We start from the raw sequence: 56,391 nt of genomic DNA, 5'->3' as shown, positions 1-56,391 counted from the left end.
TCTTGTCTTTGTTTGGACATATATCAATTATGGTATATGCTTTTTTCGCCTGCCCTAAACTGACACGCTTAATATACAATTTCTCAATTTGGTACTTAGAGTTTGATTTTAATGTTTAAATTAGTATTCACATTAAATGATATCATATAGTCTAATTAGATGTATTCATAAACCAGGCTGGACCTGAGTTGGGCCAATGCAAGGTATTTAAACTATTTTTTCAAGCTCGAGATTGGCCTGGTCAAAAAAATAGGCTTACTTTTTGCTCAATCCTAGCCCACCCAAATTTAATTTTTTTAGATTATTTTTTATTTAAAATTAATTTTTTTAAAAATATAATACACTAAATGCATTAAAAATAGCTAAAATAAAATTTTTCTAACACATTAAAAAATATTTATATTAAAAAATACTACCATAAATATAATAAATGTTTTATTATATTAAAAAATACAAATAAATATAATAAATATTTTGTTGTATTAAATATAAATATAAAATTATATATTTCGGGTTGGGTAAGTTTTTCAAGTATTGGACAATAAGTTTAATTGTTATTGGATTAAGAATTTAATATAAATATATATAATTATTATTCAACATATATAATTAATATAATATTATTTTATAACATAATACTTTGGCCGAGCTAGGCTCAAGCCAAAAAATCTTTCCCAAGGCCTAAGTCTATTTTTCGGGCTTCATATTTTGTTCAAATCCTCCCTTTTTTGAGTAGGCCTTTTGGGCCTGGATGAATGACCCGACCCATGAACATGTTTAGGCCCAATAAATATTTGACATGTATGTTCTAGTAAAGAACATAATACTTAATAAAGACAAAAAAAAATTAAAATGCTAAATTAAATATTGAAATCAAGTTATACCAAATAGTATATTAACCTATAATGGTCAATGGTGGGGCTTTGGCTCATTTAAGGAAATGTTGTATTTTAACTTTTAGGGGGTTGTGGCTTAACTAGTTACATGTACTTAAGCTTATGACCCTTTATATATATATTTGGTCATCCACGAGTTTAGCATTGAACTATGAAAAGGGGTTTTCATTTTCATCACATATTTTTATTAAAATAATCATAATTTTAGAATAAGAAAGAAGTGATGTAAATATTAAAATTTGAATTTAATATCATTATCCAAAGTGTTAACGTTACAATTTGTTACGACTAGTATCTGAACTTTCATTTAATGGGTAATATTGTATTTATTCAAATAAAATATCCGATTAAATTGAAACATAATAATATAATATAAGTATCAAATTTAAATTTTTTTTTGGTATTCAGGGCCAATCATGACAACAACGCCCATTCAAATAATATAATTTTTGGGGTTAAATCATTATTTGAGGCCTGAATTTGGTAATTTTTTCTACATTAGGGCCTGAACCTTTAATGATTTAAGCTAGGTCCTGAATTTAGTAATTAATCTCATATTAAGGCTTGAACTTTAGGGTTTTTAAGGACCAACTTGAATAAAAAAGTTGAAGTCCCAATGTGAAAATATTTGCCAAGTTCAAGGTTTAACTTGGACAAAAAAAAGTTTAGACATTGATGTTGAAACAATTGTCAAATTAAAAGCTTAATTTGAATAAAAAAAGTCGAGGCCTCAATGTGAGAAAAATTGTCAAATTTAAATTCCAAAATGTGTTTAACCTAAATTTTTAAATCGACAAACAATAAATTTATGCATTTAAATTACCATAATATAATTTTAAAATGTATTTAAAATTTATGCTTTATATATTGCAATATTAGCAATAAATTACCATAATTTTCATATTTGTACTATAATTTTAAACTGAATATTTGTTAATACTAAAATAATGTTTACATGGCATTGTGGTAATATCACAAATACCATAAATGAAAGATATTTTGGAATTTGAATAAATTATTCCATTACTTCTGAAGTTTTATTAATTTATAAGAAATGTGTTTATGTGTGATTTTAATATCTAAAACATGATTTATATCCTCAAATTAGTTTTTACAAAAAAATATATTAATTTGCTTAAAATTTTTAAAATTAAGATTCCATATATCATCATAATAGCGAATTTAAATATTATTTAAGCTAACTTTATCTTTAATTTATAATATTATATATCTTAAATAGACATTTTATTTATTTTTCACAATAATTTTAATAAATATAAAAACTTAAATCACAATTCTCAAAAATACTTTTTCACGATTTTTTTAAGTAATGCTAAATTATGGTGAGTTTGGGAAAAAAATGTATATAAACTTTTTTTTAATTAAAATGTTTAGTGTAAGTTTGGATGGACAATACGTTTAGCTTATTTTTTATCTTACACTACAGTATTGTTATAATATTTAATCTTACTGTCACCACTGTTTTTAGACTAACCGCAAGTTAACGCATCGTCCATCAAAACTCACCCTTAAAAAGTTTTGATACATCACATTTTTTTTCTCGAGCATAGAGAAGAATTTCTCGATTTAATTTAAGTATACCACTTTTCTAAATGTTTAGCTACGAATTTTTAAATATAAAATAAAAAAAAACTTCGAGTTAATTCAAATTTTTGCACTTGAAAATTGTAAAAAATAAAATCAGATGGATATAAAACAAAATTTTATATTAGTGTAAAAATAATTTCTTTTAAAAAAATACTGAAGAATATAATATTAAAAATACAAAGTGGATAATCCCACATTGATGGAGTGATGACTTCTAATAGGGTTTAGATGTAGTATTTCCTTTTATTTCGAGTCAATCGGATTTTGTTGGAAGATAAAGCCTTTAGCATTTTGAAAGTCAACAATTTGAATCATTTGTCTATTTCCATGTCTTCATTAATATCATACCTTTACTAGAAAAAGAAATGATAAATTATTAAAATAGTAACTTTTATTTATTTCGGATTATATTTTAGTTATTTATATTTAAAATGGTATATTTTAGTCACTGAGCCATTAATTGTCGTTAACAGTGTAATGGTAAGCTGATGTGGCACGTTAAATCATTATTTCAAATAAAAATTTTAGATTAAATTAAACAATTGGTCCCTATATTTTTTCGTTTTTAGTAATTTAATTTTTTTCTCTTATATTCTTTTAACTTTATCTTTTTTTTCTTTTTTTTCCATTTTCCATTCTCTTATGTTTCTCCCTCCATTTGCCTCCCTTCTCCATTTCTTTTAATTTAGGTTTTTTTTATTTTAATGTTTTCAATTTGTTAAAGCTTTTTGATGTTTATGGAAAAAGAAAAGGTGAAAAATGAAACCAATAAAGTTTGCTTCACATATTCTTATCCACAATTACAAATCCTCATCGTCCATCATTGCTTTAACGAACCAATTTGGAACTCTCAATGACCTAGTCCACAAGTTCGCCTCACTCGAAGACCTCGCCGATTGTGACTTATGTCAATCTACCCTCAACAAAGTTTCCTGAGTTCATTCCTTCAGCCTCCTAACCAATCCCTATGACCACCTTATCTATCTTACTTACAACATTTTCGCCCTCTTGAAACCGTGTTTCACGGATCCTTCAAATGAGCTCTACACTCTTAATGACTAAAATGACCACAATATGAAACTTACTCTCAATTTTACACAAACTAGTTTGGTTCCATGCTCCATTTCTCTCTTCAGTTCATCCATGCTCGGCTTCTAATCAAGCTTGCTTGGTAATATCCTTAATTTTATTCATCAAAAAATAAAAGAAAATGAAATGAATAATCTACACGATTTTGTAAAAATCTAGAAACGAAAAAGATTGTTTTAAATATAAATAATTCAATTTATGTTTAGCTTTGATTAAGGATATAATTTTTTATATTGATTAGTTAGCTCCGATTTTAGTTTCAAAATTAAGTTATTCAAATCGAGATTTGATTAAAAATGATTGCTATTCAGTTTTGAGTGAAATTCAATTTAGGAATAATGTAAAAGAAACAATGATTTAGTTTATTTGGTGGGTAAAGATTATTTTTACTAGTTTTAGCAAATGGACAACATAAAAAAACCACTTTAAAAGAAATAAAGAAACAAAAGAGAATGAAAAAAAGAAGAAGTTAAAAGAACATACAAAAATTAAATTGCTTAAAACGAAAAAAATATAGGGACCAATTATATAATTTAACGTAAAATTTTAGCGACTCAATTACTAAAATGTTACAATACGATAATACAAGTGACTAGAACCTAACATTTCAAACAAAAGTAACTCCGTGGAAATATGAATGAGGAGAACAGAAGTTACTATTTTGGAATTTACCCAAAAAGAAAAGTGGAATTTCTGAAAAAGAAAGTGGAATCGGAGAGTTGACTCAAGTCTGAGTTTTGCGTTCACCATACGCGGATTAGAGAAATGTGGTGGACTGGGAATTGGGATCGTTTCTTTATATCTACCTCCGCCGTGTCATAACGCTACGGTGACAGTTAGAACTTACAACGACCAAAAAGAAAAAAAAAACAGAAAATGGCGGTGGCGGGTCTTTACAGAAGAGTTCTTCCCTCTCCTCCTGCCATCGAGTTTTCTTCTCCCGAAGGCAAGGTAGCTGGAAACCAATGAACATAAACCCTAATTTATCTCTTTCTCATTCTCTAATCTTTTCAAATCTTTTTAATTTTCTTTTTACAGCAATTGTTCACGGAAGCTTTAGCAGGAGGAACGGCGGAAGGGTTTTTCAAACTAATATCATACTACCAAACGCAATCGGAGCCCGCGTATTGCGGACTCGCCACTCTCGCCATGGTCTTAAACGCCCTCGCTATCGATCCTGGTAGAACCTGGAAAGGTACTTTTCTTCCCCCTGTTTTCATAATTTACTTAAATTTCGAACTATCCATCTGAATTAATTAATATTATTATTTTTAAATTAGGACCTTGGAGATGGTTCGATGATTCAATGTTAGATTGTTGCGAGCCACTGGAGAAAATCAAAAGTCAAGGCATCACTTTTGGGAAAGTTGCTTGTTTGGCTGTTTGCAATGGTGCTCAAGTTGAACCTTTCAGGACCGATCAATCTAGCATTGAAGATTTCCGGGAACGCGTGGTCTCTTGTACTTCATCAGAGGATTGCCATTTGATTGTCTCCTACAATAGAGCGGTTTTCAAGCAGGTAATCATTTCATTGACTCGAATTTCAACATGTATATACATCTACTGATTGATCCATTATTTTTTTCTTGAAAATTTTTCTATTTTTGTGCTTGCCAATTTGAAAATGTGATTGGTTGCAGACAGGAACGGGCCATTTTTCGCCGATAGGGGGTTACCATGCTGGAAAGGACATGGTTCTGATTTTGGATGTTGCTAGATTCAAATACCCTCCTCATTGGGTTCCTCTTTCGCTTCTTTGGGATGCCATGAATACTATTGATAAAGCAACTGGACATTATAGGGGGTAATCTGATTTCTCCTCTTCATATAGTTAGGCTCTTATTAATGGTTGTTACTTGTTACTTTAATTGTTTTTTTTGTTTTCTCTGCAAGCATGCTCAGCTTCAATTCACATCTCGTTTGTAGCTTCTAACTTGATTTTAAAATCTACCTTTTATTGGTTGATTGTATTATAGTAAATTATACAACCTGCCAGCTTGTTATTAGTGGCAACTACCTGGTTGTGTCCTAATGGCAATTCATGCTTGCTTTTCTCAGGTTCATGGTTATGTCTAAGCTTCAGAAAGCAACATCTGTTCTTTACACTATGGTACTTGAATTTATCTTTGGCAGATCAGTCCCATGTAACACTTTCTTTATGTCTTGATATAAATCGTTTTACTAGTTTCCTTTTTCCTTCTCAAGTGTCAATTTACTATATAATGACTGTTGAATGAGTATAGTAACAAATTGCAAAATCTGATTCATTATTGAAACTTAAAAGTGGCATTGGAATTTTGATTATGCTCTTTATTTTTCATGCAATTTGAACCTGGGAGATGCAGGGGAATTTAAAATCTTCAAACTGAATATGGGAATATTGAAATTAAGATTTTCTTATTGTATTATGATAAAGTATTTCATTATTGATGTTGATAGTGGAGCTCCTTTCCATCTCTAGGTGTTTCTCAAATCTGGATTTATTTTTTCTATGTTCTTTATGTTTGCCAGAGCTTTATTGTTCAAAGAGGTGATAACTGGTACTACTATTGTGTATCAAATGCAGAGCTGTAAACATGAGAATTGGAATGTAGTCGCTAAGTACTTAACGGAAGATCTTCCCCTTTTGCTCACTTCCAAGAATCTAAAAGATGTTAATGATGTATTATGTGTGGTATTTAGATCAGCACCTTCTAGTTTGAGGGATTTCATCAAGTGGATTGCAGAGGTTCGGAGACAGGATGATGGCAGTACCGTTTTAAGTGAAGAGGAGAAAGGAAGGGTTGCACTAAAGGTATGATGGGCATATTTGTTTATCTTTCAGTTAACTACCATTTATCTTTTTCGTTAATTCCTCCTTTCAAAGAGTGAATTTCAATTTGCAGCTTCATTTGTTCAAATATTTCTTTTTCCGATTTCTTTCCATGACTTGGAAGAGAAAGTAATAGAAAGAATAATTTGAAATTTCAGGAAGAAGTATTGAAACAAATACGAGAGACTGAACTATTCAAAAATGTGACGGGATATTTGGGATTTGAGCGTTCATTGTGCGAAAGTGAGGCACCTTTGGGTTACACAGATAGCTTGGCTGACATTGCGGCAAATGTTTGTTGTCAAGTAGCTGGACTTCTAACTGGGAAAATTAGGTCGTTAAACGGGTGCTGTAAAGATATAAAACTTCGAAAATCTGTGTGTAAGGAGCCTGTCACAGTGGTTTCTGGTACTGTAACTACTGATGGCACTGAACAAATGGTTGATATGCTGATTCCGTCATCTGAAACAAAGCCCAGTTGTTCATTTGATTTTGACCAAAATAGTTGTTCTGGTATACCTCCATCAATAGGGGATGGTCTGACAGTACTTCTTGTTGCACTGCCTCAAGATACCTGGTTGGGCCTTAAAGAGGAGAAGCTACAGGCAGAGATGAAAGGCCTTACATCTGCAGACTGTCTCCCAACTTTGCTCCAAGAGGAGGTAATGTCTGGTTTCTTATATTTTTTTTCTTTGTTTTTTGTATCAAATTCTTCGTTCCTTTTAGGAATTGACTTTATGAGTTTTTCTTAAACACCAGTTTCCAGACTCTTCTGGATATCATCCCCATTTTAGACAATTACTGTAGCCACTTAAAGCTTTTCACATATCCTAACAAATAGTCCATAGGCTTTTGGCTAAGAATTCAATAATCTTTCATGGTCTTGCCTGTTTGATACTTGTTATTCAGTTATAATATATATTTTCTCATTAGAAGTACAAAGTTTATCTCAGGATGTCTGCTTGACAGGTTCTGCATTTGCAACGGCAGCTCTATTTCCTCAAGGCTGATCTCAATATCTCACCCTCATCTTCTTGATTTTTTCTTCTTAGAGAATCTTGTTGAAGAACAACACTGGACAAACTTCTGTATTGGATTCATTATGAAAGTCATTTGTGTCATTTACTACTAATATTTATACATCAACCACATTTTCTTGTGAACTTTCAACATGCAAAATAGAATTTCTATTATTATTATTATTGAATATATTTTTTATGCATGTGTGGAAGTGATTCCTTGTTAATTGTTATTCTATATCCAAAATGTAGGTCCTATCAATTCTCCTGCATTCTGCATCCTAGTTAAATTCATCTGATAAATGCTGCAGACAACTGATTTTTTCATCTTTGAACCACTCTGTTTAGGAGGAAGAAAAACATAATGTAACGGATTGAGCCATGTTCGATCTTGTTTGACGCTGAGCGCTTATATGAAAGTATACAGGGCCACTACCCTTATTAAACAAGGCTTTTCACTAGTTATAGGTGGTTTCAACATTTATGCTTACGAAAATTATATTCTGTATTTTTTCATGTTTGTTTCATGTAAAATATGATAATCAATATAAAAGATTTTTCAATCAATGTAAAATTACCTCTTTATTCTCGTAAAATGTTTTATTAAATATTTTTTTGTAAGACATTTTTCAAACTGCTAAGATTTTATCCACTGTAACATCCCCATACCTGACCCGAACATCGGATCAAAATACTAAGATGTTACATTCTCTACTATATTTTTCACTTATCAAATATTTTTTTTAATAAATTTTTATAACTTTTCAATTTAAATTTTTTTATCATAAAAGTTCAATATTCACTAATTAATCATATTAAATTAATTTTCTTTCTTGTTACACTTTAATCACATAATTTATCTCAATATCTTGTTACACTTCTATTATTTCATCAACATATTTTCTCAAATTTAACAATTTAGTCCTTGTCATCATAAAATTTTCATATATTTTCACAATTTCACATTGACAATACTTTATGTATATTTCATCATCTCATAACATATTCATTAAGCTTTTATCATAAATTTCTTATTTACATATTAAATTGTTTCACACTTTAATTTTTGTATATTTTTCAATTTAGTCATGTGATTATCCAAACAATAGAAAATATTTTACATGAATTCTTCCAAACACCAAAAATTATTTATTTTTCAAAAAAATAAATTATTTTCAGAAATTATTTTTTAAAAATCATTTTCATTCAAACAAACACAAACTTATATATTAAAACCAATACTAATACATACAGAGTCGATATGGTATTTATAACTTTTATTTAAGATCATGATACAACCACAGTCACGTGAGCTGCTACCAACCAAAGGTGTAATCAAGGGACAGGCGTTGTTATCGGCATGCCAATAACAATGGTCAAAATACCTCGAAACTAATAGATCCGAAGGATAAATCGTGTTGGTGGCAACTTCCCATCGGTGTTTGTCATAATCATACTCCATGATAACTGTAAATTGAAGATTACCATCAAGGAAGTTTTTTTTTTTTTTTTTTTTTTTTTATAACTGATAAACATGCAGGAGCCAGCTGAATGAACTGATGAATATGCAGCTAAGCACTGGCCATGAACAACGAACAATGCGAGCACTCCATTGGGGACCATGCACTAATGAATAAGCACTGACTAAACTAAAGTGCATAAAGGAATGTGAGTCAAAGCCTCAAAGGGTGTCCATTTATATAACTGCCTTAACCCTTGGGGACCTTTTTTAAGTATTGGCGGGAATGTAATGGTAAACAGAAATGATTGTTTGTCCCTCTATAAAAATCCCTCTTTTTCACCCTTCTCCATCTCTTTCTGGTTATCTCCATTGAAGAAAGATTTAAGACATTGTTCTTGTTTCCAAGCTATATATTTTCTCATTTTCTCAACAATTTACTTTTTGACTCTCTTTTTCTTACTTCTTTGTAATCTCTATTAATCCATCTTTTCTTTCTGTTTCTCTTGTTTTCTTTATCACATTCTTCATTAAAGAAAGTCAAAGAGTGGATTTGGTTTTGAAGCATCACTCACATGATAAAACCTGGAAGGGACCTTTTTTTTTTTTTTTTTAAGTTCTCACTTGTCATCAATCATTGAAAACCCATTTTCTTTTCTTTTCAATTTCTTGAAAAAAATTCTGTATGTTACATAGTTTTCCAAGAAATAGGAATTTCTTTCAGGTTAAGACTTTGCTTTTTTTTCTTGTAGTCCCAATCAGTATATTTTCATCCTTGGACGGCTAATCTTTTTCAGGTTGCTTTCCTCTCTTTCTTTCTTTAATTTTCTTTCCATTGGGTTTGGCATCTAAATGAGAAACTTGGTAACTATAAGTTTGAAAGTTTTACTTTTAATGTTGATGCCTTATGTCCGACAGGTTTGGGGACCAAGGTGTTGAAGATCTAAAATGGATGGTGATAAACCGGTATTAAAGTTTCCCACTTCCAATTACCTTTACTTGTCTAATCAAGTTACAAGTGATTCATAATTTATCTTGAAAAATGACCTTTTGTAGAAGAAATAAAAGACTTTCGTATTGCATGATCAAACATATGTCTAATGGATTGACATTAACGACGGATCGAAGTGGACTTGTATGATACCTAAACAAATCACTTTAGGAACTTCAAATTACTATGTTGAATCCTGATAATCAGCTCCTTACTACAGGACAATGCCTTGCCTGATGAGAAACTTGATTCTACCCAGCCTGATGAAACACCTGGTTCTCCTGTAAGAGATTTGCAGTAACTCATGATGCTGAATATGAATTGTCACCAGTACTTTTGTTGATAGAATTTTACCTAATTGAACTTGTATGGAATGTAATGAAGCTTGTGCCCTTGTGTTGCAGCCTTCTCATCCCTTGTCAGGGTACTTCTGCAATGATGCTCTTCAGTTAATCTTGAATATTGCTGCTGAAAATGACCCATGGTTCAAAGAACATGGCCTACATTCCGAGAGGATACTGCCGAAATTTTTCTTAATGCCAAATGCTACTACAATGAGCGTCGATCTCTCCATTGACAGTGCGATTCTTCCGCTTCCTCCAAGAGACTTAGTTTCCATGATGACAGATGTGGTAGGTTCATATTCAGCCCTTTGACTACTATAGAAGCTAATGTATGTATGTATGTATACTGAAAATATTCCAAACATTACTGCAGAAGACATGGGCTTCAAGGTTTTCCCACATTGTTTACAGTGGAAAGGGTGAGAAACCGAGTGGAACTTCTCTTGAAATACTGGATATACAAAAGGTAAGCTTCTGAAATTTTCCTCACTTGAGATGATATTAAAAAAAGCCTTAAAAGTTCAAAGGGAATAATTGAATGGCAGGTGACTGCAGAGTTTTTGAAGCCAATATCTGTTGTACCTTTTAGTACAATAGAAAAAATAACCTTCCTTCGATTCGTAAAAGAGATTAGACACGATATGTGGGCAGTAGTCGATTTAGACTTTGATGAGTGCAGCGAAAGGCTATCGAGGATGACCATTGGAACGTCTGTTGCCAGTAAACCCAAGGTTGAAAATGCATGCAGGAGAAAACCATCAGGGGTGATCATTGCAAAGTATGATGATAGTAAATCCAAGGTCATATGGATCGAAACTATGGAATTTCCGATCGACTCCGATTGGCCTTTCAAAGCATATTGCTGGATCAATGTTTTGAAAAATGATTACAGGAGGATGTCCTCAGATTTCTTAAGTTTTAAACTTGGAACAGAAAATGAAGGTTGTGTTTTCTGCTATTCTGGCTATGACTTAACTTCTTTAAGGTAAAATGGAACTATTTTTTTACTTGCTTGTTGTGTAAAACAGGATCAAGAGGTGAATTACTGGGAGTTTTAAAGGAAATGGCCAAAAACATTAGAATCAAGTATGTGGATAGCATAGTCGCATCTGCGGACAGGGACGGATGGAGTGGTCATCGTCAAGAAAATAAAGAAATCTGGTTGAAACATAAGTTGAACTCTCAAGGACCATATGCAGGATCATGCATTTTTGTTGCAGTTGTCAAATTTAATGTCGAAAGTAAAACGTCTCGGCCAGTTTTCAGTTACCTCAGGGAAAAGAACTTGTACATAGATGTATGTACCTTCTGCATACATACATGATATTTTTTGCCTAAGTGATATTGAGGCCACATGTAGGACTTTTTTTTTTCTAATGCAGTGGTGCCACACCCGAATCACACAATGGACCGATGAAGTAATTAGAGTTGCTTCCCCAGATGGTGACACTTACTGCATTACTCTAAATAAGGATGTGGGTATTTTATTTTATTTTATTTTAGTTTTTTATTACAAAGAGTTGCAGAGAGAAGATATATGAAGCTAATGTAGCTTCTGCTTCTGATGTAGCCATTCGAAGGGTATGTGTTGCAAGAAGCTTCAACTGATGGATTTCGCTCCTTTGTTATATCATCTCCAATCAAAGAATCCGATTTTGATCAGAATCTAAGCAAAAACGAATGGTCTGAGCTGGTCTTGTATCCTTCTGGATTTACAATAGTTCCAGATATGAACTTGTGCATTAGCATTTCCTTGCAATTAATGGACAGCACTCAACAAGATGCTATTAAGGCTATGCAACAGTTTCATCTTGACCTCATCGCCGAAATAGAGCAGGTATATATATATATGTATATATAGTACACTATGCTAGCTGTTTGATCAAACAACTGAATGGAAAATTAACTTATTGTAGAAATATATCTTCTAACCGCAGGAAATTTTCCTTCCCAAGCAATCTGGTTTACAGATTCCATTAAGTGATTATTTTAAGCAAGCAAAACCTGATTGTGCTGTAAGCATTGATCCAAATTTCAAATTATTTTCCTCTTTCCATTATTTTCTTTATGATTTACTATTTTTTTCAAGTTTTCAGTACTTTCTGAAAACGGGAAGATGCAAGTTTGGTTCCAAGTGTGCTTTCAATCATCCAAGCCATGTTTTGGCTACAACTTCAGTATGTTTTCTTAATTTTTGCATATTCTGTGGTTTGTTTTTTTTTTCCCAGCTTTTTTAAGTAACAGTTTGATGCCATTTTCGCAGGGTGTTGCTTCAGAAAATGATGAGGCGTCATCCATCCATGAAGAGAGGACTGAGGAATGTTCTTGCTCTGCAACCTACAAAGGTAAGCACCCGAGAAGAGAGGACCATAGCCAAAATTAAGCTAATCCAAGGAGCCATTGATAAACTGAAGATGTAATAAATACAGAACCCTTATTGCAGTTGTTTTTTGTCTTTTAAGATGTTAGAAATTGAATAAAATTGTAGGTTTCTTTTAATACTTTTAGTCTTGCAACATATATATAGTTTAAGCATGATTTGAATCCTTGTGGATGAATTTTCCCTTCTTATTTTAAGCCTAGCTGTGAAAGGCTGATTGAAAACAAATGACCTATGGAATATAATCCTGAAGCTTTATCTGTTTATTGTGGATTAAAGCTGAGATAACAAGCCTAGTATATATAGCTTATAGCATAACAAACTTTCTTTGCTATAACAATGAAGTTTTGAATAGGTATCAAGTTGTACAATGTATGTAATGAGTGGTCAATTTGTTCCTAATTGACATCTTACTTGCCGCTGGTGATCAATGACGTCCTTGCTTGCTCTACCAACACCTTGGAGATCTGGGGACTCAAAACAATGAATGGTGATAATAATGAGGAGTTGGCATGATCAGCACTCCACTCCACATTGTTTGAGGACTGGACCTGTTTGCTTGGGCAAGAAAGGATCGATCCGAACCCAGACCAATGAGAAAATTGATGCAAGAAGTATAGACCACAACACAACAATGGTTGGAGTCCTGTTTTGCCTTCCCATCAAACCTTTGAGGAAAGGATAGAGGTGAACAATGACCCAGAAGGCGAAGAATAGCTTGCCAAATAAGGGACCCCATGAACCGTAACCATTATTAATTGCATCAGAAACCCCGGCAACAACTCCCACCATGTTCAATATTATTAGAGTTGTTGGTGGGATTAGGAGGGTGGTCCATTTGAAGAGGTAAAGCTCTCCAAACTCGGCATCTTCAGCGGCTTTTGCTGTTACAGTGAAGTTGGTGTCAACTCCAGCAAGGACTTTGAGCAGGCCTTGGAAGACAGCAAAAAGATGTGCAGAGACACCACCGATCACCCAGAACTGTTCATTGCGCCACCAGTCTTGGATGCTAACTCCGCTCCATCGAAGTTCGAGAACACTGGTTGCTATGATGGAAAGGAAAAGTGCCAGGAACCATACACTTGTAAGGTTGCTTAGCTGCCAAGGAAACAAAAAAAAAGTTTAATTTTCCAGGGCCTAATAAATCAATCTCTTTCAGAATGTTTTAATAAAGCAATCTGCAATGTTACTTACAGTTGGGATGATGAATTTTCCTGTCAGGAGACAAACAGCTGGAATTGTACAATAGGCGAGTAAAGGAATGGACGTGAAAGGGTAAACAATGGTGTTTATATAGGCAAGCCTTTCCAGCCATTTCAGTTTTCCAGCATAGCCATACCAAAGTGGGCAGTGACGACTGAGGAAGATTTCCACCGAACCAAGAGCCCACCTTAAAACTTGGTGCAAACGATCTGATAGATTGATTGGCGCCGATCCTTTAAATGCTGGTCTTTTCGGTACACAGTAAACAGATTTCCATCCTCTACAGTGCATCTTAAAACCAGTTAAAATATCTTCCGTGACAGACCCGTAAATCCATCCAATCTGTAAAGAAAACAATTCAGTAATCTCCTCAAAGTTGTTACAATGACTCAATATAGTATTAATGTAATAGTGGTCACCTCTTTGCCCCATTCTGTTTTCTCTTCATAGCCACAGCTGATTACATGAATGGCCTCCTTAATGAGTGAATTGGTATTGGTGCCTTCAGGAAGGCCTCCATTTTCCATCAGAGTTGAAGTGATGAGAACTGGTGATTGCCCGAATCGTTTCTCAAAATTCTTCTGTGACATGAGTGATGATTTCTCTAGTTCATCATATCCTTCAAGACCTTCTTCGATTTCTTCAAGATTGAAAATTGGTGCGGACCCTTTTCTCACATAGTTCTTTCCCATCATTTTCTTCTTCTTGGAGCGTAGGAGACCTCCGAGGAAACTCTTTTTCTCTCCTGTCTTCTTCGACTTTTTTCTTGACCCTCCACAGCAACAGCAACACCATGAAGGCCAGCAGTCGCATGTCATCTTCGGTCGCTTCTCGGAGACAGGTGGATCATAGCCATACAATGCCTGCCTGTTGAAGACACACCCTGTGCCTACATATACAGGGCCTTGAAGTCCGTCTAAGCCTAACATGTTAATCTATGACCAAAAGCAACAAAAGCAACATTGTAGTTATTAGGTACTAATTTTACAAAGAAGCAAACAAAGTAAATATTTTGTACAATAACTTACATCGAAGAAGACAACGTTCCGATTAGCATATCTATCATGACGATCAATGCCGTCGAACCTCTGAGGGAATTGAACATAGCAAAGCTTCTTTCCAAATTGGGGATCCATTAAAAAGCACATTGCTTCCCTTATAGCCTTGCTGTTGTTAATATAGTGATCACAATCCAGATTCAATATGAAGGGTGCATTAGTAAGCACGGCAGAGACTCGAACCTGGCAATGACATTCATGATCAAACAATAGGCAAGATCAGTAGCAAACCATTAAATTGCATCCTCTTCCTATGGAAACAAATAAGAAATCAGACAAACAGTTCTCACCAGAGCATTCATGGCACCGGCTTTCTTGTGGTGCTGATAACCAGGACGTTTCTCACGAGATACGTAAACAAGCCTAGGTAGTTCCTTGCCATCCACATCAAGTGCACCAGCACTACCTAGATAGACCTGTAAAGCAAGAAGCTTTTAAGTTCCACCATGATATGGGCTTTAATTTCACGGATAGAATGATATTTGATGATCTTATATCAAGGCACCTGAATCATCCCGGGATGATCACGAGTGTTATTTCCAGGCCACGGGGTGCCATCTTGCATCACCCATCCTTCTTCTGGTTTCTTCTGAGCTTTTGCCACTAGTGCATTGATCCTTACTTTAAACTCTTCATATTCCCTCTACAAGTACACCATAAGCAAAGTATATATTAAAACCTTGTTTAACTTACATGTTTTAACAAGATGAGGACACTGGTAGCACCGAAAATGTGAACAAATTTGGCAACTCACTTTCATGGCTCTACGTTCTTTGACAAAGCTAGGATGAACCTTGTCTTTCAAGTAATCTATCTTCTCGGAGAAATAAAACTCCGGTGCCCTTGGCTCGACGTTATGCTTCTTGCAAAATGGTACCCACCTCCTGGCAAACTCGGCAGTTTCCGATAGTGTGTCGAAAAGAAGCATGGAAGCACCATCATCGGATACATAACAGCTCACTTTTTCAACAGGATAATCAACAGACAAGATTGATAGAACCGTGTTTGCTGTTATGATGGGCGGTTCCTTAAGAGGATCGACAGTGCTCACGAAGACATCGACTGAACCTAGTTGATTAGGCTCTCCCTCACGCTCAAACCTCAAGGAGAGGCGATCCAGGTAAGTTTCACGAGTAATGGGGAACCATTTGGGGAACTGGTCGAGTATCCAGGAGAAAGCAAACCATACTTCACATATAACAGAGATAAGCCATAAGGGAAAAGCATCGTAGGCCGGTGTTATAATACGGAACCGGAGGAAAAAGATGAGGACAAAGAGCCGTAGGACAATGACTATCCGGTAAGGGTTTATCAGGCTCGAGGAAATCGGAACTTTTCGCCAGAGGGGTTGTCGAGCTTCTGCCATGCTACAAATTCAAAGAAATTTAAAACAAGTGTTGAAACTTAAAAATGGAGGAGAGACGGATCATGTCAGAGGAACATACAGGTAATCTTCTTCTTCTTCTTGTTCAGCTTGATCATGTCCTGCATCACCATAATTGCCCACCAAACCTCTTTTTTCTTGCCTAACTTTCCCTTTCTCAACTCTTTCTTTCCATTCTGCACTGCCATAAATCTCTTTGTCCCCTTCAAAATCCTTACCAGCAGCTGTACCCCATTGATAAACCCTCCCATAAGTATAAAGCTAAATCAGAGTTTTAAAAGGAATGCAAAAGTTGCACTTACTGCTTCCTCCAACTGAGAAAGCTTGACCATTAGGATGCCATTGCTGATTATTATAGTCCCCGTTTTCCTGCAAAATTGACAATCAACTTTAGTAATCTGATAAATATTTAATGATTATTATTTATTTATATATATACTATTATATATAATGAACTTACATGCTGATCCAAGTCATCCTTGCGGTTCTTGGTCTGAAATTCATCATCAAAATCATCTTGGTCATAGTTGTCTTCATCATCACCTGCAACTCTTGCACTACCTGTCAGATAAGCAAAAGACCAAAGTTAATGAAACATGTTAGTTCTGTCTGTAACACTTCATTTCTCTAGCTAGAAACTCAGAGATTAAAAAAAAATGAACCTTTTTGACGCTTGTAGGGAGTATTGCACTGAGGGCAGCACTGGGTTCCTTCACTCCTTTCATACTCATAACATGGCCGGCAAACCGGGAAGGCACATACGTGACAAGCTACAAACAATTCCCCGTCTTCATTTCGACCAATCTTATCCCCGCAAACTTTGCATACTTTTCCCGAAGACTGCCGTGTCGGAGGCCGATTCTGCTATCCCATAACATCATCAGGCTCATAGTAAGAAGTAACTAAATTAAAGAAAAGAAGAAGAAAGTACCTCGTCAACTGCAAGTGAACCAAAGCCAGCCATGGCAAGCCAAAAACAAACAAAGATGAGATGAATAGGATAATAACTGAGAGACAAAGATGTGATGAGGGCTTGAGGGGATGTGGTATTATAAGGTAATTAATAAAGTGAAATGTGAGGGAGAGACTACCAAACTGTGAGTTGAGAAGTCGTAGGTTTGAGTCTAAGAGACGTTAAAGGGAGGAATGAAAATAAGGAAACCATTGCTTGGTAGCTGGAACTCTGCCAAACGCCTGCCATTTTGCTTGTGCATAGCTAATGGCTTAAGCTATAAGCTAGCTTCGACTCAAAGGTAGGGGCGACTCTACTTCCTAACAAATGGAACTTAGTTGATAAAGCTGTATATGTTATGATATTTATGCATTTGGCGCATGTGTTACGTACCCCACACCATGCCCATTAACCAACCATTGGTTTCACTTTAAATATCAAAATATACATGCTTCTGGAACTACATCACACATTATATAGGAAAAATTAGTGAAAAATGTTGCCTTTTATTTAAAAAAATTAGCAATTTAGGCTTTTTTTATTATTATTTAAGAAAATATGTCGAAAAAACTTACCGGTCCTTTAAAAAGCGTTTTTCTGAAACTAAACATGCTTTCTTTTTAACAACTTAGCACTTAGGTTGGTTGGTTAAATGTTTGTGTGAAGTTTAAATCTTTTTCCATGTTTATTTAACTATTTTTTAATAGTTTAACTATTTTTTAATAATTTCTTTACTTATATGAATAAATAATAAATATGTAATTATATAATGATTTTTTAATATATATCATTATATTAAATAAATTTTATTTTTTAAAAATATCAACTAATTTTGATATATATTTTGTATGTCAAATATTATTTTACGTATGCTAAATTTTATTAGTTTTGAAATTTAAGATGGATAATATAATGTCAAAGTGAAAAATATAATGATATTAAATTAATTTAAATATTTACAAATTATGTGTACTTAGTTGATTTGTAAGTATACCTGTTCAATTATTGATCCGAAGTTTTGTTTGAAAAGCGGGAGGGTTTGGGGTAAAAATATAAGCTTAAAAAATGAGTTTGAACAAAAAAATAAGGTCTGTTTTAAAAAATGAGACAGATCTTAGATAAAGTTTTTTTTAGCTTGGGTCTGGCCCGACCCAACCCGAATTTGAAAAAAAATTGTTTTCTTGTTGGTTTTCTTGTTGGTTTTCCACTGTTTTGTAGTTGTTTTAATTTTCTTGTTATTTTTTCATTGGTTTGCTGTCATTTCACAATTATGTTATTACTATTTTGTTATTATTATGTGAATATTATATAACTTTTATTTTATTATTAGTTTTGTTACTATTTTAAAAGCATTTGCTTCTTAAGTTGCACATATTTTAGTGTTGTTTAAGTATAAATATTTTTTTAAAATTTATTTTTAATTTGTTGGGAAACATTTATTTTAATATTTTTAATGTATTATATATATTTTAAAATTTATATAAAAATAATATAAAAAATTAATACGGCGGATTGAACTGGACCCGAGTTTTAACATTTTTTCCTAAACCGAATTTAGACAAAATTTTAATCCCATTTTTCTAATCAGAGTTGACTTATCAAATGAGACTAAAATTTTATCATAGGTTTAATATTTATTAAATATCAAAATTATCTCTTTTGAAATGGAAATATTAATCGGATCAAATAAATATTATATAGTTAGTTGAACCTTTAAAAAAAGATATCACACTACACAATTTAAAAAGGTTAACATATGTTTTAAAAAAAAAAGTAACATGAAATAATTTATATAATTTATATAATTTATATAATTTTTAAAATTTTAAATCATTCATATAAAATATTTTTATCTTTAATTAAAAAGTTAAAATACTTCCATTTCAAGGATTAAAAAAGTATTGTATATTCCAATAATCAGTTATCATAGTTTTCAATAAAAAAATTAACATATAATAATAATTTAATTTAAAATTATTATATATAAGACAATACATAGAAATATAATAATAAATTAAATTAAAATTATTATATATAAGATTCACTCGTACATTTTTATTGATGAATTAAAATAATTAATTATAAATAATAAAATGCAGAGATTTCTTAGTCATGTAAATATACAATAATGATGCAAGTTCAACTTTAAACGCCTCCACAATTTCCCTCTATTACCAAATCCTACCATACACTTTACATTTACTTTGAAACTCCATCTTTAGAAGGAAACTTTAATTACTTGCCTAGTTATTTATCTTTCCATACAACAACCTCAGATGTTGGTTAGTGGGAAATTCTCATTAATGGTCCCTCTTAAATATTAATCATTTAATTTAAGTTTTTAATTATTTAAATAAATGGAAATTTTTATTTTTGACCCTTCTTAAAAATTAATTATATGTTTTATGAACTAAAATACCAAAGTGCTTACGCAATTGTCCACAACAAACATAACTTGGAACTTGAGAAGCTCTATCTATCCTACTAATGAAAGCATCAATGGTTCCTGCAAACAAGAGTCATAGTTTCAGCCAGATATTGAGTGACAACCCCAGTCTCACAAGAGAACTTGCATCATAAATCAGAATGGGAGAATAGGATTATTGAGTGCACAATAAACATGCATCATAAATTTCACTGGACAGCTAAAGATTCTGAAACCCATTGAACCAAATGAAAAGAAACAATGATCACTTCATTGATAAGGACATGAAGTAACACAGATAAATGCAGAAATATAGGACTGCCAGAGTCATCAGCTAAGAGAGTGGCATCTCCAGTTAAAGGGAAATAACTAACCAGTGCCTTTGAGCACACATACATAAGCAAATTCTTTAATAATAAAAAGAGAGGTGTATGTACCTGCAGGATGGAAAATTGGAAGGAAAATGGATTTAAAGATTGCTAGGTAGTACAGAAAATAGGAGGTAACTTTTCTTTCTTATCATGCAAATTACCATCCGTCCAAAAGTGGACGGGAAAAAAAGTGAAAAATTAATAGCAATTTCATGAGAGCCAAAAGGTCCACACCACCTAGTTGGTTGACAGCCTAAACAAAGGCTTCATGAAGCGTCCACCGCATTCGTGGCTTTTCTGGGGCATTATTTGCTGATGAAGAGTATACAATACTGCGACTAGCTACAGATGGAGATTGGAAGGTGCTGAGTGTACTTGGGGTTTCTGTTCAGAAATAGTTGTGCATGGTTTTGCCACATGACATGCCATGTCAAGCAACATGAAGGGAATATGAAACAATACCAATAAGTTTTAAGTTAATCTGGTTCCATATCCATAACGTTTTCAACAAGAAGCTCATTCCAATTGGTGGCCAATGCACAAGTCCTTTTATGTCATGACTACCACTAGAACTAGTGCTTGCTACGTGACTGCTCCAGATAGGGTTGCTTATAGGAAAATCAAGGAAACCCGAACATATTCACCAAGAACCACTATTTTCATTGTTGAAGTGACTTGATATTGTGGATTGAGGCAGCGTTTGAGGCAGCGTTTGATTAGATGATTGTGGTAAAGGGCAAAGCTGCAGCATTAGTTGGTGACTGAGAAATAAAAGGAGCATTTCTAGAATGCTTTTCATGAGGCGATGCAGATGAGTAATGAAGATCAGTCGAAAATACTGAGGATGATGAGAATATGTCACCAACTACCCACACTTGCGTGGACAAGAGGCCTTGTCATCAGTTCCAAAGGAGGTGGTCATGCCTCCATAATTGTCCCTAAATTAAAAATAAGGGAGTCAATTAATATTAGCTTAATGAAAGCCTGCTTGAAAAGCTAAGGTCATAACTTTTTGGCATTAAAAAGAAACGTATCTTTATCAACATTCACAGGAAAGTTTTGCTTGTAATTTCTCTTTCTATTTATCATCCACATTCAGGCTCTCAACACCAACATGAAAAGTATCTATAGCTATATCTATATCTATAACAGAAGTGTAGAAAAACAATTAAAATTGGTTTCTGCAAGAAAAGTATCTCTTGTTTTTTTTTCCATCTATGCTTCCTCCAGGTTCAGATGCAGCTAGCCTTGCCTTGTGTCAAATGTATGATCTCAATTCCATTCGTTTTTTCCCCCACAACTGCAAAACCAAAAAAAACTGTGAGAAGAGATCTCCAATTAAGTAATTTCTGTAACAATATTCTCATATTTTCAACACTTACCCTTTTCATTCAACTCTCTGATGATACTGTTCAAATCACTTAGAAAATCTTTTCTAACAAACTCAACATCAACAGGATTTCCTAAAGGATCATAATATAGCTGCACGAGAAAGGTTACAAGAGAAGCATCGCAATGGAGGCCCCCAGGACCATCAGGCATTATAGCAAACCCAGAAGGAGTTATGTTAGCCATTCTAGATTTACTGTCCTCATAAATGCTTTTATTCCCACAAACAATGTGAGCATTCACCGTATCTTCCGTCAATGTTTTGGATAGGATAAAGGAGCAATATTCATCCATTGAAGCTTCTTGTAAGCCGTATACAATTCCCTGCCGCATACAAACAGAAAACAGAAACAAAAGTATATATGTAAGCAAAGACTTAAACAAAAAGGAAAATTTGGGTTTTAATTTGTGAGCAGACTTGGACCTCTTTTGTAACCCTTTTATGCAGAGAGATGATATTGCTTTTATCATCAGTGCCAAATGTGAACAATAGCTCAGGCTCCTCATCGACCTCATTTGTCTCACTATCTCCAAACACACGAAACTGCTATACATATAATATATTTCATCAGTAAAAAATAATTGAATAACTGAGTTATATATGTATATAGATATTTCATACCTCCAACTGGAGATCCTTTTTCATTAAAAATTGAAAAACTGAGAGGGGTTTAGCTTGAACCCGGAAACTGTTTACGCCGACAAAAGATATATATTCATTAAGTTTTTTGTTATGCAGAATCCTTATTGGATCTTCACCACTAGTTATTACAGTAAGTGCAGTTTCATCAGGATGCTGAGAAACACATTCCATGAAGAAACGCTTCATGGCTTGGGTTAAAGCCAAAAGAAAAGAACCAGCTGCACCACAACATTAAACAAATGATGGAATTAAACAGTTTAATGTCCAAGAAAAAAAACTGAAAAGAGAACAAGTCTTTTTATTACCCCCGGGATGCACATCGATTTTGAGATCGGAAAATGAGCTCTTGTCACGCTTTAGATTCCATAACAGTGTGGTTACCCAACGGTGTGCACCATATGCCAAGTTTGAACCGATTATTGTGGAGTACAAGTTTTCTCTGGTTTCATCCACTTCCACATTCTCAATCCATATAATCTGTTTAAGGTAAAAAGCATTTCCATTACAATGATTGAAGCAACAGTAAGGTTAAAAAGCAAGTCACAAAAGAGTAAAACCTCACAATCTTCAGGTCCATGTTCCCTGATTATGACCCCTGATGGTCTTCTTTCACTATTACGCTTTGCAAAAGGATCGGAATAACGGCTCGAGACATCAACAATTATGTAAATTCCATCCATTATCTCTTTCCCATATCGCAAAAACTCGAAATATCTTGTTGGTACCAATGTTGTTGGCAGTTGAAGCTCTGCATACATCTATGGAACAAACATATATTTGGTTGATGGACTAACAAGTGACACTAACTAAATGGCAAGTAAACGCCATGTAAGATCAGTTTACCTGTACTGCAGCCTTGATGGATACATCCGCATAGCTTAAATACTGAAGACTACCCACTACATTAGACCCCTCAACATATTTGACAAGGGGAAACAGTAACTTAGACCACAGATTGCTCTGTGAAACATATATAGAACAATAACATAAGAAGGGGCTAGCTACTAGAACAAACGAAAAAGGAGTCTAATAAACATCCAAAATACTCACCGAAAGCGTCATCATTTCGGCAATCTCGGATGCCAAGACATCCGGAATGACTGCGGTTGCGACAGAGACTTCCATCTTCCGTCCAGGCAAAGGAGGGGTTCGGAATTCGTTTACGAGATCATCCAGATTACCTAATCTGGGCTTCGCTCGTACCCAAGTTCCCGCTTCCTTTGCCAAACTCATGACCTCCAGGTAAGCTGCCTTACAATAATTGTTTGCCAATTGCAATCTTTGGTAATTACTGAGTTGTCGTTTATATGTTTTGAACGCAACCGAAAGGTCTCTACGGGGAATTGTTTGATCTGCAGAAAGCATTTGTTGTCCCCCAAACGTTTTCAACTCAGCTGAAGAAGTTCCCTTGTATTTGCATTCAGTAATGCCTTTACCTTTGTCTTTGCCTTTCTTCTCTGCAAAACCTTCATCTACAAAGTCTCTATCATCATCATCATCTGCATATAAGCGAATACACGAAGGTCCAGGAAACTGCACCACGACTCCAAAGAAGACAAGTATGTTAAAAGTCCCATAAATTATCACAATTAAATGCTAAAGTTCTCCTTTTTATGGGTTTACTAAAAATGAAAACTGGGGGAAATTTATACTATACCGGTTTAACGTTCATTGTTAGATCTTCGACACCTTGGTTTCCAAGCCACGACCTAATGTATCAAAATTGAAAATTTATGTAATACATACAAAACATTATCAAGAAATGAAAACGAAAACGAAAATTAAAAAAAAATGAAGATGGATTAACAAAGAGCAGGTTTAAAGAAAATCTTTCAAAGATTATCAGCAATTTAAAAAAGCAAAAAAAAAAAAAGACTTAAATTTGTTTGTTCTCTGATATTGATGATTCAAAATCTAATACCTTGGGAAATACTAAAATAATTTTAGAAAAAAGCAGAGAAAATACCTTGCAAAAGAAGAACAAACTCTAATCTTTCTTCAGTGAAAAGAAAGAGAGAGGGAGAGGGTTTATATAGAGAGAGAGACAAAGAATCGTTTCTGTTTTCAGTTACATTCCCGCTTAAACTTTAAAAGTTCCGAAGGGTTTAAGGCAGTTATATAAATGGACACGTGTATTTCTCCAATTTGCCTATCATACATTATTAATTAATTAATAAATAATTTTTATGACCACACAAAACAGTATTTTGTTTGGATATTCTGTCCCCTCTTTTCATGTAATTATTCAATTTGATGCTATTTTCATTTTCAGTTCAAAGATTGGCAGATCCCTTCGAAAAATTATTAATTTAATTTGAATTTGTGTATCGACCTGATAATTAATGTGTTCAGCGTTTCAGGTATGGTCTGGTTTCGAGTTATACTAATTGTGTTGCTCTTAAGGTTTTGCCATTCTATATTAATTCATCCAAAAAATTAATAATTTAATTTACTATTAATTAAAAAATTATTCGAATTTCAATTTCTTGATAATTATTCACAGCCATTAATACATCAAATATTAATTATTTAAAATCTTAAATTATTAATGAGATATTTGTTATAAATAATATAGATTATTGTGATTATTTCTAATGGGAGATAAGTCCTCCTATTTTTATCTAAGATAAATAATTTATTTATCTTAGTATTTATCTATATATATTCATTTATTTTTTATCTTTAATTTTGTAAAATTTTATCATTATCTTTTACTCTTATCATATACTATAAATATAAATAAAATTCAATTGAATGAAAAATGAATAACAACAAAAATTACATCTTATTCTTTCGAATAATCTTATTTTTTATTATAGATTTTGATCATTTCTGTTTTTTTCTTTTACATAATATCTAAAACTATCCATAGTCGCTTGAATTCATATCCTTTTGCATTGACAACAATACCCATGTCAATAGAATTAAAACTCGACCGACAAAAAATCAATTTTTTGTTGCTTTCTTTACTTCTCATATTATCCTTTCAAAAACAATTAATTCTTCTATTAATTAATTTAAATAATAATAATAATGCAACTTATAATTTACCTAATCATATCCTAAATAAGTTTTATGTGAAACCATTTTTTTTATTTTTTAAATTTCATTAATCAACACAAAAAAATGTTGGTCAAATACACTAACTATTAAATTCTATAAAGAATAAAATCTGAAGATGTTCCCTTTCTCTGCATTCCATCATCCCAACAAAATTATTTAATCTTATCACACTTCATTAGGATATAATCATAATATTCTATTATTTCAAATTTATTAAGGTTGAATTTTGTTATTAGAAATTTTATTTTATGTAAATTATAGATTTAATATTTGTATTTAATTTTGATAAAAAAAGTTTAATTGGATGTGAATTCAATGTGTTTAATTGATTTTTTTAAAGGATTTTTTTGGACTTATAAGCCTAAAAAAATCCTTTAAGAGATTCACTTCTTGACACTTGAATAGTTTTTGTAAAGCCATTTAGTAATTACATTTGAATGTGATTATTTGTAATTACACTTAGTATTTCAATTTATAGCAAAATCACGATTTTAGGTGAAAACATATTATGTAAAAAAATAAAAAAAATTGAGCGTAATTGCTTGTAAATACATTTAGTATTTCAATTTATAACACAATCATGATTTTAGGTGAAAAGCATACTACGTAGCAAAATAAATAATAAAAGAAAGATATTTTGATTGAAATGGTAAAATTGAGCGTTTTGGAAACCATATTAGTATTAGGTTTCAAGGCAGATTAATTATTGATTTTTATAAATTTTATACGTGATATGACAATATTTAGTAGTTGACAAATTTTCCCAACTTTATCCCTAAACTTTGGTAATTTATATCTTCAAAATAATGTTTCTTAATTTATAAAATTAAAGAACTTTTGGTAATTTCTCAATTGATTGGGATTTGGTTAATGGATGATACTAAATCAATCAATTATTTAATATTTAGTCTAAGTATAGATATAAATAGAAAAGATACAATAGATAGAAGATAAGAAATAGTGGTAACATTTTAAAAATAATTAATAAAAATTAAATTGTCGCACACTCACGACGTAGATAAACAATTTTATGTAACAAATTTATAAAAAGAATGTTAGAATTAAGTGACTCGAATCCTTATTTAAATAAAATAAAAGTAAAATTCATATAAAACTACATTTCTTTTATTGTATTTTAATATAAGGTTTTTTTAAACCTTATTAAACTCTATCTATTTTATATTGATTAGAATAAGGTGTTTCAATCTTACTACACTCCTATTAAAATATGGCTTTACAAGCCTATAAATAGGCATAGTGTATTCCTCTTGTAATTATTCGAATTCGACATAGTGAATTTTCTTCTCCTCTGCCCGTGGTTTTTTCCCGAAAGGGTTTCCACGTAATATCTGTGTGTTCTTCATTTTATTTTATTTTCACAAAGAAGTTTATAGGAAAACTAAAACCTGGTTTTGGTTGAGATAATAAAGTTGAAAGAATAAATATTTTGAGATATTGAGTCCAAATACTATTGTGTTGTATTTTTCTAAAGGTTAAATTCTACTATTAGTCTCTTTACTTTATGAAAGTTATAGATTTAGTCATTATACTTTGATTTGATCAATTTTAGTCTACTTTTTGAATTGGTCAAGTTTAATCTATGTACTTTTCAAAATTTTAATATTAGTCCCGACTCAAACAATAACAGTTAAATCCATATAGTTAAATTCAATTACTATTTGTGTACTATGCGCACAGTTGTAGATTTAGTCCATATTCTCCAATTGGAGCACAGTTGTAGATTTAGTCCATATTCTCCAATTGGATCATTCTAAGTCCCCTTACTTTTCAAAATTTTAAATTTTAGTGTTGACACAAAACAATAGTCATTAATCCATTAGCGACATTTTTAGTCAGTAATATGTGAAAATAACAAACTAACATGGAATTACACATATGATAATATGTTTGTCACGCTAGATTTGGGAAATAACATAACTTAATGAATTTAACAATTATCATGTAGAGAGGATTGAAAATTTAAAAACTAAAAAGTAAGAATGCTTAGGCTAGCTTTATTGGTTTTTTTAGAATTAAGACAAAATTGATAGAAGGTATAAATATTGAGGGCTAAAACCAATAAAAAATCTAATTTCAAAAACTTTAGTGACTAAATTGAAAAAAAAATTATAGTTGGCCGAACAAAACAAAAACTCTTATATCATTGAGTGACCATTCAAATTCAAAACTTGTATCATTTGATCATGCCATGTGAATCATTAGAAACATGTGAAGTGTGTAGTTAGGGATTGAAGCATGCTACCAAAGATCTTTTTTCTAAAGAGATTTGATTTAGAACTATTATATATTAAAGGTTCAATACTGAAATAATTTCAAAGGTTTTCAATGATTTTGTCTATGTCAATAAACAATTTGAAATGTCTAGACTTTTTTAGAATATGTTCGAGTCATATAACAATGATTCGAAGCATTTTTTTATACTATTTCGGAAACCTAAAAACTCAATAATATGAAAATGTAAAGTACGAGATTCCCAATTTTTTTTTAAATAAGGGAACATTTAACCGCATAGCGACTAAAAGAAATATATTTAAATAGTTTTATGATTAAAATGAAATTTTTTATAAGGCTTAAGGGTGTAAAAAACTTTCAAACTTTTAAAAAAAAGCAATTAAGCCACACTCTTTTTTTTTTTTGCACTCAGTTGAGTACTTGAACTTTCAAAATACATCAAAAATGTCTTCAAACTTTTTTAAAAAAGAAGAAGAAGAAGAAGAAATTAAGCCTCTGTTTTTTTACTCAATTGGGTACTTGAACTGTCAAAATGTCATTTGATCATTAACTTTAGCAGTTGACCGTTAAAGTTAACCGCCCCTAACTTTCTCCAGTTAAAGCTATCACATGTCATAGTCTAAAAATTATTAAATTTTAATAAAAAATATAAAAAATATTTAAAATTTATTAAAAATTATAAATTTTTTATAAAAATCATAAAAAATTATAAAATATATAGAAATATAGAAAAAATATAAAATTTTATAAAGTCGTAAGAAAATTATAAAAAATATAAAAAATTATAAAATTCGTAAAAAAAAGTTATAAAAACTATTATACCAAAAGAAAAATTTTATAATTTTTCTATAACTTTTATTGATTTTTATTTTTTTATCATTTTTCGTCATATGTCATGCTGTGTTGCGGCACATGGTGGCTTTAACTGAAAAAAATGAGTCGTTAACTTTAACAGTCAACAGATAAAAGTTAATAGTTATAGGGTCTTTTTGATGCATTTTATAATTTTTTATGATTTTTATAAATTTTACAATTTTTTATTTTTTTACGATTTTTATAATTTTTTTAATTTATATATTTTTTATTAAAATTTAATAAATTTTTATAACTTTTATTTTTTATAATTATTTTTTCATATGTCACGCCGTGGTTGTAACATGGGGAAGCTTTATCTTAAAAAAATTAAGGAGAATTAATTTTAACGGTCAATTATTAAAGTTAACCTTTAAAGTGCATTTTGACAGTTTAAATACCTAATTAAATCTAAGAAAAAAGTTTAAACTTTTTATATATTTTGACAATTCAAGTAATCAACTTAGTATAAAAAAAACAGAGATTAATTATTATTTTTTTGAAAAATTTAAGAAATTTTTAGAGGCCTTTAGGTCGCTAAAATAAGTAAATGTTTAGGGAATAATTATTGGAAGAAGAAAAAGTTATAAAAATCGTTTTAATATAACGACCGATAAAGCTACACTGATAATCTTAAGTCTTAAAACGATTCAATTCCACCCCACCAAAGCGAAAACCCTAGAAAAACCCACAGCAAGCTCAGGTCATCAGAGATAATGGCGGTAGGGCTCAGGCACTTCACGGCAAGAGCTGGAAACGGCGTCGGAGAGCCGATTCTCGATACAGATAACGGTGAGGAGCTTGTTCACGTCCAACCTTCCGTTTCCGTTGCAGTCGGTAACCGTGCCTCGGAATCCCTGGGCACTCTCTACATAACCACCAGGTACCTTCTTACTCTAATTATTGCATGTAATCATCATCATTTCAATGGCATTTAAACTGACCATTCATCATTTTTTTTTTGGTTTGGGCGGTTCCAGGCAAGTGATTTGGCTGAGTGAATTGGACAGAGAAAAGGGCTACGCCGTTGATTTCCTGTCTCTGTCGCTGCACGCCGTTTCAAGGGACCCCGAGGCTTACCCTTCTCCCTGTATTTACACTCAGGTTTTCTTATGCTTTTCCTTTTTCGAATTTCTTTTTTTTTTTGGTCTTTGATTTTCTGATGATGTTTGTTATTAATCATGCTCATGGATAAAACAACATGATCTTGTTTCTATGTGACTGGTTGATAGCTTGGTACTAGTTTAAATTTGGTTGATTAGTGCAAAGAAAGGAAAATAGAACTTATTATGGATTGTTGATACGTACAATTAGGCTGATGAACCAAGCAATGCAGTGGCTCCAAATCTTAAATCTTTGTAGTTATCTTAGTTTTAAACTGACATGATGTTTAGAGGTATTGAGTTCAATGTGGAATTTAGCTGCCAGCCTAATTTTGTAACAAATATCTAATTATCTCATTTAGCTTTTTAAAATTTTTGGTTGGAAACAAAGTTAAACAATACAGAAAACTCTAAACTTTATTTAGGAATACCAACTTTTATCATAAATAAAGTTTCAATTTTATACTTTAGAATGCATTGTCATTACTTCTGTGTATTTTCAATGGGGGATATTCAGTGTAGCTTGTAGTAAAGAAGCCCTCTCTTTCTCTTTCTTTTTCCTCCATTATAAAAGCTTTTATGCCCTGAACTTTTTTTTTTTGTCTGATATTAGCATGCTTCTTTTGTCCCTTTATATGTTGTCTGATTAAGGTCTTTTTATCTGAAGATTGAAACTGAAGCTGATGAAGTTGAAGATGAGTCTGAGGACTCGGATTCTGAATGTAGCGAGGTTTTAGATTTGTCCAAGATCAGAGAGATGAGGTTTATTCCTTCAGATGCTAACCAATGTGTGTATGATTCAGTATTTCCTGCTACTAGTTCTTAGATTGTTGTTTCTGTCTGTAGTGATAATTAATACTGACTTATGTATATGTTCTGTAAAAGTGGATACTCTTTTTCAAGTATTCTGTGAGTGCGCTGAACTAAATCCGGAGCCTATTGAAGGTGAGTTCCAGTTATAAATCAGGAAATGTACTTTCTGTTGTATGGACATTTTTTTCTCTGTGACTGAATGGCGATTTACTGTTTTTGTTTATACCTTATTTAGAAGGAGAAGAAGAGGGACATAATTGGATTTTTAGTGCTGATCAGTTGGAAGATGAAGCTGGAGGTATGGAATAGACAACACGAATACCTTCTTGATTGCCTCTCTCAATGGTTTCCTTATATGCTTGCATGCTCTTTACATTTCTAATCACATATTGTATCTCCAGCAGGTGATGATGTGGAATGGCATTTCTCCCAGAATCCAACAAACACAATTGGTCATTCAAATGGTCACCATGACCTAGCTAGCAGTGTTCTTGAGGTATGCTAGTTACTGTTCATTCTTCATGGTGCTGGAACATTTGTGAAATTCATTCCTATTTGGCTGTAAATTAAGTTTGCCAACACTATCAAATCCTAATGCTTCAAACTTGATCAAATAAAACTTTTGGAACTGCAAATTTTGTTTAATGTATATATCTGTTTTTTTTGTTATATACATTTTCTACTTCCGTTTTTGCTTTGCTTCTTGGGATTGTCTCATTTCTGCAACAAACTTGCAGCTTCAAATCAATGATCAACGATTTGAGGATGCCGAAGAGATGGAACAAGATGCGGATACTGGTCATCATCATCAATCACAGCAGTAAGTTCCCATATCATTTTTGCCTGTTAATCCGTAAGGCAAAGAGTGAACTGAATGCATGTGTTAATTTTTAACTGATTTTGCACCCATAGCCTAAGTTTTGTTGTATGTTATGAATGTTATCTTTTCTAAGAAACTAGTCATTTGATTTGAATGTGCTGCTTTAGGCATTAATATGCTATCCTATTTTCCCATGAAAATGAACTTACCGTATGGGAAACAAGTGAATTTCTGTTGAGCCTTAAACTGGTGAATGTTAATGTGATTGTGGAATCTTAAACTGGTCAACGTTCTGAGCAGGAAAAAAAAGTGAATTTCCTTGATGTTATCATCCATGACATTTTTTATCAACTTGTCAATTAAATTTCAGCATGTTTCCAGAAAAAGAATTTTTGAATTGACCTCTAATTGGGATGTAATTGTTAATGATTTGATATATTTGTTGTAATTGCTCGGTTTTTTACGGAAAGAAAATTCTGTTGGGCCATAGTCATCAATCATCATCGATGACTTAACTCTTTCTCAGCTTACAGGACTAAATATTTGGGATCCTGAATGGATCGGTGTACTAGTCCACACTATTGGATTGGGTTTTCAGTGAATTGCATGGAACCGTCATTGAACCGGGAATTCGAACCGGCTAAACTTATCAAAAAATTGGTAGAACCAAATTCATTGAAATTTTGGGTAATTGATAAAATTATTTTTAATCCAATTGTCAGACAAAAAGTTAATTGAAATTTATCATAAAATCCAAATTAAAATTAATATTAATTTTTAATTATTATATTTATTTATGGATAATTATTCCGTACATTGAAAAGTTTAAAATTTTTATTAATATTTATTAGATAATATTTTTAGAGACATAGGTGTACTTATTCAAAATCAAATATTTGAATATTAATATAATCTTTTACATTACATTTAATTAATTTTATTAAAATGGGATTAAAAAATTAATTAATGATATCAACTAAAATGGAATTTATATATTTTCAAAAGTTTACTATATATATATAAAAGTATGAATTCAGAAATTAAATCGGTGAAAATAATTTTTATTATTAATTATATTATTAAAACAATAATTTATTAGTACTATCATGTGATAATAATAAAAGTAATATTAATTGAATATTATTTAATGTGATTGTTTATTAATTTGATCATATCTCTAAAAAGTTATACTTAAAAAATAATATGATATATTATATCTATAAAATCATTTAATATAATTGGATAAATTAAAAGTAATAAAAATTTAATTTTTAATTAAATAAATATAATTTTATTTTAAATATGATAATAATTATAATGTAGAAATAATTTTTGTAGTTAATAAAAATTAAGTGTATGAGATTAACATTATATATACATAAAAGATAATATTAATGTATTCGTAATCTAATTTATAATATACAATTTTATTTGTTTATTTTTAATTTATATGTCAAAATTTAAAAGAAATAAATATATTTTATAATTAAATGGCATAACGACTTATTTGGATTTTTAATTTTACAAAAATGTCATTTTAATCTATTTAAATTTTTACTTCTTTTAGCCTTGGAACTTGTATTATTTGTCAAGTCACCCCAAAATAGATGAAAAAATTAACGTTTTTAAATTTTTAAAATATTAATTATATAAAAAGATAAAAAATGTAAAATTAATTTAATTTTAAATGTAAGTGAATACCTAAAAGAAAAAAGTATTTATTAAATCGTGCTTCAATCTTTTCCTTTTTATATTTGGGAATGGTTTCTATTGCCTACATTTTTTATAAAAAAAATAAAGGTATCATGATTTATTTGGCCTTTCAACTTAAAAGAAACGTTATTTTAGTTTTCATTTAATTTTTCGTTTTTTTAATTTATAAATTTGTATAATTTATCAAATCACCTAAAAACGGACGAAAAAATTAACATTTTGTTAATCTTTTTTGTTGTGGCATACATAAAAAAATAAAAATTAGTTAAATTATTTAAAAATAAAAAAATGTAAAATTTTATTATTTTTTAATTTGTAAAATAAATTAATTGCTGACATGTGGACTGTTACGTTAATAAAATTAATAAATATTAATTTTTTAATTTATTTTAAGATGATTTGATAAATAATATAAATTTAAAGAGATGAAAAATTAAATATAAAGCTAAATGATTTTTTTTAAGTGTGAAGGTTTAAGAAGTAATTAAAAAAAAATGATGATAAGTAAATAATGATGGCGGACAGATGTATTGATAAAGTAAATGGTGAGAGCAAATTGACATTCAAGGTGACCACAATTCAATGATGAAAGATTCCAAAAATGGAAAGGTCCAAATTCACAACATGGTCCAAAATTGCTTACATTATTGTAAGGTTGCAGAGATGATTAGGTGTCCCACAGCAGGAATGTTCCAATCAGGAACTGTTTTCTTCCACGTGTACGGTAATGAATCCGTGTAAAGACCTTCAAAACTCCACGTGTCTAACGTTGTTAAAACGTGTTCATTACATGGACACCTGGGTTTTGGTCTCTATTGGGATTCTAATACCGACCAGCTGTGAATTTTCAATGCCGATGGAATTAGCTGTGCTATATGCCTACGTCGTTTCCATTTTGTTTTTTTAGTTTTATTTTGGGATCATATAATTTTTGACCCTCAAATTTTTTTAAATTCATTTTAACTTTTAAATTTGAAAATTGTTATTCATTTAGTTTAGCCCTTAAATTTGAAAATCGTTATTCATTTAGTTTAGCCTGAAAAAAATAGAGATAATATAATTTTTGACTCATAAACTTGAAAAATAGGTCCACATTGGTCCGTAAACATGATAACTAAGTTCACTTCTGTACTTGTACTTTTTTTATTCACTTTGACACTTGAACTTAACAATTAGGTTCATTTTGATCCTGAACTTGAAAAATCTAAAAGTTTAATTACACGACACTTTGAGTTTGAAAAAAAAAATGTTAGCCGATAATGTGGTATAATTTTAGAGTGTCATGTTCAATATTTTAATAAACTGAACCGATAGTTGAACAAGTTAAACCACCAGTTTTAGATTCAACTAATTCGACTGTCAGACTAGCAATAATTAAATAGATAATTAAAAATTCATAAAAATCTAAAATAAGTTAAAAAATATAAAATCAGTTTTATTTTTTTTAAAGATTTTATGATTTTTTAATTATTGTTGGTTCGACGGTCGAATTGATTAAATTGGTTGAATCGTGAACTGGTAGTCTAACCTGTTAAATCATCGGTTTGGTTATTAAAATACTGAATACGACGCTTTGAGATTGTACCACATTAAATATAAAATCGATATTACATTTTTTTACATTTTATGAATTTTTAATTAATTAATTAATTATTGTTGATCTGACGGACGAATTGGTTGAATCAAGAACTAGTGGTCTAACTTGTTCGACCATCAGTTTGGTTATTAAAACATTGAATATGACACTCTGAGATTGTACCACATTATCATTTAATTTTTTTTTAATTTTCAAGTGATAATGTGATACAATTTTATATGTGTCACATCACCAAACTTTTAAAGTTTTTTAATTCAGGGATAAAGATGGATCTAATTGTCAAGTTAAAGTGCCAAAATGAATAAAAAATAGTATAGATACTAAAGTGAAGCTAGTTGTCAAGTTTAGGGGCCAATGTGGACTTACTTGTCAAGTTCAGGTGTTAAAAGTTATATTATCCCCATTTTTTTCCATGGTCATTAATCGGGGTTAAGGTCAAAGTGGATAAAAAGAAAAATTCAAAGTTCAATATGGACCTACTTACCAAAATTAGGGACTAAAAGTTATATTATCCCTTTATTTTAACAGCTTCAATGACTTCAAAAACAAAAAGAGAACAACTTGATGTTTTCAGTTTTTCTCCTTTACAAAGATCAAATTGAAAGCTAACCTCCACCACACAAATGATTTTGAACTTTCTGGGGAAATTTAATTTTAGCCTTCCTATAAAAAAATCTAATTATACTTTCGATTCCTATATTCTTTGCATATTTCAAATTTAATTTCCTTACAATACCATAAAGGGAATTCTATTCAATTACATTATGTGGCTTTTTTATGACTTTTTTTTATTCATCATGCGTTTTATAATTTATGTTTGAGATTCGTGATTACCTCTCTCTTAATAATAATATCATATGATCAATTTAAAGCTACGAAAAAGCCATGTAAATAAAACAGACAATATAGAATTTTACTCTGTTGTTTGGAATAGTGCGTAAGAACATTAAATTTTCAAATTCATAATTGAGAATTTGATAACGTAGACACAACATTTTTACTTGTTTATTTGATTTTTCACGTGTGTAATATTAACTATTTTAATTTTAAAATTTCTAAATAATCCAATTTAATAAATTCTTTTGAGGATGTTATCAATTTAGATTTTAATTATTAAATCAAAAGAGTAGAAGAATTAAATTTCTAAAATTAAAAGTGGAATGATCAAATTTCAAATGTTTGTAGCATAGAGGGAGTGAAAGCAGAATTAGACCCCTATCAGATTCTAATTAACCAAACGGGAAGCTGCATGTTCATTTCCTATTTTTGCTTCCTCTTTCTTATACGAGGAACCAATAATTTGTTAATAATTTTGCATTTATTTTCCTGAAATTATTTAGAGGCTGTTGTCTTTCTTCAAACTCAAAAAGGGTATGTCTCATTCATGCATTTTGGCTTGTTATTTAGACAAGTTATTTTAGTTTTTCACCCACCCTATTTAATTTGTTCACAGAATTTAACATCCCAAAGCAGCAAACAACCACCACAGAAGCACCATCACCAAAGAAAAAAGAAAGAGAGAATGCTTTTGAGAAGTTCTTCAACACCAGTTCTTGGATCTCTGGTATCTTCCATAGCTGCTGATAGTCCTAGCAACAACAATCATTACTATGAAACCAGCAGCCCCTTTAGGCATTACCCATCGAGCTCTTTTCATGGTCACACCCACCATAACAGGCTCTCGTTTCATTCTTCTCCAGGCTCCGTCCACCTATCTACTGTAGTTTCTTGTGGCTCTTCCCCGGTATCTCCTTCTGTTGATCAGTTTTCTGATTTTGAGCTTACAGGGTTTCGTCGGGCTCAATCTGAAGGGAACTTGGAAGGGCTCGCCCATGCTGCTTGCGATGGCAATGATGAATTCTACAAGCGGAACCAACCTAAGAAGTTTTCTGCAAGGCACAACAAGAAGTGCTTGATGTTGCAAACCATCCCTTCCTTTTCGTTTTATAAATCGGGCGCAAGGTGTGAGGAAGAAGATGATGAAGAAGAAGGGAGTGATTTCGAGGAAGAGGAAGAAGTGTTGAACGAAAATGAAGAAAGGGTAATGGCTGTCAGTGGTAGCCATGGATTCAACCCTATCAGCATGGAGAATATACTGTTGAAAGAGCAGGTTAAAGAATATGTTGGTGTGGGTCAAGAAATGTTTCTTCCGAGAGGGCTTGGGATTGGGACAACCACGGATGGCGGTATCAGTGGCGGCAGTGGTGGCGGTTGGGGTGGTGGCGGTGGCGGTGGTGAGTTTAATTCGGGAGGCAAAAACGGAGATGGTGGCGATAACCATGAAGTTGAGGAGTATTACAAGAGGATGGTGGAGGAAAATCCTGGGAACCCTTTGTTTTTGGGGAACTATGCTCAGTTTTTGTATCAGGTGAGTGTTTTCATTACTAGTTTACAGTCAATTAACCTTTTCATCTTCTTTCTTTTATAATCACTGAGCATTTTCAACAGTCAAAGAGAGACCTTCAAGGAGCAGAAGAATATTACAGTCGAGCCATTTTAGTAGACCCCAAAGACGGTGAAACACTGTCACAATATGCAAAGTTAGTGTGGGAGCTACATCGTGATGAAGAAAGAGCTTCAAGCTACTTCGAACGAGCAGTTCAAGTCTCTCCTCAAGATAGGTAATCATAATGCGCTTTTCCTGCATTCTTGTTTCTTAATTTGTATGCTTGAAAGCTTTCATTTATGGGGCCTTTTTTTTTACAGCCATGTGCATGCAGCTTATGCTAGTTTCCTATGGGAAACTGAGGAAGATGGAGATGAATGTGCAGCGCCTAGCAAAATTGAGACAATTCCCACACAATTTCATCAAGGAACCTTGGCAAGTGCTTAAGCAACTCGCTTCAATGAACAATAAGGGAACATTTCCAGTAAAATTGTACATCTACAAGAAATATTTTAGTGTCTTTTGTTAGTTATATTTATGTTCAACCTCTATATATGAATATAATTATAAAAGTACAATTCTTCAAATATTGTCTACTTTTTAAATCATGGATATTTAGATCGTCTTTTCTCATACCACGCAGCTGTAATGCAAGTGCATTATCTTAGTGATAGAGTGATTGGAGAATACTCATAGTAACATGCTCCAAATAAATCAACAACTTTCTAATCTAACAAGTTTGAGAAAGAATAACTAGTTGAGAGGAGCTGTGCATCTAAGCCCGAGATGAATGCACGGAAGATCCCATGAAACCTTGGTGGCACAGTGAAACTAGAGTTAGTATAGGTCAACTTGAAGCCTTGTTCGTTTGTGACTTTTTTTCTTTCGAGTTTGGATCAAAGTTCTAGCTCTGTGATGGAACTACTGCAGAGATAACAATAGGAGCTCAGTAAGAAAGCTCTCTGCGTATGATAGCAAGAATATCACATTTGAGATTTTCCTTGGGTCTTGATTGATTTTTTTTTTCTTGAATTGTGCTGATTCTAGGATATTTTCTTCTGATATTTGTTGTTTCGACCTTGATTTCTTTTTGTTTTCTTGATTGAACTATTGATTGTGATTCTATGAGGACTATTGTTTGTGGGATTGTTTGATTGAGGATGGGTTTGGAAAATGAAGATGAGAACATTGAAGGAAGAATGCTTAATTAAAGGAAGCTTTTTACTCCTACAACAAGTTAGACATTGGATTATTTTCCTACTTATATTAACAATGGTGTGGTTACATTGGGAGCCACCAAAAGAAGTGTCTAACGTTAGTGCTCAGATATGGGAAAATTCTCCTGTGGTTCAATTTCCTGACAAGTACCCTAATTTTGGAGCTTTGCAAAAATTGGTATCCATGTTATAGATGGGAAATTGGATTTGTCAAATATTACGCCGGCGGGGGGAAAATGTCTATATTGCTCAATTTTCATCTTTGGAGGCTAGGGATTAGGTTCTAGAGAATAGTCCTTGGCATATCCAAAGTAAGCCAGTTGTGGTTAGGAAATGGGAGCTGGGACTAAAAAGTTTGGAATTCAGTACGGGTAAGCTTCCTTTTGGGTGCATTTATGTCATATTCCATTGGAGCTTTATACTAGAATTAATCAATTGTAGAGGTGGGTAAAATCTAATTCGATTCGAAAAATTTAATAAAAAAATTCAAATTTTGAATTAAATAGTTCGAGTTATTTGAATTAATCAAGTTATTCGGCTCAACTTGAATAAAAAATTCAGTTTTTTGGTTTAACTCGAATATAAATTACACAATTCGAGTTATCTGAAAATCCGAATAAGAAAAGGCAAAACTATGTTATTTTGATAAATGTTTACCTTTTCTAAAATTAAAAGTCAAAACTATTAAGTTAAATGGTAAAATTACATTATTTTGATAAATATTTACTCGTTAAGTTAAAAGGTAAAACAATTATATTGTTTATGTAGTTAAATAATTTTATACTTTGTCTACTAGTTAAATAATCGGTCCATGTAAATGCAACATTGAGTATAAATAATATAATTTGTTAACTCGACTCGACTTAACTCAAAAAATTTTCACTCGATTCGATTTGAAAAAAAATCAAATTGAGTTTAGTTGCTAAAATATGATTTGTCAACTTGACTAACTCGAATTTTTTGGCTCGATTCGACTCGACACAATCGAATACTCACCCCTAATAAACTGTTCTACTTGATTGAGTTATGATTTAATCGAATTAATCGAAGATTTCTTTCTTGTAAAATGTTTTTCTTAAATGTGAGTTTTTGTTTGTGCTTTGCATTTGGATTTTTAGCGGTATAAATGAAATGCAACTTAAGAATTTGCAGCATGGATCTCAAGATCATGAGAGAGAGACCTCTTGAAGTAGGAAAAAGGAAAGAAATCATTTATATAATATGTGTTCTTAAGTTGTGGTCAAGTTGATATCTAAACTTTTTCTTCCTTCCAGAGATTCAGGTTTCCGTATAACATATATTAAAGGTTAGGAATTAATATATGTATCTTTCTAACTTTAGAAATTTACAATGAAGACTGCCATCGACCATCATAGGTATTAAATTTTAGGCTATAAACAATGAATCATATACCAATAAATATAGGATGCTCGTATTTTTTCTCTAAAAATATTGAAACTTTTTTTTTTATATTTAGGGTAGGGGTGGAATTACTAAAGGTTGAATTTAAACTTCGTACCACAAAATACATACTCTTGCCACTAGGTTAAGAGGTTGTTGGCAATATTGAAACTTAGAAATTAAGCTTTTTGCCCTAGATAAGTGTTTGTAGGCGTATTAGAAATGATTTACATATATTGTTTCGGATATTTGAATTTGGGTCTATTTTTCACTTATAAATAAGATATGACACATAGTACAAACGATAAATAAGACATTACAAATTGATGCCCAAATGTCATGTCTGTAAAATAATCCCAAAAGAGGAGAGGAGAAAGATAAATTGACAATTGTTGGTGTGTGGGGATAAAATAAACTTACGAGAAATTAATGAAGGCTTCAAGGCGTGTATTGATGTCACTTTTTTTAATGTTCTATTCGTCCCCACTTATATTATGGTGTGCGAAAGAGTTATTGGAAAATGAACCTCGAGGATACAATGAAGCCCAATGACTTTCGACACTTTGCACTGATGGAAATAGTCCACTTAACATTGAGTAGAGCATAACAAGAATATCAATTTCTATAAAGAATTTCTGTAGTAATTCTTTATAAAACAATCTAGGAAGATAAAAGATGGTGGAATGATAGAAAGAAACTTTTGATGTGTTTTCTAGTGTGTCCTGCAAATGAAATTTCACTCCCATTTATAGGAGGTCTCATGTCTCTTCATAAGGATATAATTAGGTAAATGGATAGTCATATCTTTAACCATAAGCATAATTATTCAATAGATATCTACTTGAATAATTATGACCCTTTATTATTAATTAAGTGACATAACTTTTAGTAACTTATTACTTTTCATTTGCAATTATTGGAACACTATATATTTTGAAAATGTTCCAACAATCTCCGCCCATTTTCAAAATATTCTAGATTTTGATAATCTTGGAAATCATTTGCATAAATGAAGGTGTCTTATGATTGAACCTTCACTTAATGAAAATATATTAAAGTTAATTGAAATTACATGGTAGACTATGCTTTGAACTAGCTATTCCATTTGATTAACCAAGCACATCTCACACAATGATTTCAACACCAGTCAATGTACAGTATCCAGGGACACTATTATGACCATGTGTCTATAACTTCATGAGTGCTGTCAGAGCTAAACCTCTAAGCTCCTAGAAGCAGCCACACTTCCACTCACATAGGTAGATCCCATAAAGAGTCTTCCCGTAATTATAACATTCTAACATATTTATGTTATGAGTTTATTAAGAGTACAATATTCATCCTTCCCCTTATCATATTATAGGTACCTAACACTTTTTACATTGGGATGATATAATATATGTTTTTTTATAGTGCTAGCAGTCATACACTGATGATGCACTTTGTCTCATTGAATTGAGACTTAACGTTATACCAAGTGTTGAGTTGAGTTTCCATCATGGGTGACTCAAATATTATAGGCTTGTACCTCATCCCTCAATTTCCAAAATTTCAACATAGCTATGTTAATTATCCATACCATATGGTGAAAATTTATATTTATTTGTGTCTTGAAATTTCACAAGATCAACATCCTCACCATGTTTAATTACCCATTCTTTCACAAAAGGATGCTATCAAGGATATCCTTTCTACTATTGTCAAATTACAGTGATCACTTTATCTTTTCTTATCACGACAATTTCATATTTGACTAATTTATTTATTTCTTAATATCCAAGAAATTAATTTCACAATCATCAAATATATGAAACCATACATCATGTATTTTTCACCAAGTAAGTTGTTGTAAAGAGGCCTCTAATATCTTGGTGAAACTAGACAACTTATTTGTTATTTGTTATAGCTTATTTTCAAAGGTAGTACTTGATTTTAAATTTTTTTTATTTATAGTCAAATAACATTATTTTTCTCAACACACCTCATATATATATCAGGGTGTAACATATATAGTCATATTAAATGACCATCAATTGTCTAATCGACTATAAAATCACACATTTATTCACCCTTCACCATGGACATTATCAATTATTTTCTAACTATGATCAAAATCATGTCCATCACCTAAATAGGTCAAATAGCATTCATATTGTTATTTCATACTCACGTGATTTTTGATTCATGACTTCCAAAGTAAATTTCAAAATTTACTATATCTCAAAAATTTATAGAATCATGAGATTATAGATCATATTCAAGCCATGTATAAAAAATCATATGTACCATAATAAATATGTACAAAATGATCTTGGTTTCAAATATATGATTATCATGTTATATATTCTCACTAGAAGATTTCATACTAGAATAGGGGCCTTATTATATAAGCCAATGCTTTCCACTATTCTACATTGACTAGAGAAATTAACCATACATATGCATATGACTTATTTTATTTATAGTCAAAATCACATCTAGTCTAAACTTTATAACATAGAATAAAAAATGTGCAATCATATATAAAACCCATTTAGCTTATGGTTGTTTAACAAAAACAACAACCAAAATTATTTATATTATATGATCATCTATAAACTTTCATTTTTAGCAATGAAAATGATGTCTCATTAATATTATCCAAATGTTTTTACTAATATCATGATTTATATAAATAAATAATTTCATATATCAAATTAAAAATATATCATAAAAAAGAATACTTTTGTACTAAAAAATTCACTCACAAATTTGAATAGAATGAATTAAATTTCAATTCTTCAATTTTTTTTTCTATTTATGAAATATTAATAGGTGCCTAAGTGACTCTTTAAAAAGATATCACTTTTTAAGTTGCACTTTTAGGTTTCAAGAAACCATTTATCCAACCTTTTACAAGTATTCATTGGACCTAGTGACGCAACTTTTCGATTTAGGAAGGCTTACCCGAATGGTCATAATGTTTCTGTTTGATAGAAGCTTGTTCAACTAAATTTTGAACAATTTCATCACCATTTAAAATGAAAGTAACTTTTCGGTCCATTAATTAACCTTTTCCCAAACTTGCATTTTCATTCTATTTTCATTCTTTCTTTCTTGCATGATATATGATATATGTTTTATACTTTTATACCAATCAGAGTCATGCATCTTAAAAAGTCATGCATTCAATGAACTAACATTTGATTTTTTTTTGCCAAGTAATTGATGCACAAGACACCTACATCTTTTGCATAATGTAATTCAATAAACACATAATAATTGAAATATAAATCATGCAATATGAGTAAAACAATAAATTTGACATACATTTTCTTGTGGTAAAGATTCTTTTAAATCAAAATTTGACAAGATGTTTGCCTTGATGCAACCACATTTGCCGATATCCATCCTCATAGTACCATCCTTATAATGGCATGTGAATGTGCAGTGAACAGACAAACCTTCTTTAATTCCTTATAAATTATGAAAATAGAACCTTAAAATTGTTGGTACGTAGGGATAAAATAAACCTTTGAAAAATTAGTGAAGGCTTCAAGGTGTATATAATGCCACTTTCTTTAAGGTTCCATTCACCCCCACTTATATTATAGTGTGCAAAAGAGTTACTACAAATAAACCTCGAGAATACAATGAAGTTCAATGATTGTAAATGTTTTGCACTAACGGAAACAATCAACTGAGCATTGAGCAGAGCATAACAAGAATATTAATTTCTATAGAGAATTTCTGCAATAATTTTTTATAGAACTGTAACATACACGTTATGCCTCAAAGCTAGGTACAGTGAAGTATCGACTTAGGATTTAGTTGGAAATTCTTGGAATAGAATAAATAGAAACTTTAAGTATTAAATTAGAAAGTATTTAGACCTGATAAGAAATTAGAAAATACTCCTTAGATAGGAAAAATTTTAAATAGAAGTATTGGCTTAATTGAAAGAGTATAAAAATTGTTGTGGCCAAAGTAGGAAAAATAAAAAGATACATAATGGTGGTACAAAGGAAGGGAGGATTAAGAAGAAATTTTACCAAAAGTTAAGTATGAGTCATCTTAGGGATTATGAAAGATGAATAAGGATAAGATGATAATTAGCCAAGTAGATGTTTTTAGACATAATAATTAGGGCTAAATTGTAAAGATAAATGACTAAAGGACTTATTAGTAATTTGACATTTTTAATTAAAAATGATGAGATCTTTTATGGAATGGTGTAGAAAGTGGGAGAAAAGATGAAAAGTTATCATCTTTTCACTAAGCCCATCGTCACCTTTATTTCTACCTTTACCCATATTTTATTTTTATTCCTTTTGTGTCCTTCCTCTATTATTGAACAAACCAAGCTCAAAACCTTCCCTTTTCTTTGGTATTTCTTAAGTAAAAACTATAGAGAAGGCTAATAAGCACCTTAGTTTTATGAGAGAACCTACACAGATATGTTAAAAGAGAGAAAAAGCAAGAGTTAGGGTTTTGGTTTTTAAAGAGTTAAGGTAAGAGATGATGAAATTATCATGCCATACATGTTTATTTGTATTAAATAACATAGGAAAGTCACTTGATTATGGTTTTTTTTTATTACAAATGTTATATGTTTTCTATGAAATTGAAGAAAAAAGAAAAGAAATGGAAGGATCTAATTGAAGGAAAAGGAAAAGAGAAGACCAAGGAGTAAGAAAAGGAGGAAATATATCATTTCAATTTTTTTTGTAAGTACTGCGAGAAATGCTAATCTATTTTCTTTAGATATTCTTATTGTAGTATACTAATTACCTAGGATAGTTAAGTAAATATTATTATGTTAAATAAAAGGACTAAATTTTGAAATTATGAAATATGTTAAGGAAAGTATAGGTGAAGAACATAAAATGATATACTTGGTTGAATGATAAATATTTATGTTGAGAAAAATAAAGTGTATGGAAAGAACATTATACTTGTGATTTATGAAATGGGGACTAATTGAGAATGATGGAAAAATGTAAAATCTTTTCCGAAATACTTATGTAAAGTATATAAATGTATGAAATTAGCTTTTTATGTCCAAGAAGAAAAAAATTAGAACTATTAGGATATTAGTGGCATGCCATTAAGAATCCTCAGCACACTCTCTGTTTCTTAGCACGTTTGTGCTCTCTGTATTAGCACATTGGTGTTCTTCATTTACTTGTCCATTTAGTTGCACCTTTGTACTTAATCCGTATATCTTGAATTGTTCTAAATAGTTTACTGTGGGAAAATGTGTGAAATGCACGTAATACGAGTATTTAAAGTATCAAGGCAAGTATTAAATTATACCTTCATCAAAAACTTGAAATCTTGGAGTTCTAGAATGCTAGTTTGGTATCGATATTGTTTAGGAGTATAGATAACTTTCAGAAGGTATCTATATCTTGTGTTTAAGTATCGATACTTGTCTCTTGTTTTGAGTAAAAATCATATTTAAACCATTTCTAATTGTAAGATTAACTAATAATGACCCCATACGTTTATAGTAATACTTATTGTAATACCCTAAAATATATAGGGTTAGATAAAATAAATAATGAAGAAATGATCTTGGTTTGATAGTTAAGTAGTTAGCACTCCCTAGTGGTCTTAGGTTCTACCTACTCCTCTCTCATTTCTTTGCTTTTAATTTTTTAGCAACCCAAAATGAAAGTTACTCTAAAATAAATATTAAATGGAGCAAGTACTTACTAAGTATGGGCAACAACCTAATGGTTAAACACTCTCCTTCCCCGTTGTACCCAAGTTTAAGCCACTCCTTCACCTATTTCCCTTTTTATTTTTGACAGGATGGGTTAATTATCCAAACAACCCCTCAAATTTAGAAAAACCTAGGTATTTAATCTCATCCTAATCATAAAAGAACTCTAGTTTTCTTTTCAAATTGAACTAAAATTTAGCTTTCTTTTTCCTTTTTTTCCCCTTTTCTTCTTTATCTTTTTCTTTGCAAATACTTTCTTTACATTGCTGAAATTATTATTGCATCCTGAATCCTAAATCAATCCTCGTTCAACTCGTTCTTCCTATCGATTTAGCATAACAGTATTTATTTTGTCTCTAATCTTGCCAAGAATCGGTAAGTGCCTTGTTCGTCAATCAAACATTAAAATTCATAATATTATTATCTTGAAAATGATTTTTCATCCACTTCAATTAATCTTTTAACAATTTCTTGACGAAATTGTTGATAATCTTGATAGATCTTGAAAAAAACACCTTAACTCGTGCAAAATTGTCATTCAAAGAACCCATTACGGGTGCGTCGAACCAGATTTGAACAAGAGGTGTAACACCCCTAACCTGTATCCGTCGTCGGAATAGGATTACAGAGCATTACCGGAGTTTACGCTTCAAAACTATCAAAAAATTTTAAACATTCAATTCACTACATCAATCATAGCAAAATCAATCAATAACATACATGTTGTCCCTTATACGAGTCCTCGAGGCCCTAAAAACATATTAGAAACAAGTCGGGACTAAATAGGAAACATATAGAATTTTTCAGGAAAAAGTGAAAATTTTCAAAACTGCAGGGGTCACATGGCTGTGTGACTCACACGGCTGAAAGACACGCCCGTGTCTCAGGCCGTGTGGACATTCAAAGTAGGGACACATGGCTGTGTCTCAGCCCATGTTCGTGCCCGTGTAACTCTCTGACTTGGTTCGCACGGCCAAGCCATACGCCCGTGTGCCAGGCCGTGTAAGTCTCGAAATGTAACCTTTAAAAACCTACAGGGGACACACGATCGTGTCGCCTAACCGTGTGTCACACACGCTCGTGTCTCTGACTGTGTGGACGAAAAATAGGCCATTTCCAAGCCATTTTTCACACCCATTCATGCACACACCTATAACTAATTTACCACATGTGATCAAGCATCCCAAAGTTCAGTAAACCATACAACAACAAGCTATCCAAAGAGGTATATATTCATACGAACAATATGCCCAAAAGACACTTCAATCATAACAGTTAAACATGTATAAGTAAATACTTAGTTTAGCCAAAACTTACCATTTTGTACAAATATCAAATCACACTCATATGTATTTAATTTTCCATTTAACATTTAGCATCATAAGCCATAAATACCAACTACATATTTAATACCAAAATGACCATATTCAACTTCCATCATCTAAGCATCATAAAGACTATGAAGTCATCCATCAAAAGGCCACATACATATATCCACATATTAGCCATTTCAATCATTCAAAATATCAAATTTACAAGCCAAAATATAACGGCTAAAACATCAACCAAAAACACCTATACATGTGCATATATATCCAATTATTAATTAACTTGTTTCCATGCCAAAACATAACATAATTGCTACATAATCACCACACCATCTTAGATTCATGCCATATCTAGTTCAAAACCTTTCAAACATATATCACTTTGACCATTCAAACATGCTTTAACACATTATCGAATTAACACATATCAACAAGGCACCAAATGTACCAAGGCTACATAACCTAAAATGACATATACATGCCAAACTCATGACTAACATTCAACTATCATCAACCATAAGTCCACCTATACATGCCATTATAATCTTAACCAAGACATCGAAAACTACCAATATAATCGCTGGATAATGTGATGGATCTCTGACTAGCTTCCAACCCGATCGAGCTTTTGATAATCTGAAAAAAGGACAAGCAACTACGTAAGTAATGAATGCTTAGTAAGCTTGTATAAAATTTAGTCATATCAATCCATTTCAAATATGAAATTTATACATGTCAAGAATAATCTTATATCAATATTGCAAGATTCTTGAAACCATGTTCAACAACTCACAAAGTAAATAAATCTATAGAATCACATATACATATCATCCCTAGCATCATGGGATTTTATAAAACTTTAAACCCTTTCCAAATTTGCTTACTTTCATTTGCATTTCATTACTTTACATTGCATTTACTTTCTTTAACTTAAATAACAACATCAAATCAACTCTTCATTCCCTTTTTCATCATTTTACACTTCAAGTATGATCTTACTATTTCATTACCTTTCCACACTCATTTTATATGTATATCACGCAAGACATAAGCATATCATTCAACCATAGGCACAAGCTAGTGCATTTAAACATAACTCTTTTGGAATTAACCACATGATAAACCATTTCAATAAAAATTACATAATTTAAACCTTACCACTCTTTCATGATCACAAGCATATTTCCATTTAGGCATTTACCATTTCTAGGTATTTCATTAAGACTAAGCATGATATAATCCAATCATAAGCTTGACACAAGCTTAAACATCATCTACAACTCATGTTAGAGCATCAACTTATAAATCAATTGAAATAACATAAGGTAAGTCATATTGAAATCTTCAATTTCATGAGCGTAAACATTCTTTCATTGAACATTACCTTTTCACTCATTTCATAAATTCATGACATAAGTCATCCCTTTTTATGCTCATTGAACCACTTAGAATAATATCGGATACGCGAGAAAACTCACACGAGCTGTAAAATAGGCCTGTTCACACAAACTATTAGTCGGAATGTAGGTTACACGATGCTGTTCACACAAGCTTTTGAGTATCCGCAACTAATGCCAGACCTCAGCCATCGGTAGGGCATTCAAGACCAGCACCCGAAACATGGTAACCTGGGTCTACTCACACAAGCTGTTGGTCGGAATGTAGCTACACGTTGTTGGTCACACAAGCTGTCAAGTATCCGCAACACATGCCAGAATTCAGCCATCGATAGGACATTCAAGACCAGCACCCAAAACATGGTAACCCTAATGACATGTCATTTGTATCTTATATATTCCTAAGGTTCAAACAGGGCTCGATAATCATCATACGTCGTTGAATTTTCATCGTCTCTTTACTCGATAAATTGTATAATAACATATATATATTGATTCAATCACAACAGAGTCACATACTAACATTCAATTAATCAGCACTATACAGAATTCAGTTCATATGAACTTACCTGGCTAAATTACAGAAATACCAAAGTTCAGGGGCATTTTGATAATTTTTTATTTTCCTTAATTTCCACCCGATCTTGATCTAAATTAATAATTTCATTCAATCTATTAATTTATAAAACAAGACAATAAGACAATAAAATAATTCATTTATGCAATTTAGTCATTTTTAAAATTTTTACAAAATTGCCCCTAAAGTTTTATTTTTATTCAATTTAGTCCCTAAGCCTAAAACATGCAAATTAACCATTTTTACCAAAAATTGAGTCTAGACGAATACACAAGGTATCTAAAACAGCCCATTCATGCAAAAATTCCACATTAAATCCTTGCATTTTTACCATTTTAACAATTTAGTCCCTAATCAAAAAATTCATTAAAAATCACTTAATAAAATACTTTTAAATAACAAATAATGTCTCAGATTCATCATTTAACATCTAAAATCACAAGTTTCATCAATGGAAATATTCAAAATCTTTAACAGTTTCAAAATTGAGGTACGGGCTAGCTGAACCTAGTTGCAACGATTTCAAAAACATGAAAATTATTAAAATTGGAGCCAAAATCACATATCATGCAAGCAATTTGTCCACGGCTGAAAGCTTCATCTCAAACATCCATGGATTTTCGATTGATGAAGAAGAAAACTAAAAAAATGATAACTAATTAACCTTTTTTATTTTATTTTAATATAATTAAGAAATTATTATATTAACCCTAGTTAATAATTAAATAAAACATCAAATTCATGTCCATTATTATCCACTAACACCTTGAATGGTCTAATTACCATTTAATCACTCAAATAAAATAGTGATTAAATTTTACATCTTTTACAATTTAGTCCTTTTTAATTAATTAACTATCGAAACGTTAAAATTTTTCAATAAAAAATTAATAACACCTTATTGACACTTTGTAAATATTTATTAAAATATTTATGACTCGTTTTATAGAAACAAGGTCCCGATACCTCATTTTCTAAAACCACTTAACCTTAGGGTCAAACTACTTGAACTTAATGAATAACTTATGAATCATAGTTTATCAAATCAAAAACCTTTTTAAAAACCATACTCGACTCGTAAATATTAAATAATAATATTTATGAACTTTCTGGTTGGATTTGGTGGCCCCGAAACTACGGTTTTCGACACCACTGAAAAACGGGTTGTTATAAGGGAGACGTTACTTCAGACCTTAGTGACAGGTGTGTGTTTTTTTACAAGCAAATCAGGGCAAACCGTGCCTCAGGATAGGGTCAAATGTGTAGACCACATAACCTCCTCACACGATCATGTTCCTCTTAAAACCCTAGGAAATTCATTTCTCACACGGCCTAAGACCTTCCATATAGCCTACCACAGGGTCGTGTCTCCTTTATAGCTTAATTTTGCATTTTCCACATGGCCACAGTTTGTCACATGGCCTAGCCACACATTCTGTACCCCCTCCACACAGTTCAGGGCTTCCCATATGTCCAGTCACACAACCGCGTGTCCCTTGATTATCAGATTTTACAATTTTGCCTAAAATTTTTGTAAACTATGCAAATTAGTCCCTACATGATCATTGAACAATTTTTTTTAGTATTTTATTTCTTTCAATTAAGTCTATGATATTATAAATAATGTGGAATCAATGATTTGATTAATTAGATTATTACTATATGCACATGATATGTGACGAATACATGCCTTCTATGACTGATTTACTAATTATTGGTTATTGTTACTTGTATTAATGAATTACCGATTACATAAAAAACATGTTACTATATTAATATACCAAATACATGGCAAAAATGTTATGACACCCCAAACCAGATCAGGACGAACCGGCCCGAATTCGAAGCATTACATTTGCCACCTAAGTGACTTTCTGACTAATAACCACCTAAGACACACCCTGACCTTATAACACTTCAATCTTATCTATTTATTCATTATTTATTAATGCGGAAGCAAATTATAAGCCAATTTTAAACATTTCCTAGGTAATTTAACCTAAGGGCATTTTTGTCAATTTACCATATATGGTAAAACTAACCCGATTTTAGATCTAAGTGTTTATCAGCCTTCTTTTAGTCAAATTATGCAAGCCTAAAAATTTCATCTTAATTTGAGTTCATTTACTAAGTCTAATTCAAGTTTTATTATTAAAGACTAAATTATAACAAATACCAATTTAAAAAGACAAAAATTCAAACCCCTAAAACCCACACGACCTTATGTCATTAAACAATCATGTTCGCACTGTGAAAAACTTTTAGGCCGATCGCAAACGCCTGTATAGAAATTACACATGCCCATATGTGATAGCTCCAGTCTCCACACGCCCATGTGCAACCCCTTACACGCCCGTGTGGATAGGAAGATGCCCGTGTGAAAACATCTGCACCTATTTTTGTGAAAAACTCATTTTAAAACCCGATTTTGCATATTTTAATGGCCAATTAAACCCAATTTAACTACGATTAATTAACATATATATACATACACCTTCAATTGAATTTATTAACATCAATTAAGCCTCAATTAAGCCTTAATTATATAGAATTAGGTAATCAATTTCATGCATAAGAAACATCGAATAAATCAAACAAGTGGCGTACCTTAGTCGCTAGTAAACCACTCCATACAAGTTTCATTAAATAATCATTAGTTTAAATTTCATGCATTACATATTGTGTTATCAATCACTGTGTTATCAAACAATAATACACCATAAATCATTCACTAATTAAACTCAAACAAACCTCAAAATTATTATAAAACCATCCAAAATAAAGTGTCCAATGTCCAAAGTCCAATTACAACCAAAATTAAACTAATTTCCGGGAGTTCCATAATGCTAGTTGATTTCAGTCTCTAAAACGTGTAATAAAGTCTCTACCAAGCCTAAATCTCTTGGAACTCTATTGCTTGGCTCCTTAGCTCCTCAAGCCCGACGATTATCTGCACGAATTGTGAGGGTGCGAGCTTTAAAAAGCTCAGTGAATGTTAATAAAAACGACTAATAAATCAACATCCAAATCATGCCTAAATCACATCCAATCAATCACAAATTATCAGCCATAATAATGAAACATGTGAATTTAATTTCCATATGCTTTATCAATATCAAGAATAAATTACTCATGGTTTACAAACAACAAATGATATAACAATAATCACACATAAATATATTGGCATACACTTCTCATAGATTAATCAGCTGATCATACATCGGATAAAAAGATCTCCAAACTTCCGTAAATATCAAATACAATCCACCGAGTTGAGAGGGTTGAAGCACTCACTCCCTTATAGTGCCTCAAATAACCCAATGAGTGGAGACTCATGCTTAACACTCCCTTATCTACTCCAAACAAATCAGTCCACTTAGAGCCATATGCTCACAATGTCACAAATAAATGTGAGTACTCACAAATCCTATGGCATGCCAACTATATCCAATGGATCCACCATGCATATTGCCAATGTATTCAGTCAAACACATCATATAAATTAGTCAATATTGTGCTCAATTTAATATGATAAAATGCTTATGTGTAACATGTAACATTGCCATTTAACATTCAATTAAATCAAGCGTTTCATTTGCCATTTTCCAATGTTCAATTACCAATTGTAACACTAATATATCATGATCAAAAACTCCAGTAAACATGCTTTAATCATCAATATAATTAACCTAATTAAATTGTACAAAACTACCTAAATGCTTACTTACATTATTCAATAAAAATTGAACTCTTGTACATAAAATATCAATCTTGCAAAAATCAGTCATTCAACCATAATTAATCAATTAAAATAATCAATTAAGCTACTAATTAAACATAAGTGAGGGTTATTTTACTAAATCATCTTTAGAAACACTCACCACACAATTTATTCTACCACAAACAAGTGATTAACCAAGTAAATCCAAGCTTCGATTCCGGTTAGTTCGGTCCTCTTCAAGATTTGGAGCTTCAAAAGCGATAAAGTAGACATTACCACCTTTCCAATGCTATGATAAACACGAATTTTAATTAACCATACTAATCGAAATCCTCTCACAAAGATACCTTACCGGATTTGTAACATCAAGTCGAAAACTCGATTCCTCACAAAATCGATCTCTCCAGCCCTCCTAAGCACTTTCAATCATCAATACTATACCAAACACACTTATACTAAGCATCAATTTCATCTTTAAATAAATTTCACAAAATTTCAGAAAATTAGTTCATGAAGATGATGAAATTCAGATTTCTTTAAATTACCTCACAAATCATGTTTAATCTTGATAAATAAGATCAAAAACCTTTTAATAGATCCATTTTGAGTTGAAACATCCATTGATTTGTGGATTTCCTCTCAAAATTCAAGATCCACCATTAAAGAACCATGTGTTCTTAGAAGAAGATGACATTGATAAAAGTCTTTTAATTGACTCTCATATCATGTAAAAATATATCTAATCATCATAAAAAACAAGTTTAGGATTGAAGATTACCTTTGATTCACTCTAAATTCATTGATTGAAAATATTGATTTAAGAAAATTGAGAAATTTCAGAATATTTTTGGCTACTTTTGATAAATTTCAGGTGAATTGAGAAAGTATTTTGAGAAGGAAACTGGTTGGATCTATTCTTTGATGATAGATATTTAAAATCATGTAAAAAAAATAAAATTCTAAAGCTCTCTAATCTGGTGTAAAATGTGTGAAAAGTGGGCTAGATACATTAGTTTTAAAACTGAAACCACCCACCAGAAATTTAAAAATTGGGAAATTTGCCTAGTGGCCACTCCCACATTTCTCTTACTTTACCATTTAATCATTTTCCTCCAAAATTTCGAATTTTAAAGTTTATTTTCCATATAAATACTCTAAATCTTCCCTTGTTTTACAATTAAATCCTATTTAATTAATATTTAAATTTTACTCAAATTACTTCAAATAAAAATTATTTTAAAATTATTTTTCAACCTAAATTGATTATTTTCACTAATAATTATTAAAAATATTTGAAATTAATTTTTCGAATATATATATATATTTTAAAGTTTCTAGATTATTGTTTAATTGATGTTAGATGAAATTAATGTCCTAAATTAAATTAAAAATTACTAGAAACCCTATAAATTCCTAGCTTCACACTTGAAACCCAAAAAATATACTCGAAACTACTAGACCCAATTTAGGGATATTACACATGTCTACTGCTACTGTTGATCTAAATACATGTTAAACATGTCTATTATTTTTGTACTGTATTGATGCTCACATGTCATACTGCATTCCATGGGGCGAGACGCTTTGAAAAGAGGAAGTACTAATAGTATTAACTGCAAACGTTGGTGGTTTATCTATAAATTATTACCACCTTTTATCTGCAAACCCGTTGTGTATTCACAACTACTGGCAGCATATTAACATGCAATCATTAATGGTTTATCCATAAATCTTATTGGCAGCTATTATCTACAAACTCATTGTGTATTCACAACTACTGGCAGCGTATTAACCTGCAAGACTGGTGGTTCATCCATACACAGAAGATATAAGAGTTCTGGGGAACTCTTACTATAGAGTGTAGCGATAGGGTAGGACCTATATTTACTGTTAAACTAAAATTGCTATGTATTTCATCATTACACATAAGCATGTTCGAATGTACTGTCAATTTCTTCTATGCCATATGATTGCTAATGTACTGTAAACTGTTATTACATACACTTGAATTACTGTTTGACATTGATTTTATTGTGATGGAACTTACACTAAGCGTCATAGCTCACTCCCATTTTTAATTTTCATCCCTACAGACAACCCACCAGGTTAGGATACGGACGCGACATCCAGAAGGTCTCGACTTAGGTTTTATTTTATCAAGTTATTTAAGCTTATTATATTATTATTCAAAAATGGTATTATTTTATACCGTGACATGAGACTTAAGATTTGAGTTTTTATATTGCATGACATTTAATTTTAGGATAACATGTTATGATTATTAATGAATTATGCATGTATCCCCAATTTTTATTTTAAAACAAATAATTATCACTTTTCTTTTCACATCCTAAAAATTGGGCTAGTAGTAATTGGGTTCATGAGCCAAGAGTGTTTATGCCCTATTTTTGAATAAATGTTGTAGGAATCATGTCAAGTAAAGTGGTCTGGTTCCTTGGTTAAGTGTTGTAGGAATAAATCTTTTTTATTGAATTGAGAGGCATGTTTCAATTCAATTATTGAATGATTTACAGTGTATTGTTGCTTGGTAATAGGGTGATTGATAACATGATGTGTGAGGCATGAAATTTATACTAACGATTGTTTAAATGAAACTTCCATGGAGTGGTTTACTAGCGACTAAGGTACGCCACTTGTTTGATTTATTCGGTGTTTTTTATGCGCTAAATTGATTTCCTAATTCTATATAATTAAGGCTTAATTGATGTCAATAAATTCAATTAAAGGTGTATGTATATGTATGTTAAGTAATTGTAGTTAAATTAGGTTTAATTGGCCATTAAAATATGCAAAATCGGGTTTTAGAATGAGTTTTCACAAAAATAGGTGCAGAGGTTTTCATATAGGTGTGTGCCTATCCACACGGGCGTGTGAGGGGCTGGACACAAGCGTATGGGAAAGTGACATGGGCGTGTGGAGACTGGAGCTATCACACACGAGCGTGTGCGATCGGCCTAAAAGTTTTTCACGATACGAACACGGTCGTTTAATGACACACGATCCGGGGGACACGGCCTTGAGGGCTTTTGGGTTTGAATTTTTATCTTTTTAAATTGGTATTCTAATTTGTTTAAGTTACAATTTAGTCCTGAAAATTGACTAGTCTTATTAGAGCCTTAAATGTTAAGGAAACTCGGTAAAATTTTAGGAATTGTCTCGTAATGGGTAAAATTCGATAGAAACACACTTAATTTATAATTTGAAATAGGTCTTGATAAGTTTGTATTTGTTATAATTTAGTACCTAATAATAAAACTTGAATTAGACATAGTAAACAAACTCAAATTAAGATGAAATTTTTAGGCTTGCACATTTGCATAAAAAAAGGTTGGTAAAACTTAGATCTAAAATCGGGTTATTTTTACAATAGGTGGTAAAATGACAAAAATGCCCTTAGGTTAAATTACCTAGGAAAAGTTTAAAACTGGCTAATAATTTGCTTCCACCTTAATAAATAGCTAATAATTAGATAAGATTGAGTTGCTATATGGTCTGGGTGTGTCTTGGGTGGTCATTAGCCAGAGAGTCACTTAGGTGGCTAATGTAATACTTCAAATTCGGGCTAGTCCATCCCGGTCGGGTTTGGGGTGTCACAACATGTTTATCATGTATTTGGTATATCAATATAGTAACATGTTATTTATGTAATCAGTAATTTATTGATACAAGTAACAGTAACCAATAATTAGTAAATCACTCATAAAAAGCATGTATTCGTCACATATCATGCGCATATAGTAATAATCTAATCAATCAAATCATGGATTCCACATTATTTATAGTATTAGGGACTTAACTGAAAGAAATAAAATACTGAAAAAAACTGTTCAATGATCATGTCGGGACTAATTTGCACAATTTACAAAAATTCTGGGTAAAACTATAAAATATAAGAATCAGAGGACACATGGTCGTGTGACTGGACCATGTGGGAAGCCCTGGACCGTGTAGAGGGGGTACACAACCGTGTGGCTAGGCCGTGTGATAGACTGTGGCCATGTGAAAATGCAAATTTAAGCTACAAAGGAGACACGACTGTGTGGTAGGCTATGTGGAGGGTTTTAGGCCATGTGAGAAACTAATTTCCTAGGGTTTCAGGAGGAACATAATCGTGTGAGGGGGTGTGTGGTCCACACGTTTGGCCCTGTAAAGAAACACACCTGTAACCAAAGTCTCAAGCAATGTCTCTCTCGTTCAAATCTAGTTCGACGCACCTGTAATGGGTTCTTCAAATGACAACTTTGCACGGGTTAAGGTGTGTTTTTCAAGATCTATCAAGATTATCGAGAATTTCATCAAGAAATTGTTAAAATATTAATTGAACGAATGAAAAATCATTTTCGAGATAATGATATTACGAATTTTAAGGTTCGATTGACGAACAAGGCACTTACCAATT

At 31.6% G+C, this 56,391-nt stretch overlaps 6 protein-coding genes across 15 annotated transcripts; 4 read left to right on the top strand and 2 right to left on the bottom strand.

Moving 5' to 3' along the window:
* Window positions 1-4,254: 4,254 nt before the first annotated feature.
* Window positions 4,255-8,030, top strand: LOC107955409 (glutathione gamma-glutamylcysteinyltransferase 3). 4 transcript variants are annotated; one of them, XM_016891193.2, is made up of 8 exons: window positions 4,255-4,544; window positions 4,632-4,788; window positions 4,874-5,112; window positions 5,234-5,397; window positions 5,652-5,703; window positions 6,160-6,387; window positions 6,564-7,067; window positions 7,773-8,030. In XM_016891193.2, the coding sequence occupies exons 1-8, from the start codon at window positions 4,470-4,472 to the stop codon at window positions 7,800-7,802; spliced, it is 1,449 nt and encodes a 482-aa protein (XP_016746682.1). In that variant the 5' UTR covers window positions 4,255-4,469; the 3' UTR covers window positions 7,803-8,030. The 4 variants fall into 4 exon arrangements, with proteins under 4 accessions (XP_016746682.1, XP_016746680.1, XP_016746681.1 ...); XM_016891191.2 differs by lacking the exon at window positions 7,773-8,030 and adding an exon at window positions 7,375-7,636; XM_016891192.2 differs by lacking the exon at window positions 7,773-8,030 and adding an exon at window positions 7,359-7,636.
* A 978-nt stretch (window positions 8,031-9,008) lies between these two features.
* Window positions 9,009-12,719, top strand: LOC107956344 (homeobox-leucine zipper protein ROC7). Of its 2 annotated transcripts, XM_041116746.1 has the most exons (13): window positions 9,009-9,680; window positions 9,802-9,849; window positions 9,940-10,018; window positions 10,095-10,157; window positions 10,279-10,506; window positions 10,592-10,684; window positions 10,764-11,160; window positions 11,247-11,515; window positions 11,601-11,693; window positions 11,789-12,055; window positions 12,156-12,233; window positions 12,315-12,395; window positions 12,482-12,719. In XM_041116746.1, exons 2-13 carry the CDS (start codon window positions 9,836-9,838, stop codon window positions 12,599-12,601), a joined length of 1,782 nt encoding a protein of 593 aa, XP_040972680.1. In that variant the 5' UTR covers window positions 9,009-9,680; window positions 9,802-9,835; the 3' UTR covers window positions 12,602-12,719. The 2 variants fall into 2 exon arrangements, with proteins under 2 accessions (XP_040972680.1, XP_040972681.1); XM_041116747.1 differs by lacking the exon at window positions 9,940-10,018 and having other exon boundaries at window positions 9,151-9,680.
* A 121-nt stretch (window positions 12,720-12,840) lies between these two features.
* Window positions 12,841-17,603, bottom strand: LOC107955410 (cellulose synthase A catalytic subunit 4 [UDP-forming]). 2 transcript variants are annotated; one of them, XM_016891194.2, is made up of 12 exons: window positions 17,175-17,603; window positions 16,906-17,104; window positions 16,704-16,804; window positions 16,546-16,612; window positions 16,305-16,467; window positions 15,614-16,226; window positions 15,365-15,502; window positions 15,150-15,275; window positions 14,830-15,042; window positions 14,221-14,736; window positions 13,793-14,143; window positions 12,841-13,696 (listed from the first exon to the last, which is right to left on the bottom strand). In XM_016891194.2, exons 1-12 carry the CDS (start codon window positions 17,205-17,207, stop codon window positions 13,115-13,117), a joined length of 3,102 nt encoding a protein of 1,033 aa, XP_016746683.1. In that variant the 5' UTR covers window positions 17,208-17,603; the 3' UTR covers window positions 12,841-13,114. The 2 variants fall into 2 exon arrangements, with proteins under 2 accessions (XP_016746683.1, XP_016746684.1); XM_016891195.2 differs by having other exon boundaries at window positions 16,906-17,083; window positions 17,175-17,526.
* A 3,376-nt stretch (window positions 17,604-20,979) lies between these two features.
* On the bottom strand, window positions 20,980-24,091 carry LOC107956346 (homeobox-leucine zipper protein MERISTEM L1). Of its 3 annotated transcripts, XM_041116745.1 has the most exons (11): window positions 23,990-24,091; window positions 23,681-23,732; window positions 23,460-23,556; window positions 23,074-23,375; window positions 22,867-22,983; window positions 22,581-22,781; window positions 22,329-22,500; window positions 22,003-22,241; window positions 21,805-21,927; window positions 21,374-21,704; window positions 20,980-21,291 (listed from the first exon to the last, which is right to left on the bottom strand). In XM_041116745.1, the coding sequence occupies exons 2-11, from the start codon at window positions 23,693-23,695 to the stop codon at window positions 21,224-21,226; spliced, it is 1,665 nt and encodes a 554-aa protein (XP_040972679.1). In that variant the 5' UTR covers window positions 23,696-23,732; window positions 23,990-24,091; the 3' UTR covers window positions 20,980-21,223. The 3 variants fall into 3 exon arrangements, with proteins under 3 accessions (XP_040972679.1, XP_016747532.2, XP_040972678.1); XM_016892043.2 differs by having other exon boundaries at window positions 23,074-23,556; XM_041116744.1 differs by having other exon boundaries at window positions 21,805-21,924; window positions 23,074-23,556; window positions 23,990-24,090.
* Window positions 24,092-28,766: 4,675 nt separating this feature from the next.
* On the top strand, window positions 28,767-31,215 carry LOC107955411 (chloride conductance regulatory protein ICln). Of its 2 annotated transcripts, none has more exons than XM_016891196.2 (7): window positions 28,767-29,074; window positions 29,172-29,295; window positions 29,962-30,082; window positions 30,180-30,239; window positions 30,343-30,405; window positions 30,512-30,603; window positions 30,845-31,215. In XM_016891196.2, the coding sequence occupies exons 1-7, from the start codon at window positions 28,908-28,910 to the stop codon at window positions 30,929-30,931; spliced, it is 714 nt and encodes a 237-aa protein (XP_016746685.1). In that variant the 5' UTR covers window positions 28,767-28,907; the 3' UTR covers window positions 30,932-31,215. The 2 variants fall into 2 exon arrangements, with proteins under 2 accessions (XP_016746685.1, XP_040972677.1); XM_041116743.1 differs by having other exon boundaries at window positions 28,808-29,074; window positions 30,509-30,603.
* A 4,271-nt stretch (window positions 31,216-35,486) lies between these two features.
* Window positions 35,487-37,210, top strand: LOC107955412 (uncharacterized). 2 transcript variants are annotated; one of them, XM_016891197.2, is made up of 4 exons: window positions 35,487-35,608; window positions 35,691-36,605; window positions 36,686-36,858; window positions 36,944-37,210. In XM_016891197.2, the coding sequence occupies exons 2-4, from the start codon at window positions 35,760-35,762 to the stop codon at window positions 37,068-37,070; spliced, it is 1,146 nt and encodes a 381-aa protein (XP_016746686.1). In that variant the 5' UTR covers window positions 35,487-35,608; window positions 35,691-35,759; the 3' UTR covers window positions 37,071-37,210. The 2 variants fall into 2 exon arrangements, with proteins under 2 accessions (XP_016746686.1, XP_040972676.1); XM_041116742.1 differs by having other exon boundaries at window positions 35,595-36,605.
* The last annotated feature ends 19,181 nt before the right edge of the window (window positions 37,211-56,391 follow it).

Source organism: Gossypium hirsutum, chromosome A07 (assembly GCF_007990345.1).
Source record: "Gossypium hirsutum isolate 1008001.06 chromosome A07, Gossypium_hirsutum_v2.1, whole genome shotgun sequence".
In the NCBI taxonomy this organism is placed as follows: domain Eukaryota; kingdom Viridiplantae; phylum Streptophyta; class Magnoliopsida; order Malvales; family Malvaceae; genus Gossypium; species Gossypium hirsutum.
The sequence above is the reverse complement of the archived record's forward strand: the minus strand, read 5'-3'. Positions and strand labels throughout refer to the sequence as shown.

Coding starts and splice junctions, on each gene's coding strand:
- LOC107955409 (XM_016891191.2), top strand. CDS start 4,470: ATGGCGGTGGCGGGTCTTTACAGAAGAGTTCTTCCCTCTCCTCCTGCC. Junction 4,545..4,631: donor TTTCTTCTCCCGAAGGCAAG/GTAGCTGGAAAC, acceptor TTCTTTTTACAG/CAATTGTTCACGGAAGCTTT. Junction 4,789..4,873: donor TCCTGGTAGAACCTGGAAAG/GTACTTTTCTTC, acceptor TTTTTAAATTAG/GACCTTGGAGATGGTTCGAT.
- LOC107956344 (XM_041116746.1), top strand. Junction 10,507..10,591: donor TTTCCATGATGACAGATGTG/GTAGGTTCATAT, acceptor ACATTACTGCAG/AAGACATGGGCTTCAAGGTT. Junction 11,694..11,788: donor GCATTACTCTAAATAAGGAT/GTGGGTATTTTA, acceptor CTTCTGATGTAG/CCATTCGAAGGGTATGTGTT.
- LOC107955410 (XM_016891194.2), bottom strand. CDS start 17,207: ATGGCTGGCTTTGGTTCACTTGCAGTTGACGAG. Junction 17,105..17,174: donor GTTCACTTGCAGTTGACGAG/GTACTTTCTTCT, acceptor ATGGGATAGCAG/AATCGGCCTCCGACACGGCA. Junction 16,613..16,703: donor AGGATGACTTGGATCAGCAT/GTAAGTTCATTA, acceptor TCAATTTTGCAG/GAAAACGGGGACTATAATAA.
- LOC107956346 (XM_016892043.2), bottom strand. Junction 21,928..22,002: donor AAAAGGATCTCCAGTTGGAG/GTATGAAATATC, acceptor TTATATGTATAG/CAGTTTCGTGTGTTTGGAGA. Junction 21,705..21,804: donor ATAAAAGGGTTACAAAAGAG/GTCCAAGTCTGC, acceptor TGTATGCGGCAG/GGAATTGTATACGGCTTACA.
- LOC107955411 (XM_041116743.1), top strand. CDS start 28,908: ATGGCGGTAGGGCTCAGGCACTTCACGGCAAGAGCTGGAAACGGCGTC. Junction 30,083..30,179: donor TCCTTCAGATGCTAACCAAT/GTGTGTATGATT, acceptor GTTCTGTAAAAG/TGGATACTCTTTTTCAAGTA. Junction 30,406..30,508: donor GTTGGAAGATGAAGCTGGAG/GTATGGAATAGA, acceptor TTGTATCTCCAG/CAGGTGATGATGTGGAATGG.
- LOC107955412 (XM_041116742.1), top strand. CDS start 35,622: ATGCATTTTGGCTTGTTATTTAGACAAGTTATTTTAGTTTTTCACCCA. Junction 36,606..36,685: donor ATGCTCAGTTTTTGTATCAG/GTGAGTGTTTTC, acceptor CATTTTCAACAG/TCAAAGAGAGACCTTCAAGG. Junction 36,859..36,943: donor CAAGTCTCTCCTCAAGATAG/GTAATCATAATG, acceptor TTTTTTTTACAG/CCATGTGCATGCAGCTTATG.